The sequence below is a fragment of the Oncorhynchus gorbuscha genome, linkage group LG06 (assembly GCF_021184085.1).
Source record: "Oncorhynchus gorbuscha isolate QuinsamMale2020 ecotype Even-year linkage group LG06, OgorEven_v1.0, whole genome shotgun sequence".
Classification (NCBI taxonomy): Eukaryota; Metazoa; Chordata; class Actinopteri; order Salmoniformes; family Salmonidae; genus Oncorhynchus; species Oncorhynchus gorbuscha.
In genome coordinates, this window is record NC_060178.1 from 59,046,204 (window position 1) to 59,118,292 (window position 72,089).

The 72,089-nt window shown below is 43.1% G+C and overlaps 2 protein-coding genes across 8 annotated transcripts; one reads left to right on the top strand and one right to left on the bottom strand.

The window, feature by feature from the left end:
• Positions 1–4,876: 4,876 nt before the first annotated feature.
• LOC124038161 (multiple coagulation factor deficiency protein 2 homolog) lies at positions 4,877–9,217 on the bottom strand. Of its 4 annotated transcripts, none has more exons than XM_046353677.1 (4): positions 9,068–9,217; positions 8,502–8,714; positions 5,614–5,773; positions 4,877–5,500 (listed from the first exon to the last, which is right to left on the bottom strand). In XM_046353677.1, exons 2-4 carry the CDS (start codon positions 8,666–8,668, stop codon positions 5,369–5,371), a joined length of 459 nt encoding a protein of 152 aa, XP_046209633.1. In that variant the 5' UTR covers positions 8,669–8,714; positions 9,068–9,217; the 3' UTR covers positions 4,877–5,368. The 4 variants fall into 4 exon arrangements, with proteins under 4 accessions (XP_046209633.1, XP_046209635.1, XP_046209634.1 ...); XM_046353679.1 differs by having other exon boundaries at positions 8,502–8,710; positions 9,068–9,160; XM_046353678.1 differs by having other exon boundaries at positions 8,502–8,737; positions 9,068–9,134.
• Positions 9,218–9,242: 25 nt separating this feature from the next.
• On the top strand, positions 9,243–56,973 carry LOC124038160 (tetratricopeptide repeat protein 7A-like). Of its 4 annotated transcripts, none has more exons than XM_046353672.1 (21): positions 9,243–9,382; positions 11,023–11,221; positions 12,572–12,735; positions 12,978–13,146; positions 26,178–26,308; positions 26,437–26,564; positions 26,831–26,909; positions 27,033–27,202; positions 28,185–28,248; positions 28,796–28,933; positions 29,474–29,557; positions 30,286–30,390; positions 32,910–33,027; positions 33,387–33,444; positions 33,873–33,945; positions 34,090–34,250; positions 40,593–40,709; positions 40,964–41,070; positions 44,747–44,881; positions 46,755–46,957; positions 55,497–56,973. In XM_046353672.1, the coding sequence occupies exons 1-21, from the start codon at positions 9,326–9,328 to the stop codon at positions 55,713–55,715; spliced, it is 2,679 nt and encodes an 892-aa protein (XP_046209628.1). In that variant the 5' UTR covers positions 9,243–9,325; the 3' UTR covers positions 55,716–56,973. The 4 variants fall into 4 exon arrangements, with proteins under 4 accessions (XP_046209628.1, XP_046209629.1, XP_046209630.1 ...); XM_046353673.1 differs by having other exon boundaries at positions 26,440–26,564; XM_046353674.1 differs by having other exon boundaries at positions 9,255–9,575.
• The last annotated feature ends 15,116 nt before the right edge of the window (positions 56,974–72,089 follow it).

The following is a 72,089-nucleotide window of genomic DNA, read 5'->3' on the forward strand; positions in this document are numbered from 1 at the left end:
TCAAAAGAAAATTGCGGTCAAAATTGTATTGTATCAGTCAAAGTTGTATGCTGATATTATAATATTAATAACAAACTATAAATTGTCGTAGTCCTTTCATTAATAACTGCCTGAATTACATTTCATTTTAATAGTATGAATTGATGCTGTAGTATTAGTTAATAAACAATGTAGGTACTTTATATTAAATTCCATTATATTTCTGGACTTTCATGAAAAAGACTGAGAAAGAATACCAACAAAAATGTTACGAATAAAATACTATAAAATACTATTTTGGCCAGTTCCCTGTTAATTCTGTCTGTTCACCATCCAGTGTAACGTGAACAGCCAGTCAACTATGTCAACCAATTTGACAACCAAATTAGTCTCTTGTTATCTTTTGTAAACTTAATCTTGGTCAAATCCCCACATCTCTGGTATCTCTTTCTCACGAGATTGGATTTGGTCAGCAAAGCCTTGTGGCTATTAGGTTGCCCGAGGTTGATGGGAAAGATAAGGTCATGTAATCCCTTTTTTTTGAAGCACAGTCCTCTGTGAAATGTGTCCTTACAAATGTTGCCGACTTCCTATATGGTGAACGTGAAACACAAGTAGGCCTATAGGCCTGGCCAGCCTACGTCATGAAACCTGAACTAGAGAGTATAATAAAGAAGCTCAGCCAGAACTTACAGTTTAATTCAAGTCAGACGGATTGCCTTTGCAGCATCCATTCAAAGTCCTCACGCATTCAACCTATCCTCATCCCGACTACAGCTGTGGCCCTAGGCCTCAGCAGGCGTGGGAGAGCCTTCCCATCCCCAGCGCGCAGGCGCTATTGCACCACCTTCAGTCACAAGCAGCTGGACCAGCTGGATGGTGTCTGGACAGAACCACTACCCCGACATCTACTGCCGTGAGGAACTAGCACGGCTCACCAAACTCAGTGAAGCACTCATACAGGTCATTGGGCCTAAGCCTATTTATCAGTCCACACGGATTGTATTAAATCAAATCAAAGTTTATTTGTCACGTGAGCCGAATACAACAGGTTTACTGTAAAATGCTTACTTACAGGCTCTAACCAATGGTGTGAAAAATAGGTTTGTGTGTGTGTGGGTAAGTAAAGAAATAAAACATCAGTAAAAAGACATTTGAAAGCAATATTTATCCTATTTAACAGTTTTCATTTACAAAAGGTTTTAATTTACAAAAGACTGTGACATAATTAACTTATTATAAATTATCCTATAACATTGTCAAATCTTGAATTCAACCTACATAAAGTCGTATTGTATCTGACAGGCATGGTTCCAAAATCGGCGTGTCAAATACAGGAGTGTGGGTCTCAAAAGGTCTTGCCAATGGGCGTGATGCCAGGGCACGGTGCACTGTTGGGCTGCATGTGTGTTCAGTCCACAGGGATAAACCTGCCAGTACTACCCTCACTCCCTGGCTCACCATATCTCCCAGTCCCTGTCTATGCTGCCCCCAGGTGGTTACTCCCACTGCCAACCCCACCACACATGCTCAACCAGCCAGTGTCACTGTTCTACAGACTCACTACAGACAACCCCCCCCGCCAGCTTGAGGAGTGGTACAGCCCTGTACTGAACATTGGAGCCCCACCCAGCAACCTGGCCACACCTGTGTTCTCCCTGACCTCCATGACTGCTCTAGATCCTGCCTCTCACTGGAACTAACAAAAGGGCAACTTCTACATAAAGAATAATTATCAGTTATTCATTGCACAATACATATTTGTTGTATCTGTGCAGTGATAGGAACTAAGGAACATGAAGAATGTAGAGAATAGTGAGAATGACTTCACTCTTTCACCCCTTGAATACCTTGCATTGCACGTCACATGTTCTGTAACTAGCAGGTTGAAAGTTCAAGGTTGCCTAACAGAGACATTTGTAGGTCATCTAAATAGCAGCATAGATTGCCTGAAATATATGCTCTTTCTCCTAACACTCTATTTTGTATTCTCACAGTAAATAAAGTGTGTATTGGGAGTGATTTGTTTGTTTATGTTAAAAGTGATGCTAGAAAAGTTTTTGTATAATTTCAGCCAGTGGTTTTGAAAGTAGCGCTCATGATTCAAAACTGGTCCCCGGAAATTGTGCACAATGTCATCCATTTCGTATGATGTTAAATTATTTGTTTTTCTGCAATTAGTTTGATATGTTGTCAAATTCAAATTAGTACAATATGTTACAAATTTACAAGTGCTTAAGATCCCATTCAAACATAACCTTTACCTCAGAGTGAACTGCACTAACATGCTCCAAAAGGCCAGTGTGAATGCCACTGAAACATACTCAACATAACTACATCAGAGAATACTTCCATATTTGTTTATTAAAAGTATATTACACAGACAACACCGTTGCATCTGTCTAACCTTAACATTTTATAGCGTTCAATTACACATTTCTATTCAAATAAAACTGAGTTCACTGAACAACCAACACCGAGAAAATATAACTCTTTTGTAACAAATACTTTTTCAGTATTAGAAATGTTATACATGGGTTCAATATAGATCTGGGCCTTATAACAAAAGACCTGGTAACCTTCTCATGATCTGTAGCAGTTTGAAAGCAATGTATCTCATGAGGGGAAAAAAAAAATCAAGTAAAGTGTACCTACGCATAACATTGTCACTTCAATAGGCAGCTAACATTTATAGCAACACAACCATGCATTCTACTTATAGCACATCTGTCAAATTAAGTTGTCCCTTGAGTAACGGCATCACCCAGATATCTCACAGTGCTGCAAGTCAACTGAATCCAGTGACAAAGTAATCACAATGCGCAGCACAACACAGCGCCGGTATTACATTCAGATTCTGCTAATCTCGAGTATCAGCCCTGCTGTAAACTGGAAGTGGAGTTGAGCATTAGCTGGGTAACAGACCACGTTCGGGATGCAGGTAGTGATCAGCAGAAAAAGTACTCATTTGTTATTGCCTGTGTTTGACCAGAACCAGGCCTGTGACGTGGCAGAAAGTGTTTTGAAAACAAGAATGAGCATACTTATAGGACTAGCCGAGGTATTACTTCCTCTGTTTCAAAACACTGTCTTCCGTTTTGTTCCAACTGTACGCAACTCTGTTCATAGCACGTTTCTGTGATCAGACAAATCCTCCAAACCTGCTTTGCCATTCCCACACTCTCATATTTATTCTGTGGTACATTACGCTGCTTCTGAGCCATATAATTCCCACTATGAGTAATAGTAAAGGCCACACTTAAAGTTAAGGACCACAGGCAGTTGTCGTTAATGGCCTAACTTAAATATATTGGTCCATAATCTTACAGCAAGGCATCACTTAGGTAAATATTCAATTCCAACATGACCGAACTCATTTAGTGGTGAGTGCATACAGCAGACAAACTTGGCAGTTTCTGTAATATATACACACACAGTTGAAGTTGGAAGTTTACATACACTTAGGTTGGAGTCAATTAACCTTGTTTTTTGACAACTCTGCAAATTTCTTGTTAACAAACTATAGTTTGTGCATGACACAAGTAATTTTTCCAATATTTGTTTACAGACAGATTATTTCACTGTATCACAATTCCAGTGGGCCAGAAGTTTACATACACTAAGTTGACTGTGCCTTTAAACAGCTTGGAAAATTCCAGAAAATTATGTCATGGCTTTAGAAGCTTCTGATAAATGATGTCAATTAGCCTGAGTCAATTGGAGGTGTACCTGTGGATACATTTCGAGGCCTACCGTCAAACTCAGTGCCTCTTTGCTTGACATCATGGGAAAATCAAAAGAAATCAGCCAAGACCTCAAAAACAAAATTGTAGACCTCCACAAGTCTGGTTCATCCTTGAGAGTAATTTCCAAATGTCTGAAGGTACCACGTTCATCTGTACAAACAATAGTACGCAAGTATAAACACCATGGGACCACGCAGCCACCATACATCTCAGGAAGGAGAAGCGTTCTGTCTCATAGAGATTAAAGTACTTTGGTGCGAAAAGTGCAAATCAATCCCAGAACAGCAGCAAAGGACCTTGTGAAGATGCTGGAGGAAACAAGTACAAAGGTATTTATATCCACAGTAAAACGAGTCCTATATCGACAAAACCTGACAGGCCGCTCAGCAAGAAAGAACCTACTGCTCTAAAACTGCCATAGAAAAGCCAGACTACAGTTTGCAACTGCACATGGAAACAAAGATTGTACTTTTTGGAGAAATGTCTTCTGGTCTGATGAAACAAAAATAGAACTGTTTGACCATAATGACCATCCTTATGTTTGGAGGAAAATGGGGGAGGCTTGCAAGCCGAAGAACACCATCCCAACCGTGAAGCACGGGGGTGGCAGCATCATGTTGTGGGGGTGCTTTGCTGCAGGAAGGACTGGTGCTCTTCACAAAATAGATGGCATCATGAGGACGGAATATAATGTTGATATATTGAAGCAACATCTCAAGACATCAGTCGGGAAGTTAAAGCTTGGTTGCAAATAGGTCTTTCAAATAAACAATGACCCAAAGCATACTTCCAAAGTTGTGGCAAAATGGCTTAAGGACAACAAAGTCAAGGTATTGGAGTGGCCATCACAAAGCCCCGACCTCAATCCAATACAAAACTTGTGGGCAGAACTGAAAAAGCATGTGTGAGCAAGGAGGCCTACAAACCTGACTCAGTTACACCAGCTCTGTCAGGAGGAATGGGCCAAAATTCACCCAACTTATTGTGAGAAGCTTGTGGAAGGCTACCTGACACGTTTGACTCAAGTTAAACAATTAAAAGGCAATGCTACCAAATACTAATTGAGTGTATGTAAACTTCTGACCCACTGGGTATGTGATGAAAGAAATAAAAGCTGAAATAAATCACTCTACTATTATTCTGACATTTCATATTCTTAAAATAAAGTGGTGATCATAACTGACCAAAAACAGATAATTTCTATTAGGATTAAATGTCAGGAATTGTGAAAAACTGAGTTTAAATGTATTTGGCTAAGGTGTATGTAAACTTCCGAGTTCAGATGTATCTATCTCAGGGGTCATTTCAAGGGGGTATTTTGGGTTAAAATTAGATGAAAATATATAGGGCCATTATAATTTCTAAATTACTGCCCTTTTGCTAGCCCGAAAATCAGTCCCCCAAAAAATCTGTGCAGCCCTCCATTGAATTTCAAACTCCCGATCTGGACCTCGAGTCAAAAAGTTTGTCCACCCCTGGTATGCTGTCTGGATGGATAAAGGATAGTGATAGCACCAAAGAGAGCGTGAGACATGTACACTGGCTCAGGTAAATAAACAAGAGATTTTGCTTTGAGATGGAAAGTGGCGTGGTTATGTGCAGTGCACTGAGAAAGGTCTCAGCAGTTAGGCAGCGTCTCTCCTCTACTCCAGGGACTTGGCAAACTCGGCGTAGTCTATGTACCCATCGTTGTTTTTGTCATCGTCCCTTAGAACGTCATCTATAAGGCTTATGAGGTCTTCCTCTTTCATAGGCTGGCTTTCCTCTCCTCGTTCCTGCAGAAAGGTGGAAAACACATACTGTACATGAGTGTGTGTACATAGGTGAATAAAACGCATTACAGTATGTGGCATCATTGGCTGTTGATATCATTTGCAATTACACATACCTCTTTGTGTACATGAGTGATGGCTGTGGCCAACTCCAGCCCATCCAGTAAGTTGTTGCCATCATAGTCATGCATCTTAAAGTAGTGCAACTGCAGCTCCTGTGGCAACATATCAGACTCAGGCTTGTCAATCACACCTTCCAGATGCTCCATGATGTGTCTATACACCGACAGGGCATAGAAGAGACACTGGTCAGTGCATTAACCAAGCATATACTGTCAGCCAAGGTAAAGCTTTAATTCAAGCGTCTGGGAGACTTAGGCTGAGAGACTGTTTGAGCTCAGGGTTTTGGTGCCGTAGTGAGATGTTTGGACAATATACACCAAGTATGTGGACACCTGCTCGTCAAACATCGCATTCCAAAATCATGGGCATTAATATGAAGTTGGTCCACCGTTTGCTGCGATAACAGCCTCCACTTTTCTAGAAAGGCTTTCCACTAGATGTTGGAACCTTGCTGTGGGGATTTGCTTCCATTCAGCCACAAGAGCATTAGTGAAGTCGGGCACTGGATGTTGGGCGATTAGGCCTGGCTTGCAGTCGGCGTTCCACTTCATCACAAAAGTGTTCGATGAGGTTGAGGTCAGGGCTCTGTGGGGGCCAGTCAAGTTCTTCCACACAGAGCTCGACAAACCGTTTCTGTATGGACCTCGCTTTGTGCACAGGGACATTGTCATGCTGAAACAGGAAACACCAAACTGTTGCCACAAAGTTGGAAGCACAGAATCGTCTAGAATGTCATTGTATGCTTGGCATTGTGATCTAAAGCTTGTGTGCAGCTGCTCGGCCATGGAAACCCATTTCATGAAGCTTCCAATGAACAGTTATTGTGCGGACGTTGCTTCCAGAGGCAGTTTGGAACTTGGTCGAGTTTTGCAACAGAGGACAGATGAATTTTACGTGCTACGCGCTTCAGCACTCGGTGATCCCATTCTGTGAGCTTGTGTGGCCTACCACTTCGCCGCTGTTGCTCCTAGACGTTTTTACTTCAGAATAACAGCACTTACAGTTGACGGGGGCAGCTCTAGCAGGGCAGAAATTTGACAAACTTGTTGGAAAGGTGGCATCCTATGAAGGTGTCACTTTGAAAGTCACTGAGCTCTTCAGTACAGGCCATTCTACTGCCAATGTTTGTCAACTGAGATTTCATGGCTGTGTGCTCGATTTTATACGCCTGTCAGGAACGTGTGTGTGTGTGTGTGTGTGTGTGTGTGTGTGTGTGTGTGTGTGTGTGTGTGTGTGTGTGTGTGTGTGTGTGTGTGTGTGTCTGTCTGTCTGTCTGTCTGTCTGTCTGTCTGTCTGTCTGTCTGTCTGTCTGTCTGTCTGTCTGTCTGTCTGTATGTATGTATGTATACACACACACACACACACACACACACGTTCCTGACAGGCATATAAAATAAATATAACATATATATACATATATAATAAACGCAACTTGTAAAGTGTTGGTCCCATGTTTCATGAGCTGAAATAAAAGATCCCAGAAATGTTCCATACGCACACAAAAAACATATTTCTCAAAAATGTTGTGCACAAATTTGTTTACATCCCTGTTAGTGAGTATTTCTCCTTTGCCAAGATAATCCATCCACCTGACCTGTGGAAGCTGATTAAACGGCATGATCATTACACAGATGCAACTTGTGCTGGGGACAATAAAAAGCCACTCTAAAAATGTGCAGTTTTGTCACACAACAGAATGCACAGATGTCTCATGTTTTGAGGGGGCATGTAATTGGCTTCGTGACTGCAGGAATGTCCACTAGAGCTTTTGCCAGATAATTGAATGTTAATTTCTCTAGCATAAGCCACCTCCAAAGTTGTTTTAGAGATTTTGGCAGTAATTCCAACCGGCCTCACAACCGCAGACCACGTGTAATGGCATTGTGTGGGCGAACGGTTTGATGATGTCAACATTGTGAATAGAGTGCGCCATTGTGGCGGTGGGGTTATATTTTTGTTCAGTGTAATATGTGTGTGTGTGTGTGTGTGTGTGTGTGTGTGTGTGTGTGTGTGTGTGTGTGTGTGTGTGTGTGTGTGTGTGTGTGTGTGTGTGTGTGTGTGTGTGTGTGTGTGTGTGTGTGTGTGTGTGTGTGTGTGTGTGTGTGTGTCTGTCTGTATATATACACACACATACACACAGAGTGAACAAAACATTAGGAACACCTTCCTAATATAGAGTTGCACACCCTTTTGCTCTCAGAATAGCCTCAATTGGTCAGGGCATGGAGTATAAAGTGTCAAAAGTGTTCCACAGGGACACTGGATGCTTAGTTGTGTCAAGTTGGGAAAGGGTTGTACAACTGAATGCATCTTCCACACTTAACCCAACCCCTCTGAGTCAAAGAGGTGCAGGGGGCTGCCTTATTCGACATTGTTTGTGCCCAGTTAACTGCCTTGCTTAAGGGCAGAATGACAGTTTTTTACCTCGTCAGCTCGGGGATTCGATCCAGCAACCTTTCGGTTACTGGCCCAACGCTCCTACCCACCAGGCTTCTTGCCGCTGGATGTCCTTTGGGTGGTGGACCATTCTTGACACACAATATAAACTGTTTAGTGTTAACCGGTCTTCTCCCCTTCGTCTACACTGATTGAAGTGGATTTAACAAGTGACATTGATACGTGAGCAATCATAGAATGGAAAGAGCAGGTGTTCCTACTGTTTTGTAAACAGAATTTTGTTCTTTTGGCAGGCAATAGTATTGCACATTTTTCTACCCATTCACAATTGTGTGGCCTGTTCTTTAGACACAGAATGGAAGAAAATGCTCCGAAACAGAGAGAAAAAGGAAGGTACTATCTGTCCAATAAGAAATGTTTGCTTTTGTTCTGTTGCAAAGCATTTTGGATCAGTGTACCCTAATGAACACGATCCAGTACTCACTCTCTGTCATGGACCATGTTCTTGTCCAGGTGCATGTTTGGATGGTGAATCTCCGGTGGGTGTTCTTGGGCTGCCTGCTCATGTGAACAGACAGACAGCAGAAAGCAGGAGACCAAGAGTAGCCAGCCCCACACAACGCTCCTCCTGCCACTTACTCTTAACACCATTCTGGGCTGTACAGTAACTACACAGACAGCCAGAAAGAGCAGCTAGCTGAGAGAGAAAGAGAGCTCCATCTATGAACCCATATGAACATTTTTGGAAACACATAGATAGCAGAAGAATGAGAAGATTAATAAAATGGAATTGCATTATTTGCAGGCAATAGGCCTAATTGTTTTCAGTGATATGTTATTATATGTACAGTTCGGGATGCAAACTAACTAGTGATGTTGTAGACACATTGCTGGCTACCGTTAATTATACTAGCAGAGTGCACCTTTAGACAAATCTATTAGGTTTTCAAGACCTTCCGTTAGTTTAGCAAGATAATCAATACGGTGATAACAAGTCCTCCATCATGAACTGGATCTTCAGCGATATTTATTATCAAAATGCATACTCACCAGCTAAAAACAGACGTGAAACCGTTCACTTTAGCTATTTGTATTTTAACTATCTTCACCCTTTTTGGGCATTGCTGTGAGCCGTAGTCACCTTTCAACTCATGGACACGACAGCTAAATTCTGATTGGATATCGGCATTTTGCGTCAGAGATTTGAAGGCGTGCAATGGTCCAACCAGACACCTGTCAGTGTCCAAAACACGAACATGAATGTGGTTGTTTCGTTGAATTTGAGAAGTAAACACATCTGACAAGCAAATGTCAACCTTTCATAGGGAAAATGAAGCCGCCAAATTTATTTTCCGAAGATTTGAGGTTGGATTAGATATAGAAAACTGTCCTGTGATAGCTTGTATTCGTAGGTAATGCACTTGACCTAAGCACTAGTTTGCTGTGTTAGCTAGTCAAGTGCCTCGAACTGTCGTTTTGTAATGCTGTTGTGAAAGACGATTTAGCAGCCGTCCTGTGAAACTATGGTTGCTAAAATGTGTTCTGCCACCAGGTCAAGGTATATGAAATAACGTATTCTATTCTTGACAAATGGTCGATAAAATTATAATTCCCATATAGTGTATACATATATTTTTTAGTAATATTTTTTAAAAATGCACAAATATTGTATGTTGTAACATTCAATTAACTTTACTGTACGACCACCATTGGACTGCTGAATGTGTTCGTCCCGCCCCTTACTCACAAATAAGGCATGCGCCAATTAAATGTATTCATTTTTGTAATCAGTTTGTATAACATGTAAAGTGTTACATTCTTGCCAATGGATTTGCGACAGGTGTACGCCTCGATCACACCTACAGTGTGTTTGGGCAAAAATGTCACGCAGCATCATCTGGATATGTGTGCAACAAAAATTCACCTTCTGCTATAATTTCTGTCAAGCCGTCTACGGATACAATTTGATGCATATATTCGATAAATCCAATGTATGTACCACTCAGAACGCACTGCAACTGGCTCTGCAACGCAATGCTTCAAAGCAAACGTAGCGTTCCATTGGAAATGAATGTACTTCTGGTACCAAAACGCAAATAAAATAGTCGGTGTGATCGAGGCGTATTCCGTCAGTCACGCGTTACCGTGCAGTGCTGAATTGTCTGAGCAGACCATATGGCCGATGTAAATTTAGCTACCTATAGTCCCAAATCCTGAAGTCGGTCAATTAAAATAGTTGATAACTGACATTTTAAATACAGTAGCCTACTTGGGATTTATTGAGGGATTTGACATATACTGCGGTAAAATCATGAATAATAATGTGCCACCAGTGTGTCTCAGATCCACAGTTTGAATGTTACTGTTTTATCTAAACACTCTGAACTCTGGTAGGCTATTAGCGTTAATCCCAGTAGGCTAATTGATCTAGTTAGGGAAAGCTTTTGAAGGAAAATCTAGGACGGGTTATCAAGGACAAAATGCACTTCAATACAAACACTTTACAGTGGCATATGTGGTAGCAAATGGTTTGTAGCGTAAATAGGCTAAAGAAAATAAGAAGAAAAAAAATACTTCGACAAGCATTATTGTTTCCTAAAATCTTTGTGCTGTGTTGGCCTATTGTATGCAAAATAAACACAAGCATATGAGGGTAGAGTCGACTCCAATTATTTATATATATCGACTGGCTATGTAATAAGCTAATTCATTGAATAGATAGTTATTATGAAATATAAACAAATCTGAGTCTACGAAAGTAAAAATGTTTAAAAAATCACACAATGGGTATACACACATCTTCCTATCTCATCATCAAACTGAATCACCTGTACAATAGTATCTTGAGTTGGTTTAAAACTCATTTTGTGTGTGTGTGCTATTTAAGAATACATTGTGGTCAAATATGATTTTGACATGTCCACCAATAATGTGTATAAGGGAAGGTAGGGCAGCAGCACATGCTCATCGATTACATGACACTTTTTTCGTGTTCTGTTTATCAGTCCGCAGTTACTCCCCGGGTATCAGGGGAGTACGGTCACCGAGACAGATCGGGATCTAGAGCGGGCATGGCAACCAGCAGGGTCTCCTTCTCGCAATACCGTCTGGAAGCAGAGATCGACCGCTACAGAGCAGAGTGCCAGTGGGACAAGATACCCCCTATCGTAGAGCAACTAGTGGCCGCACGATTTCACGAAGACGGTGAGTGCTGGTGACTGACGGATTTTTGTCTAGTTTTTTTCTCAGCAAGTTTTTGTCACATGTCCGGGCAGGGATGGCAATAGTTCCGCATGTGTTGGACTTGGTACTCTGCAAGTAAGCTCAATGTCATTCCTCTACTCTGCAAACCACGAACAACTTTACTGCAGTTTATGCGTATCTGAAGCTGTTAGTTGTCTACATCAATACCATACACTTCTCAATGGACAATGTTCAAAACACAGAACATGTTGTAATGAACATGTATTAACTGGTTGTCACTATCACTGTAATTCTTTGACCTTTTTATTATTTTCAATGTATGTGAGCCTATATATTCAAACACACCACTCAAACACTCAGTAGGTAGGCTAATGTAGCTAATTACCTCACCTGGCTAAAATAAACATGGGGTAAGGTGACATGGCTCATGACCTCGCTGCTTGCCACTGTTATTGTGTCAATAACCAAATATATTATTGGCTGAATGGAGTGCCCACTGCCCACCTGAAACTGTTTTCAACATGCTTGCAAGTGTACAGAACTCTTAATGTGTTATTCTCGACTAAAGTGTGTAGAATTCAAGTCATACCTAGCTGGCCTGCTGTCTGCCTTGACAGTGACAGTTTTCCCCTCTGTCTTGAAACTGTCCCTAGTTGTTGCAATTCAAGACAATGGTGACATCATAATCAGTCTCTGACCAGGAAGTTTGGAGATTACAACAGTGTGTTGAAAATAATGTCACTTCATCCAGATGCTATGTAGAGGATTTGTTCCTCTCCTGAATAATTCATAGAAGTTATGCACCACATTAACGCTCCCAGTGAAACTGATTTGTAACACATTGCTGTTATTCTGTCGTTAATGTTTTATAGAGCCGAATGATTTGTTTTATGTGTTTAGACACCATACTGCATGTCACATTATACATTTCTGCAGCCCCGATCCTCCCTTTCAGTGATTAACCTGGACTGGGACAGTCTCATAAACACGACTGGCTACAGTATGTCAGAGATGCCAGAACATAAACACCAGTCACAGACTTGGCGTCAGAACACACCACCAGAGACGGGAGAGGAGTGAGAGAAGTGAGACCTGGACCAAACAGGAAGCCTTAATCCAGAATGTGTTTACAAGTGACTTTTATTGCCATCCAGTGAATATAGTTTTAGATACCACTGGTGTTTTTTCTCGCTTCTCTCTGGGGCTTTTGGGAAATGATGCTATGATGTACCTGGTTTATTTTTGCTTCCAAAGTTGCTCACCCCTGACCTTGAACTTCCACTCTGCACTCAGTCCACTTAACCTTCCACTACTCTGAATACTGTCCCAATTCCCTCTGCCCTTCTCCAGATGACTACGGGACGCTGTTATTGGCTGAGGCCCTTCTGGAGGAGTGTCTACAGGACAACCTGAGTCTTTTACGCAACGCCACTCCTTTGACGGACATCAACCAGCCCAAACTGTCCCGGTCCAAGGGCTACCTCAACTCCATCCTGAGCAGGGGACAGCTGGTGGTCAGTCTGAGCATCTCCCCTTTGTGTCACCTCCTTCTACACCTCACTTCCTCCGATTGTACTCAGCTTTCTATCTCGTTAACTTTTCTCTATCGCTCTTCACTTAGTCTCTAGTAACAGTCTTAACAATAAAATGATGATTCAGGCTGCCTTCCCTTGGTTTACTTGACCTGCTTGTCATTGTTGTGTCAAAAACTCACAGCCCTTGTGTCGTGTCTCTCTGTCTGTCTGTCCCCACACAGCCCAGGCACCTGAACGAGGCTCTTCTTCTGATGGCCAAAATACACTATGTCCAGGGCTGTTACCATGACGCACAGGGCATGTGTGCAAGGGTGGGTATAGACGAGCTGACGGGGGATGAGCAGCCCCTCTACCACCTGCGTCTGCTCGCAGAGGCCTTTGTCATCAAAGGTACCAATCCTTTCATAGGCAGATACTGGGTGATATGGAATATGGAAAACACATGATGTTTGATCTGTCTGGTATTTGTTTAGTAGACAGACTAAACATTCTGAGACCTGAGAATTTTACTTGATTATGACCTATGCTAAATGGACATTCAATGCACAAAGTAAACAAATGACCAGGGCCCGTTTTCATCAAGCATCTATTCATTATAATCCAAACATCGAAACTGATCCTAGATCAACATTCGAACTCTGAGACGCTATTTGAATACGAGCCCAGAGCTACAAATGATGATTTCTATCAGGTATGCTCTGGTTTTAGTCTCCATCTGTACAGTGTTATGATTACATGGAACTAAGATATGATTTGCATACTGGCATTACTTCCTCTCTGATGAACTACACAAAGAGAAAACCAAAGCCTGTAGACTGGCACGTTTCCATGAAAAACACTCAAGTTGAACAGCACTGTGCATAAATGTACCTAATGATCTAGTTCCTAATCTCCCATGGCAGGAGTTATTATAGGCCTGTGATGACTATAACCTTGTATGGGTTTAGAAGTGGCCCGTTCTAGGCTGTATGAATACAATCATTAGAATGAAATGGGACTGGGAAACGTCTGCTTGGTTGGAGAGATCAGTATCTCCATTCACCCCAGGTATGTTTATATGAATATAGATCAGTATCTCCATACACTCCAGGTATGTTTATATGAATGTAGATCAGTGTCTCCATACATCCCAGGTATGTTTATATGAATGTAGATCAGTGTCTCCATACCCCAGATATGTTTATATGAATATCGATCAGTATCTCCATACATCCCAGGTATGTTTATATGAATGTAGATCAGTGTCTCCATACCCCAGATATGTTTATATGAATGTAGATCAGTGTCTCCATACCCCAGATATGTTTATATGAATATCGATCAGTATCTCCATACATCCCAGGTATGTTTATATGAATGTAGATCAGTGTCTCCATACCCCAGATATGTTTATATGAATATCGATCAGTATCTCCATACCCCAGGTATGTTTATATGAATATCGATCAGTATCTCCATACACCCCAGGTATGTTTATATGAATATTGATGAGTATCTCCATACCCCAGGTATGTTTATATGAATATAGATCACTATCTCCATACCCCAGTTATGTTTATATGAATATTGATCAGTATCTCCACACCCCAGGTATGTTCATATGCATATTGATCAGTGTCTCCATACCCCAGGTATGTTTATATGAATTTAGATCAGTGTTTCCATACCCCAGGTATGTTTATATGAATGTAGATCAGTATCTCCATACCGCAGGTATATATTTATGTGAGTAAAGATCAGTATCTCCATACCCCAGGTATGTTTATATGAATATAGATCAGTCTCTCCATACACCCCAGGTATGTTTATATGAATGTAGATCAGTATCTCCATACCCCAGTTATGTTTATATGAATATTGATCAGTATTTCCATACCCCAGGTATGGAACAGGTATGTTTCATATAAACAGGTATGTTTATATGAATATCGATCAGTATCTCCATATCCCAAGTATGTTCATATGAATATAGATCAGTGTCTCCATACCCCAGGTATATTTATATGAATATTGATCAGTATCTCTATACCCCAGGTATGTTTATATGAATATCGACCAGTATCTCCATACACCCCAGGTATGTTTATATGAATATAGATCAGTATCTCCATACCCCAGTTATGTTTATGTGAATATTGATCAGTATCTCCACACCCCAGGTATGTTCATATGAATTTAGATCAATGTCTCCATACCTCAGGTATGTTTATATGGATGTAGATCAGTATCTCCATACCGTAGGTATATATTTATGTGAGTAAAGATCAGTCTCTCCATACACCCCATGTATGTTTATATGAATTTAGATCAGTGTTTCCATACCCCAGGTTTGTTTATATGAATATAGATCAGTATCTCCATACCCCAGGTATGTTTATGTGAGTAAAGATGAGTCTCCATACCCCAGGTATGTCTATGTGAGTGAAGATCAGTTCCTCCATACACCCCAGGTATGTTTATATGAATATTGATTAGTCTCTCCATACACCCCATGTATGTTTATATGAATTTAGATCAATGTCTCCATACCTCAGGTATGTTTATATGAATATAAATCAGTGTCTCCATACCCCAGGTATATTTATATGAATATAGATCAGTGTCTCCATACACCCCAGGTATGTTTATATGAATATTGATCAGTATCTCTATACCCCAGGTATGTTTATATGAATATCGACCAGTATCTCCATACACCCCAGGTATGTTTATATGAATATAGATCAGTATCTCCATACCCCAGTTATGTTTATGTGAATATTGATCAGTATCTCCACACCCCAGGTATGTTCATATGCATATTGATCAGTGTCTCCATACCCCAGGTATGTTTATAAGAATATAGATCAGTTTCTCCATACCCCAGGTTTGTTTATATGAATATAGATCAGTATCTCCATACCCCAGGTATGTTTATGTGAGTAAAGATGAGTCTCCATACCCCAGGTATGTCTATGTGAGTGAAGATCAGTTCCTCCATACACCCCAGGTATGTTTATATGAATATTGATTAGTCTCTCCATACACCCCATGTATGTTTATATGAATTTAGATCAATGTCTCCATACCTCAGGTATGTTTATATGAATATAAATCAGTGTCTCCATACCCCAGGTATATTTATATGAATATAGATCAGTGTCTCCATACACCCCAGGTATGTTTATATGAATATTGATCAGTATCTCTATACCCCAGGTATGTTTATATGAATATAGATCATTATCTCCATACCCCAGGTATGTTTATATGAATATAGATCATTATCTCCATACCCCAGGTATGTTTATATGAATATAGATCAGTGTCTCCATACCCCAGATATGTTTATATGAATATCGATCAGTATCTCCATACCCCAGGTATGTTTATATGAATATCGATCAGTATCTCCATACACCCCAGGTATGTTTATATGAATATTGATGAGTATCTCCATACCCCAGGTATGTTTATATGAATATTGATCAGTATCTCCACACCCCAGGTATGTTCATATGCATATTGATCAGTGTCTCCATACCCCAGGTATGTTTATATGAATTTAGATCAGTGATTCCATACCCCAGGTATGTTTATATGAATGTAGATCAGTATCTCCATACCACAGGTATATATTTATGTGAGTAAAGATCAGTGTCTCCATACCCCAGGTATGTTTATATGAATATTGATCAGTATCTCCATACCCCAGGTATGTTTATATGAATATAGATCAGTCTCTCCATACACCCCAGGTATGTTTATATGAATGTAGATCAGTATCTCCATACCCCAGTTATGTTTATATGAATATTGATCAGTATTTCCATACCCCAGGTATGGAACAGGTATGTTTCATATAAACAGGTATGTTTATATGAATATCGATCAGTATCTCCATACCCCAATTATGTTCATATGAATATAGATCAGTGTCTCCATACCCCAGGTATTTTTATATGAATATAGATCAGTATCTCCATACACCCCAGGTATGTTTATATGAATATCGATCAGTATCTCTATACACCCCAGGTATGTTTATATGAATATTGATGAGTATCTCCATACCCCAGGTATGTTTATATGAATATAGATCAGTTTCTCCATACCCCAGGTATGTTTATATGAATATCGATCAGTATCTCCATACACCCCAGGTATGTTTATATGAATATAGATCAGTATCTCCATACCCCAGTTATGTTTATATGAATATCGACCAGTATCTCCATACACCCCAGGTATGTTTATATGAATATACATCAGTATCTCCATACCCCAGTTATGTTTATGTGAATATTGATCAGTATCTCCACACCCCAGGTATGTTCATATGCATATTGATCAGTGTCTCCATACCCCAGGTATGTTTATAAGAATATAGATCAGTTTCTCCATACCCCAGGTTTGTTTATATGAATATAGATCAGTATCTCCATACCCCAGGTATGTTTATATGAGTAAAGATGAGTCTCCATACCCCAGGTATGTCTATGTGAGTGAAGATCAGTTCCTCCATACACCCCAGGTATGTTTATATGAATATTGATTAGTCTCTCCATACACCCCATGTATGTTTATATGAATTTAGATCAATGTCTCCATACCTCAGGTATGTTTATATGGATGTAGATCAGTATCTCCATACCGTAGGTATATATTTATGTGAGTAAAGATCAGTCTCTCCATACACCCCATGTATGTTTATATGAATTTAGATCAGTGTTTCCATACCTCAAATATGTTCATATGAATATTGATCAGTATCTCCATACCCCAGGTATGTTCATATGAATATTGATCAGTATCTCCATACCCAAGGTATGTTTATATGAATGTAGATCAGTGTCTCATACCACAGGTATATATTTATGTGAGTAAAGATCAGTGTCTCCGTACCCCAGGTATGTTTATGTGAGTAAAGATCAGTATCTCCATACACCCCAGGTATGTTCATATGAATATTGATCAGTATCTCCATACCCCAGTTATGTTCATACGAATATTTGTCAGTGTCTCCATAGTATACCCCAGGTATGTTTATATGAATTTAGATCAGTGTCTCCATACCCCAGGTATGTTTATATGAATGTAGATCAGTGTCTCCATACCCCAGGTATGTTTATATGAATGTAGATCAGTATCTCATACCACAGGTATATATTTATGTGAGTAAAGATCAGTGTCTCCGTACCCCAGGTATGTTTATGTGAGTAAAGATCAGTATCTCCATACACCCCAGGTATGTTTATATGAATATTGATAAGTATCTCCATACCCCAGGTATGTTTATATGAATATCGACCAGTATCTCCATACACCCCAGGTATGTTTATATGAATATTGATCAGTATCTCCATACACCCCAGGTATGTTTATATGAATGTAGATCAGTATCTCCATACCCCAGGTATGTTTATATGAATGTAGATCAGTATCTCCATACCACAGGTATATATTTATGTGAGTAAAGATGAGTGTCTCCGTACCCCAGGTATGTTTATGTGAGTAAAGATCAGTATCTCCATACACCCCAGTTATGTTTATATGAATGTAGATCAGTTTCTCCATACCCCAGGTATGTTTATATGAATATAGATCAGTATCTCCATACCCCAGGTATGTTTATATGAATGTAGATCAGTATCTCCATACCACAGGTATATATTTATGTGAGTAAAGATGAGTGTCTCCGTACCCCAGGTATGTTTATGTGAGTAAAGATCAGTATCTCCATACACCCCAGTTATGTTTATATGAATGTAGATCAGTTTCTCCATACCCCAGGTATGTTTATATGAATATAGATCAGTTTCTCCATACCCCAGCTATGTTTATATGAATATAGATCAGTATCTCCATACACCCCAGGTATGTTTATATGAATATAGATTAGTATCTCCATACCCCGGTTATGTTTATATGAATATCGACCAGTATCTCCATACACCCCAGGTATGTTTATATGAATATAGATCAGTATCTCCATACCCCAGTTATGTTTATATGAATATTGATCAGTATCTCCACACCCCAGGTATGTTCATATGCATATTGATCAGTGTCCCCATACCCCAGGTATGTTTATAAGAATATAGATCAGTTTCTCCATACCCCAGGTTTGTTTATATGAATATAGATCAGTATCTCCATACCCCAGGTATGTTTATGTGAGTAAAGATGAGTCTCCATACCCCAGGTATGTTTATGTGAGTAAAGATCAGTGCCTCCATACCCCAGGTATGTTTATGTGAGTAAAGATGAGTCTCCATACCCCAGGTATGTTTATGTGAGTAAAGATGAGTCTCCATACCCCAGGTATGTTTATATGAACATAGATCAGTATCTCCATACCCCAGGTATGTTTATATGAATGTAGATCAGTATCTCCATACCCCAGGTATGTTTATATGGATGTAGATCAGTATCTCCATACTGTAGGTATATATTTATGTGAGTAAAGATCAGTCTCTCCATACACCCCATGTATGTTCATATGAATATTGATTAGTCTCTCCATACACCCCATGTATGTTCATATGAATATTGATTAGTCTCTCCATACACCCCATGTATGTTCATATGAATATTGATCAGTCTCTCCATACACCCCATGTATGTTCATATGAATATTGATTAGTCTCTCCATACACCCCAGGTATGTTTATATGAATTTGGATCAATGTCTCCATACCTCAGGTATGTTTATATGGATGTAGATCAGTATCTCCATACCGTAGGTATATATTTATGTGAGTAAAGATCAGTCTCTCCATACACCCCATGTATGTTCATATGAATATTGATCAGTATCTCCATACACCCCAGTTATGTTTATATGAATATATATCAGTCTCCCCATAGACCCCAGGTATGTTTATATGAATGTAGATCAGTCTCTCCATACACCCCAGGTATGTTTATTTGAATGTAGATCAGTCTCTCCATACCCAAGGTATGTTTATATGAATATAAATTAGTGTCTCCATACCCCAGGTATATTTATATGAATATAGATCAGTGTCTCCATACACCCCAGGTATGTTTATATGAATATTGATCAGTATCTCTATACCCCAGGTATGTTTATATGAATATAGATCATTATCTCCATACCCCAGGTATGTTTATATGAATATAGATCATTATCTCCATACCCCAGGTATGTTTATATGAATATAGATCAGTCTCTCCATATACCCCAGGTATGTTTATATGAATATAGATCATTATCTCCATACCCCAGGTATGTTTATATGAATATAGATCAGTCTCTCCATACACCCCAGGTATGTTTATTTGAATGTAGATCAGTCTCTCCATACCCAAGGTATGTTTATATGAATATAGATCAGTGTCTCCATACACCCCAGGTATGTTTATATGAATATTGATCAGTATCTCTATACCCCAGTTATGTTTATATGAATATAGATCATTATCTCCATACCCCAGGTATGTTTATATGAATATAGATCATTATCTCCATACCCCAGGTATGTTTATATGAATATAGATCATTATCTCCATACCCCAGGTATGTTTATATGAATATAGATCAGTCTCTCCATATACCCCAGGTATGTTTATATGAATATATATCATTATCTCCATACTCTAGGTATGTTTATATGAATGTTGTTCAGTGTCTCCATACCCCAGGTATGTTTATATGAATATAGATCATTCTCTCCATACCCCAGGTATGTTTATAAGAATATATGTCAGTCTCTCCATACACCCCAGGGATGTTTATAAGAATATATATCAGTTTCTCCATACCCCAGGTACGTTCATATAAATATAGATCAGTGTCTCCATACTCCAGGTATGTTCATATGAATATAGATCAGTTTCTCCATACCCCAGGTATGTTCATATAAATATAGATCAGTGTCTCCATACCCCTGGTATGTTTATGTGAATATAGATCAGTATCTCCATACACCCCAGGTATGTTTATAGTAATATAGATCAATGTCTCCATACCCCAGGTTTGTTGATATGAATATGGGTCAGTATCTCCATACCCCAGGTATGTTTATGTGATTAAAGATCAGTCTTCATACCCCAGGTATGTTTATGTGAGTAAATTTCAGTCTCTCCATACACCCCATGTATGTTTATATGAATTTAGATCAATGTCTCCATACCCCAGGTATGTTTATATGGATATATATCCGTCTCTCCATACCCCAGGTATGTTTATATGAATTTAGATCAATGTCTCCATACCCCAGGTATGTTTATATGAATATATATCTGTCTCTCCATACCCCAGGTATGTTTATATGAATTTAGATCAATGTCTCCATACCCCAGGTATGTTCATATGAATATAGATCAGTGTCTCCATACACCAGGTATGTTTATATGAATATTGATCAGTGTCTCCATACCCCAGGTATGTTCATAGGAATATAGATCAGTGTTTCCATATACCACAGGTATGTTTATATGAATATAGATCAGTCTCTCCATACACCCCAGGTATGTTTATATGAATATATATCATTCTCTCCATACACTCCCGGTATGTTTATATGAATATATATCATTCTCTCCATACACTCCAGGTATCTTTATATGAATATAAATCAGTATGTCCATACCCCAGGTATGTTTATATGAATGTTGTTCAGTGTCTCCATACCCCTGGTATGTTTATATGAACATCGATCAGTATCTCCATACCCCAGATATGTTTATATGAACATCGATCAGTATCTCCATACCCCAGATATGTTTATATGAATGTTGTTCAGTGTCTCCATACCCCTGGTATGTTTATATGAACATCGATCAGTATCTCCATACCCCAGATATGTTTATATGAATGTCGATCAGTGTCTCCATACCCCAGGTATGTTTATTTGAATGTAGATCAGTTCAGTCTTTACTCTAAAGGCACGACCAGACCGGTAGGATTGTCGAGTTTCTGCCTGCCAAGAGAAACTTAGCACTCCTGAGCAGAGTGCCGGCTGTAATTTGCAAACCAATTCTACATGTTGAAATGGATAAAAATGATGGCCATCAGTCGCCCAGCAGTGGTGTTCCCTATTACAGACTGCACCGTCGGCAAACGAACAGCCTCCTACTGTACAGCCCGACAAACCGTCTGGTGAGTTTTCTCGTTTAGGCTGTAAAAGAAAGGAAAGGGAAAGAGGAACACCTCGTCAGTTGTACAACTGAATGCATTCAACTGAAATGTGTCTTCCCCATTTAACCCATCCCCTCTGAATCAGAGCGGTGCGGGGGGCTGCCGTAATCGACATCCACGTTTTCGGCGCCCGGGGAACAGTGGGTTAACTGTCTTGGAATAAATACATAATGAGTAACAATAACTTTATATACAGTGGGGCAAAAAAGTATTTAGTCAGCCACCAATTGTGCAAGTTCTCCCACTTAAAAGGATGAGAGAGGCCTGTAATTTTCATCATAGGTACACTTCAACTATGACAGACAAAATGAGAAAAAAAATCCGGAAAATCACATTGTAGGATGTTTTATGAATTTATTTGCAAATTATGGTGGAAAATAAGCATTTGGTCACCTACAAACAAGCAAGATTTCTGGCTCTCACAGACCTGTAACTTCTTCTTTAAGAGGCTCCTCTGTCCTCCACTCGTTACCTGTATGAATGGCACCTGTTTGAACTTGTTATCAGTATCAAAGACACCTGTCCACAACCTCAAACAGTCACACTCCAAACTCCACTATGGCCAAGACCAAAGAGCTGTCAAAGGACACCAGAAACCAAATTGTAGACCTGCACCAGGCTGGGAAGACTGAATCTGCAATAGATAAGCAGCTTGGTTTGAAGAAATCAACTGTGGGAGCAATTATTAGGAAATGGAAGACATACAAGACCACTGATAATCTCCCTCGATCTGGGGCTCCACGCAAGATCTCACCCCGTGGGGTCAAAATGATAACAAGAACGGTGAGCAAAAATCCCAGAACCACACAGGGGGACCTAGTGAATGACCTGCAGAGAGCTGGGACCAAAGTAACAAAGCCTACCATCAGTCACACACTACGCCGCAAGGGACTCAAATCCTGCAGTGCCAGACGTGTCCCCCTGCTTAAGCCAGTACATGTCCAGGCCCGTCTGAAGTTTGCTAGAGAGCATTTGGATGATCCAGAAGAAGATTGGGAGAATGTCATATGGTCAGATGAAACCAAAATATAACCTTTTGGTAAAAACTCAACTCGTCGTGTTAGGAGGACAAAGAATGCTGAGTTGTATCCAAAGAACACCATACCTACTGTGAAGCATGAGGGTGGAAACATCATGCTTTGGGGCTGTTCTTCTGCAAAGGGACCAGGACGACTGATCCGTGTAAAGGAAAGAATGAATGGAGCCATGTATCGTGAGATTTTGAGTGAAAACCCCCTTCCATCAGCAAGGGCATTGAAGATGAAACGTGGCTGGGTCTTTCAGCATGACAATGATCCCAAACACACCGCCCGGGCAATGAAGGAGTGGCTTCGTAAGAAGCATTTCAAGGTCCTAAAGTGGCCTAGCCAGTCTCCAGATTTCAACCCCATAGAAAATCTTTGGAGGGAGTTGAAAGTCCGTGTTGCCCAGAAACAGCCCCAAAACATCACTGCTCTAGAGGAGATCTGCATGGAGGAATGGGCCAAAATACCTGAAACAGTGTGTGAAAACCTTGTGAAGACTTACACAAAACGTTTGACCTCTGTCATTGCCAACAGAGGGTATATAACTAAGTATTGAGATAAACATTTGTTATTGACCAAATACTTATTTTCCACCAAAATTTGCAAATAAATTAATTAGAAATCCTACAATTTTTTTTCATTTTGTCTGTCATAGTTGAGGTGTACCTATGATGAAAATTACAAGCCTCTCTCATCTTTTTAAGTGGGAGAACTTTCACAATTGGTGGCTGACTAAATACTTTTTTGCCCCACTGTACATGGGGTACCAGTACTGAGTCAATGTGGAGGTATACGAGGAAATTTAGATAAATATTTACAACACATATAGTTAGGGGTAAAGTGACTAGGCAACAGGATAGTTCATGTTATTTGTGTGTTTTTGTGTCTGTTTGCTCCACAAACCAAATCAGTTCCTGGTTTCAGCAGTGGTTACAAATATAATGGGAGCCTATTCAGAATTTAGTCTAAGTAATTAAATAAAGCTGTCTCTAGAGCAGTGTTTACCATCTCCAGTCCTCGGGTACCCCCAACAGTATACACATGTTTTTTTGTAGCCCCAGACAAGCACACCGGATTCAACTTGTCAACTAATCATCAAGCCCTTGGCAGTGTTTCCGCAACTCAGTCTTCGCGACTCCAAGGGGTGAACTGTTAGTTTTTCCCCTAGCACTACACAGCTGATTCAAATAATCAAGTAATCGTTCATCTTTAATTATTAGAATCAGCTGTACAGTGTTAGGTCAAAATCCAGAACTTGCACCCCTTGGGGTCCTGAGGACCGAATTTGCGAAATACTGTAAGATGAGTTGAATGAGGTGTTTGTACGGGTATACAACAACAATGTGTATGGTTGTGGGTACTTGAGGACCGGAGTTGGGAAACACTGCTCTAGGGAACCCTTTATATATAGTTGGACTGGAACTAATCAGATTTTGTTCCTAGGGTAGTGAGTATCTGTCATCAGAATTTGTGGTGAGGATGGTTTCCACTTGCACACGCAACACGCACGCACACAGTTAAACAGAGGGCATTGTCCATTGTCACAGCACACTGCTGGTCCATGTCTGGGTAATTGTGTTTGATAAGCATCACTCATCATCATGAGATTCATTACATTCAAAGAGTTATTGCTTCCTGGCCATTGACACATTGACGTCATCACAGTGTCTGCTGCTTAAATTGAAGGGAAGAATTCATGAAATAGCCTTGTTGAGGTCTACCATTTAATAAACCATCATGGACTATAAGTAATGTTAGATCAATACTAGAGTCAAGCCAATATGTTCAAAATAAAGAATGCTTAAGAGAGAGAAGACCTGATGGGAATCACTCAACTATGTAACTATGTCCTCGGATGGGGCCACAGTGTCTCCTGACCCCTCCTGTCTCAGCCTCCAGTATTTATGCTGCAGTAGTTTATGTGTCGGGGGCTAGGGTCAGTTTGTTTATCTGGAGTACTTCTCCTGTCCTATTCGGTGTCCTGTGTAAATCTAAGTGTGCGTTCTCTAATTCTCTCCTTCTCTCTTTCTTTCTCTCTCTCGGAGGACCTGAGCCCTAGAACCATGCCCCAGGACTACCTGACATGATGACTCCTTGCTGTCCCCAGTCCACCTGGCCATGCTGCTGCTCCAGTTTCAACTGGCCTGGGCCCTAGGACCATGTCCCAGGACTACCTGACATGAGGACTCCTTGCTGTCCCCAGTCCACCTGGCCATGCTCCTGCTCCAGTTTCAACTGTTCTGCCTTACTATTATTCAACCATGCTGGTCATTTATGAACATTTGAACATCTTGGCCACGTTCTGTTATAATCTCCACCCGGCACAGCCAGAAGAGGACTGGCCACCCCACATATGCTCTCTCTAATTCTCTCTTTCTTTCTCTCTCTCGGAGGACCTGAGCCCTAGGACCGTGCCCCAGGACTACCTGACATGATGGCTCCTTGCTGTCCCCAGTCCACCTGACTGTGCTGCTGCTCCAGTTTCAACTGTTCTGCCTTATTATTATTTGACCATGCTGGTCATTTATGAACATTTGAACATCTTGGTCATGTTCTGTTATAATCTCTACCCGGCACAGCCAGAAGAGGACTGGCCACCCCACATAGCCCGGTTCCTCTCTAGGTTTCTTCCTAGGTTTTGGCCTTTCTAGGGAGTTTTTCCTAGCCACCGTGCTTTTACACCTGCATTGTTTGCTGTTTGGGGTTTTAGGCTGGGTTTCTGTACAGCACTTTGAGATATCAGCTGATGTACGAAGGGCTATATAAATAAATTTGATTTGATTTGATTTGAACTATGTAAAGGGTTTGACATTGCATAGTTTCTCAGCATCTTTACAAAGTTTCCATGATATTGTTTAGGGAATGTTATGCGATAGGAATATTTGTTAGATGAGATATTGTCTATTGGCAGCTGCTCCTTATTTGATTAAGGCTGGCGTCTGGTCTTGTCGTCCCTACCGCCCTGCAGTCCTGGAGGTCTCCTCTCACTCTATTTATTTATGCCAATAACCACATTCCCCCTCCAGCCATCTACTGACTGTCTCGAAATGTCACATTATCCATACTAAACAAACTGGCGTCTTCCTACCAGCAACAGTATTATTTGTTTTCAGTGTCAAATGCATCACCTAACTAAAAAACTTTATTTATTTCTCTCTCTCTCTCTGTCTCTCTCTGTCTCTCTCTCTCACTGTCTCTCTCTTTCTGTCTGACTATCTTTCGCTCTCTCTCTATCTCTCCACATCTCTCAGGTCTGTCCCTGGACCACCAGGCAGTGTCAGCTGCCTCCCGTGTCCGTCTGTCTGAGAGAGAGGAGGAATGTCTTTCCTGCTACCTGAGGGCCTGTGACACCTCTCTCGTTTACCTGCAAGAACTCGACAAGGTGTGTGTGTGTTTGTCTTGGGTGTTTCTACCCCCATTGCAGATAATACATGTTATTTCCTGATGAAAAGCAGCACAAAACTACTTGGTGTATGTGTTTACTAACGGAAGTTTTTACTGTTGTGTTAGCAGATGGTGGTCAACCCTAGTTCTAAAGCAGCTAAGACCGGTTTGGTCCCTCTACCACTGGACATTGACCTGGGCTTCTTCCAGCAGGCGGCTCTACAGAGTGCATACCTGTGCCTGCTGCATAGGGGGTGAGTCAATGGCCCAGTAGAGCAGTCAAAGATGGTGGAGGCTTCCCCTCTTCCGCTCTGGAACAGTGCATTGTGATTTCAGCAACAGCGAGTGGCACTTTTGTTTTTGACCAGTAGGTGTCAGTATTGCACCTCAGATAGGACAGAGTTATTGCTTGTAGTGGCACGATTGAGCTCCACTCATTTATACTTAGGTGGAACTGCTCTGAATACCCCTCCGCTCAGCTGTTTGATTTGTTTCATTGTTGCGTCTGTCTGTCTGTCAGGCACCTGGCCCAGGGAGCCCACCAGCTGCGCAGGGTCCTCAGGGTGGTGGAGTCTCGAGGCTCCCAGAGCTTCAGGAAGGTGAGAATAATTTCTTTTATGTTTACGACAACGCGACTTGACTAAGTCAGGGAAACGGTCCTGGCTCTAGTTAAATCCTAGTCGTGTTCTGTGGCGTTACGGTACGTTAAACGTGTCTCATAGGCTGCAGCGCGGAAGCTGGCTGAGGTGTTGCTGAGCTCGGTGAGTGAGGACAGCTACTGGGCGCCCATGTCTCTCCCACCCTCCGCCTGGCTGCAGAGAGAAGGGAACGCCGGCCCAAAGGATGCCATGTACCCCTCTCCCAAACCACCCCAACGCTACAGTACTGACAGGTCGATACCTCCTACTTATTTCCTTCCTTCTACTCTCTCTCTCTCTCCCCTCTCTTTTCTTTTCTATACATGTTTAGTCCCATTAATCCACTGGTATTACTCAATCCCCATTCAACATTAGTACTGGCTTGAGAGATTAGCTCACATTCCCCTACAGTGGGGTTGTGTGTACTCCAACTGAACCGTTGAGCTTAAATAGCCCCAGAGCATCAATAAGGTCAAAGACAGGCCTCCCTAGAGGCCGAGGCATCCACTGTTCCATTCATACAAAACCCACACATGGAACATAACTTGTTCTCGCAACTTTCTGACCTCGTATTAGCTAGAAGCTCTGCGGCTAAGGCGTTTATCCATGCTACTATAGTGCTCGGCGATCAACGGTATACTTCAGCCACCTCTCCTATAGAAGCACACGTACTGTACATTGCGTTCACACTTCCATTGCCTTTTTTCCCCACCAAGGCTCCAAGATGTCGCACAGACCATTGCTATTCGGTTACGTCTCCCATGCAAATTGTCGAACTTCAAAGGCTTTGTCGGGGACCTACCTTTGGCCATTCCGCCATCTCTACGATAGGATCTTATGGGTCTGCGCTATCCTCAAGACGATATCAAACCCTACACCCCAGACAACATGCACGAGTGAGAATGCACTCGGGGAAATCAATTGCAGATTTGTTGTCGTGGGTTACTTGTGCCCTGACAGTATCTCGCAATTGTATCTCTAGTTGGTACATCCGGGGCTCAGCCAGAGGGCAGTTAAGATGAGCACATGCACAAACGTGTACGAGTGTACTATACGCGTGCACGTGCGCGTGAGAGACACCTGAGAGAGTGGCGTACTGTCGGGTTGGTCGGTGGGTTGTGTTATATCACCAGAGCAGGTGAAGTAGAAACAGGACGCTCCCTGCGATCGAGCCACGGCGCGGGGCAGTTGCGTGACGTGTCACTTCCTGCTCCCGTTTCCTGTGTTTCCCTGCAGCGTCTTCTGTCCCCAGGACGTGGTTGAGGAGGCCGTGCTCCTGCTGCTCATCACAGAGTCTACGGTGAGACAGCCCTATCTCTCGCTGTGTCTGTCTGTCTGTCTGTCTCTCTCTCTCTCACAAATGTGTGCGTGCACGTACGTACGTGTGTACACGTTTGGTACATGTGTATGTGCCTGCACGTGAGAGATACCTGAGAGAGCCAACTTCCTTGGTCCCTCTCCTTTTTCTCTGGCACTTTTCCCATTCCTCCCACCAATCACTTTGAAGTACAGTATCTCTCTCTCTCTCCCTCCCTCTCTCTTTCCCCCCTGAGTCTATATGTATTGCTGAAATTGCTGTTTACCTTGACATGTGTTGATTGGACATTGATTGGACATTCCTGTGGATATTCTTGTGCCCTCCCCTGCATCTACAATGTGCAGTACGTAGATTCTACGTTGATCTCAAAATGTATTGACAGGAGTTAGGCTGGCTTTCGCTAGTCCTGTCTATACAGGTGAAGGAAAGGACACCAGCAGATTAAGCCACTTCATAGGCCTTCTGCCGCAACAGCCTTGGTATGAATCGGATCCTAGACAGCTATGTGATTCCCCCCCGCCCCCTATAGGCCAGCGGAGACGCAGTCATCAGCCGAGCCCCCGACCATAGGGAGGAGCGGGAGACCAGTCTGCAGGACGCCACCTCTGTCTACGACCTGCTGAGCATCGGCATGGCCAGGAGGGGGCAGTATGCCATGCTGTCTGAGGTAAGCCTGCCATGAAAAAACACTGGAGGCCAAAGTACTGAAACCTAACTAGCTACACAGTGTGAAGGGAAAGCTTTGCCTCTGACAACTGTTTCATGTCCTTGTTGTGTCGTACACTTTTGAGCAGGTTTAGGGACTCTCTCGCTCTTTCTCTAAGAGAATCTCTGTCTCTCTCACCCTCTTTCTCTATTCCTCTCCTTATTATCTCTCTCTCTCTCTCTTTCTCTCTAGCTTACCCAGACTTCTCTCTCTTTACGTTTAGGTTGGCAGTGTTTTTTTCTCTCCAGGCGAATGAGTGAGCACTGCCTCACTAGGCCAGACAGGTGAACCCTCTCACGTGTTGGGGCCCATGCAGGGTATCACTAGTCTTGCTAACAACACGTCGCTGGTTATGTCTGTCTGCCTGACTGACGTCGTTCCTCTCATAGGTGTCATGGCGTGGGCCACTAGTCAAATTAACATCTAACCCTCAACCTTCAACCCCACTCTCCTTCAACAATGTGGGTTAATATCTCATGTGTGTGTGTGTGTGTCCTCCAGTGTCTGGAGCGGGCCATGAAGTTCTCATTTAATGAGTTCCACCTCTGGCACCAGTTGGGCTTGTCACTCATGGCGTGTGGGAAGGTGAGCTCATCGCACACACACACACACACACACACACACACACACACACACACACACACACACACACACACACACACACACACACACACACACACACACACACACACACACACACACACACACACACACACACACACACACACACACTATCCTACTCTAATCTGGCATACTACCTGCTCGCAAGCATATATAATCACTCATCCTCTAAATGTTGCTGTGAGGTTGTGTGTGCGTTAGTCAGTAGAATGTGTGAACCAGAAGGACTGAGTGATAACGAGAGATGAGGAGTGTGACAGATCGAAAGATCTGGAACCGTCCCGAGTGAAACAGGAAAATTGATCTCCTCCCCGGCCTGGCTGCCTGCAGGATGAGGTGACACTGCAGATCAATGCAGAACTCTGGAAATAGGCTGCTCCCTATAAGGATGGGGGAGGGGGAGGGGGGGCTCAGTGTCGTCGGATCTGCTTCTATTTAGGGCCAGCTGTGTGTGTTAGGGAGTGAGAGAGTGTGTGTGTGTGGTGCATTGATGAATGACCTATATGACTCCCTTTCTGTGTTATTCTATACGGAAAGTAAATATGCGTGTGATCTATGCTCCTGTTATATCAGTAGACTAGATTGTCTCTGTCTACACTGTAGGAGAGTGTGCGTAAGCATGAGTGTGTGTGTGTGTGAGAGACGACTTCTCGACGTGTCAGTGACCATGCGTGTGTGCCTGTGTTTTACAGGGTGTGGGCGCCGTGTCTGTGTTCAAGGAGTGTGCCAGGATGAGACCCGAGGACCCCTCACTGCCCATGTTGGCCGCCAAAGTCTGCATCGGCCAACTGCACTGGGTGAATGACACACACAGTCTCTCTCTATTTCACGATACCTTTACACGACAAGCTATGCATGCCATCCATACGGGCCGTCGGTCACCATTCAGATTTGCCGCAACCATTATTACATAACCGCGCTCCACACGAACGCCCACCTCCGCCCCAACCACTGTGATAACCAGCCTGGCCTGTTGTTTATCCAGGAGGGGGGTAGTGTAGGATTAGGAGACGCATGGTGGCATGGCAACAGAGGGGCTAGAGATCAGATGTGGCTAGGGAGACTAAGGAGCTTACAGCCTTACAATCACAATAGGATACTATGGGACCAAAGAGCAACAAATTACACACATCTTGACCCTTGGAACTACACATTTGCACTGTATTATCTGGAAGTCTGGGACTTTGGGACTAGAGTCATTCGAGGGTCTTTGACCCCTAGTTGGTAGGAGTGGAGTGACCAATAGGGATTTGTGTCCGACTGTGGAATGTTATTTTTATTGTTGACAGAAATATATATGATTTTTGTTGCATTATTTGATTGTAAAAATTACATTTAGGGAGTTTAATAAGGGAAAAAAAAATTTTTTCAGAATTTTCCAAATGTTTTCAATATTATTACGCTGAACAAAAATATAAACGCAACATGCAACAATTTCTAAGATTTTACTGAGTTACAGTTCATATAAGGAAATCAATCAATTGAAATAAATCAATAAGGCCCTAATTAGGCCCTATTACATGACTGGGAATAGTGGCTGTGCAAAGTTGCTGGATATTGGCGGGAACTGAAACAAGCTGTCTTACACGTCGATCCAGAGCATCCCAAACATGCTCAATGGGTGACAAGTCTGGCACATTTTCAGCTTCCAGTAATAATGTACAGATCCTTGCAACTTGGGGCTGGGCATAACCCCACTGCCACCATGGGGTACTCCGTTCACAACATTGACATCAGAAAACCACTCGCCCACACAACGCCATACACGCTGTCTGCCCAGTACAGTTGAAACTGAGATGTATCCATGAAGCACAAGCATTTCGCTACACTCGCATTAACATCTGCTAACCAGGTGTATGTGACCAATATGATTTGATTTGATTTGATTTGATTTGAAGAGCACACTTCTCCAGTGTGCCAGTGGCCATCGAAGGTGAGCATTTTGTCCACTGAAGTCGGTTACGATGCCAAACTGCAGTCAGGTCAAGACCCTGGTGAGGATGACGAGCACGCAGATGAGCTTCCTGAGACGGTTTCTGACCGTTTGTGCAGAAATTCCTCGGTTGTGCAAACCCACATTTTCATCAGCTGTGCAGGTGGCTGGTCTCAGATGATCCCGCAGGTGAAGAAGCCAGATGTGGAGGTCCTGTGCTGCCGTGGTTACACATGGTCTGCTGTTGTGAGGCCAGTTGGATGTACTACCAAATTCTATGAAACAATGTTTTTTTTTAACACTGTTTTACAACAGTATGCTTAAACCTTTGAAGTATTTGCTTTGCCAGACCTAAAGCATAATGTTTGTTTTTTAAATGTTGTTTTATGTTCTAAATCTAGAAAAACATGCTAACGGAATTACCCCTGGAGAATTTAATAATGCATATTTGAATAATCTTATGTTAGTATTAAACAATAAAATTTTAAAAAGGAATTACTGGAAAATATAAACAAACTGTTGAGATTAACATTATTTAAAAGCTTACAAACAGGGTTGTCAAACTATTTTAAATGTCTTGGGGAAAAAATAGCATTTTTGGGTGACATTTATGTCATTAAACGTTATCTAAAAACGTGTCACCTCCGTTTTGTTTCATATTTGCATATGTTGTAGCTTAGATCCTAATTTGACATCATCTGAGTTGGGTCATTTGTGTTGTGCCCGCCATCGGTAGAGACACAACATGCTCTTGAATAAAGGAGCACCTTTATCTCCTAAATGTTTAGCCATTTCCATGGGCAAATATCTTTTGTTTAAATCAAAATGGACACTGTCAAAAAGGAACTCAATTCAAATGGATATATCCCATAATAACATAATGGCTCTCTTTCTTTCTATTGTATGGAACTTTGTTGATAGTGTCCGTATTCTGAGGAAGAGAGGGATAGAGAATGAGGAGGAGGAGGATGATGAGGGAGGGGAGAGATGGAAAGAGAGAGTAAAGGGGAGGGGGACAGTCAGGGAGAGTCTAAGCAGCTGTCCTGCTGTTCTGCTGGCACCGTGTCAAAGGCAATTCACCGACCCCTCCCCATACCTCACACTGAGTGACACGGTTTTATCTCGTCCCAGCTCAGCCACACGGGGGACTCTAGTGCTCTGTTCTTCACCTGAATCTACAGTGTCCTTAAACTAACCACACACTGCCCACGATACAGCCCTTCAGACTATACAAGCTCACTAAACAAGACAATCCGAAACCAACTGAACATGCCTTTTAAACCCTTGATCTCATAGTTGAGCTCACAAGGTTAGTAAGTACTTCAGCAGACTAGACCCATACCACATCGGACCGTTATCTTTGCGTGTATCTGTGTGTGATAGCTGGAGGAGGCTGAGGCCCTGTCTCAGAGTGTGGTGTCCATGGGAGAGGAGGCTGCAGAGTTCCTGTCCCGTGCGTACCTGACTGTGGGGCTGTGCTGCAGTCTGCAGGCCTCTGACGGTAAGAGACACCACTATGAGCTGCTCTACGAGGCAGGATTGGTTTCCTCTAACAAACGGTGGCCCTTGTCCCGATTCACCGGGAATCCGCCATTGAGAGAACCCACTGAACTCACTCGTCCTGATAATCCACACTTTCATTAATTCGCCTTCCCCGTCGCCTGTGCAGTATTTCATTCCGAGGTGAATTGTGTAGGAATGAATATGATTTGGTACTCACAAAGGGCGACTAATATTTTCAGGATTTAGAACTGTGCGAGAAATACCGTAAACCTCATTATAATCCACCATGAAAATGTCGCCCAAAATGCCTTGTTTTCCACTGATGGATTTGTCCATCTGTACCTAATCTCTCTCCAGCCACTCTGAAAGCTGATCGGGATGGGTTCAACAGACGAGCACTGCAAAATCTGCATAAGTACGTACCAACCTCTCTCTGTCAGTCTAAGTAAGTATCCTTTGCCACGAGGCTTGGCTTGTGCAATTCAGAACGGCTCATAGGAGCAGGAGCCCGTCTCCTGTTTCTGTAGATCGAGGCAGCTTGATGTACAAGTACACCCCCTGGACAGCACGCTAGTCTATCACAGGGCCTTATCCCAAATCTATCTCCTTAATGTGCTGAATGCCAAGCAGAGACACATCGGGTCCCATTTTTACAGTCTTTTGTGTGACTCAGCCGGGGATCAAACTCCCAACCTTCCAATCTCTGGGTGGACAATCTAACCACAAGGCCACTCTGTCAATCTAGGTTGGTTTTAACCTGTGTGTTTGTTTTTATAGTCAGCGTACACTACAGTTTGTGTGTTATTCTGCATTGTCATTGAGTGTGATCTCTCTCCTCTGAAGAGCCCATGCACTGGATCCCCATGATGCTAAGATTGCTCTCTACCTGTCTCTCCAGCTGGCTCTTGTACGCCAGGTCAGTCAGCACTGCCACACACACATATACTGTAGTACACACACCATTACGGCTCCTCATAGTGGTTCTCCATCTTTGATCTTCTGCGTCTCTTGTCCTTCGGTTTCTCCTCTCCCCATTCACTGTGGGTATGTGTGTGAACAGGTGGCAGCTGCCATGGATCCCCTGCAGGTGGCTCTGTCTCTGCGTGGGGACGACCTGCACTCGCTCCACCTACTGACCCTTCTGCTTAGTGCCCAGAAACACCACCAACATGCCCTCGAAACCCTCACACTAGCGCTCAGCCAACACCCTGAGAACTTCAAGTAGGTCGCCACTCTCCTGTATTATGGAACTGTGTGTGTGTGTGTGTGTGTGTGTGTGTGTGTGTGTGTGTGTGTGTGTGTGTGTGTGTGTGTGTGTGTGTGTGTGTGTGTGTGTGTGTGTGTGTGTGTGTGTGTGTGTGTGTGTGTGTGTGTGTGTGTGTGTGTGTGTGTGGGGTGAGAGAGCCTAACTCTGGTGTGTGTCACCCAGCCGGGTGCTCTGGAGGCCCAGGCCCAGACCTTTGTGTGGGGATAGGGTGTCTGAGCTCCTCATCAGAGCCACACACACTCGCTGAAGGCCTTATTTAGATGTGCCAGACCGGGCATCCGCACTGCGCTGAGGAGTCTACCCTCACACACCCTTACCCTTTTCACACTGCCGCACTGACCCCAACTCTTCCATGTAGGTTGGAGTTGCAGTACTCCCTCTCTCTGAGAAGCAGACAACATTATGCAGTAATGAAAAACCACAGACACACATTATTAGTCGATCATGCAATTGGCCCATGCCACAGTGTTGCCTTGCTATAAGAAGAATATGCATATTTGAAAGCCACGTGCTATTTTGAGTATTTCGCAGTGCCACCTCACCCTAGAGTCTGCAATAATGATCTAAGACACATGTTCTTCACAGCACGACCATTTGGGGTCAGTGTTGGTCTCTATGGTGTCAAGAAGAGAGGGGTACAGTGAAAATAGATAGCGGTAAATTAATATGATATAGAGACAGATAAATAAGGAGATATGGAGTCAGAGAAGGACAGAGCGAATCAAACATTGTTGCATTTATATCGTATTTGTAGCTATATATATATATATATATATATATATATATATATATATATATATATATATATATATATATATATATATATATATATATATATTTGGGCACACCTACTCATTCCAGGGTTAAAAAATAATAATAATAATTCTACATTGTAGAATAATAGTGAAGACATCAAAACTATGAAATAAAACCTATGAAATCATGTAGTAACCAGAAAAGTGTTAAACAAATCAAAATATGTTTTATATTTGAGATTCTTCAAAGTAGACACCCTTTGCCTTGATAACAGTTTTACACACTCTTGGCATTCTCTCAACCAGATTCATGAGGTAGTCACCTGGAATGCATTTCAATTAACAGGTGTGCCTTGTTAAAAGTTAATTTGTGGAATTTTGAGCCATTCAGTTGTAGTTGTGATAAGGTAGGGGTGGTATACAGAAGAATGCTCTATTTGGTAAATGTCCAAGTCCATATTATGGCAAGAACAACTGAAATAAGCAAAGATAAACAACAGTACATCATTACTTTAAGACATGAAGGTCAGTTAATCCGGAAAATGTCAAGAACTTTGAAGTTTCTTCAAGTGCAGTCGCAAAAACCATCAAGCACTATGATGAAACTGGCTCTCATGAGGACCGCCACAGAAAAGGAAGACCCCGAGTTACCTTTGCTGCAGAGGATAATTTCATTAGTTACCAGCCTCAGAAATTGCAGCCGAAATAAATGCTTCACAGAGTTCAAGTATCAGACACATCTCAAAATCAACTGTTCAGAGGAGACTGCGTGAATCAGGCCTTCATGGTCGAATTGCTGCAAAGAAATCTCAACTATTTCTTTTTAATTTTTTTATTTAACCTTTATTTAACTAGGCAGTTAAAGTCAGTTAAGTCAGTTAAGAACAAATTCTTATTTACAATGACGGCCTACCAGAAGACAAAATGCCTACTAAAGGACACCAATAATAAGAAGAGACTTGCTTGGGCTAAGAAACACGAGCAATGTACATTAGGCCAGTGGATATCTGTCCTCTGGTCTGATGAGTTCAAATTTGTGATTTTTGGTTCCAACCGCCTTGTCTTTGTGAGATGCAGAGTAGGTGAACGGATGATCTCCGCACGTGTGGTTCCCACCATGAAACATGGAGGAGGAGGTGTGATGGTGTCGGGGTGCTTTGCTGGTGACACTAGCGATACGCCATCCGATCTGGTTTGCGCTTAGTGGGAGTATCATTTGTTTTTCAGCAGGACAATTACGCAAAACACAACTCCAGGCTGTGTAAGGGCTATTTGACCAAGAAGGAGAGTGATGGGGTGCTGCATCAGATGACCTGGCCTCCACAATCACACGAACCTCAACCCAATTGAGATGTTTTGGTATGAGTTGGACCGCAGATTGAAGGAAAATCAGCCAACAAGTGCTCAGCATATGTGGGAACTCCTTCAAGACTGTTGGAAAAGCAGTCCTCATGAAGCTGGTTCAGAGAATACCAAGAGTGTGCAAATCTATCATCAAGGCACAGGGTGGCTACTTTGAAGAATCTAAAATATAAATATATTTTGATTTGTTTGACACTTTTTTGGTTACAACATAATTCCTTATGCGTCATTTCATAGTTTAGATGTCTTCACAATTATTCTACAATGTAGAAAATAGTAAAAATAAAGAAAAATCCTTGAATGAGTAGGTGTGTTCAAACTTTTGACTGGTATTGCATATGTATATATATGTATAATTTAAAGCTTATATTTAGTCATTTCTCTCCCTCATATGCATATGCAGACACGTTCCTTCTCCATAGAGACATTTGACTGACCCATTTAAGAGCTTTTTGTCAGGCTCAGCCCGTCACAGCCCTCCCTGCGCCAGGAATGCCCATCGCCCCGGTCACCATGAGGTCATATCGGCGGAGGGAGCAGTCAACATCTGTTGTTAAATAGAAGAATGTGTGAAGAATTTGTGCTGAAGAGGATTTAGTTTGAATAGCATACGTACACAATGACATGCATGTACAGTATGTGCACGCATGTGCATGTGACGCTAGTCATCGGATTTCTGCAGCACAGACTGTCAATTTGTTGTAGCACACACTGAATCATTGTGCTTTCTCTCTCACTTTCTGTCTTTCTTGGTCCCCAAATAGAAGGCATTTACTCTACGATAAAAATACCCGTGTACACACACGTTCCTGTAGTGTACAGACGCAAATCTCGATTCATTTCTCACGTCTCGTACGCCACATTTACATACATCATTTACATTTAAGTCATTTAGCAGACGCTCTTATCCAGAGCGACTTACAAATTGGTGCATTCACCTTATGACATCCAGTGGAACAGTCACTTTACAATAGTGCATCTAAATCTTAAAGGGGGGGGGTGAGAGGGAATACTTATCCTATCCTAGGTATTCCTTAAAGAGGTGGGGTTTCAGGTGTCTCCGGAAGGTGGTGATTGACTCCGCTGTCCTGGCGTCGTGAGGGAGTTTGTTCCACCATTGGGGGGCCAGAGCAGCGAACAGTTTTGACTGGGCTGAGCGGGAGCTGTACTTCCTCAGTGGTAGGGAGGCGAGCAGGCCAGAGGTGGATGAACGCAGTGCCCTTGTTTGGGTGTAGGGCCTGATCAGAGCCTGGAGGTACTGAGGTGCCGTTCCCCTCACAGCTCCGTAGGCAAGCACCATGGTCTTGTAGCGGATGCGAGCTTCAACTGGAAGCCAGTGGAGAGAACGGAGGAGCGGGGTGACGTGAGAGAACTTGGGAAGGTTGAACACCAGACGGGCTGCGGCGTTCTGGATGAGTTGAAGGGGTTTAATGGCACAGGCAGGGAGCCCAGCCAACAGCGAGTTGCAGTAATCCAGACGGGAGATGACAAGTGCCTGGATTAGGACCTGCGCCGCTTCCTGTGTGAGGCAGGGTCGTACTCTGCGGATGTTGTAGAGCATGAACCTACAGGAACGGGCCACCGCCTTGATGTTGGTTGAGAACGACAGGGTGTTGTCCAGGATCACGCCAAGGTTCTTAGCGCTCTGGGAGGAGGACACAATGGAGTTGTCAACCGTGATGGCGAGATCATGGAACGGGCAGTCCTTCCCGGGAGGAAGAGCAGCTCCGTCTTGCCGAGGTTCAGCTTGAGGTGGTGATCCATCATCCACACTGATATGTCTGCCAGACATGCAGAGATGCGATTCGCCACCTGGTCATCAGAAGGGGAAAGGAGAAGATTAGTTGTGTGTCGTCTGCATAGCAATGATAGGAGAGACCATGTGAGGTTATGACAGAGCCAAGTGACTTGGTGTATAGTGAGAATAGGAGAGGGCCTAGAACAGAGCCCTGGGGGACACCAGTGGTGAGAGCGCGTGGTGAGGAGACAGATTCTCGCCACGCCACCTGGTAGGAGCGACCTGTCAGGTAGGACGCAATCCAAGCGTGGGCCGCGCCGGAGATGCCCAACTCGGAGAGGGTGGAGAGGAGGATCTGATGGTTCACAGTATCGAAGGCAGCCGATAGATCTAGAAGGATGAGAGCAGAGGAGAGAGAGTTAGCTTTAGCAGTGCGGAGCGCCTCCGTGATACAGAGGAGAGCAGTCTCAGTTGAATGACTAGTCTTGAAACCTGACTGATTTGGATCAAGAAGGTCATTCAGAGAGAGATAGCGGGAGAGCTGGCCAAGGACGGCGCGTTCAAGAGTTTTGGAGAGAAAAGAAAGAAGGTAGCACCTCCATAGGTAGCACAGGAGACCCCCTTGACATGTTTTTATTGAGATTTTACCTGAAAATGCAGTACTAGCCGGTTGCATTCTTAAATGGCCGGCGTGGCTTTATAAGTAAACAGCTGGGAAACGCTACTGTGTTTTTATCTCTCTTTTTCCCGTCTTTTTTTTTTTATCTCTGTCTTTGTTTGAAATTGTTATCAGCTAGTAAACAGGCATTTTTAGCACAAAGCCAAAGAGCTGAGGAAGCTGTGGAAAGGGAGGGGGGAAGGGAGGCGAGAGAGACAGAGAGAGAGAGAGAGTGTAGTCTCGCAGTTTGTTCTAAAGAAAATGATTAATCCCAGGCTTTGATTCTGCATTCATCTTGCGGCATGTCACAAGATGAGTGTGCTTGCACACACACACACACACACACACACACACACACACACACACACACACACACACACACACACACACACACACACACACACACACACACACACACACACACACACACACACACACACACACACACACACACACACACACACACACACACACACACACACACACACAGTAGGAAGCCCACTAACACACGGCACACCACTCCTCTACTAAACGCTGCTCTGGCCGGTAGCTAATAGGAAACCCACTGGCCCCGCTGACAGGTGTATCCGTAACACCACGTCTATCAGCAACAGTTTTCATCCTCATGTCAGATGACACTTCGTGCATATCTCTCGCCCCTCCATCCCTCCCTCCATCACCCCAGCCCTTCCACCCACCCGTTAACCGGTAACGAGCCACATTTCACCGGGTGTTTTTCCCCTGCTGCGGGGCCGTCTGGCTGTGCTATTGATCACCAGTGCTATCTTTAGGCTTGGACGATATATACCGTATACCGGGGTATTTTCAATTACTGACGGTATAATTTTGGGTTGGGGGCATCCCCGCCTTGCGGGTGCTGCGGGGGTGCGTGCTACGCCATTGCCTAAAACTAACTGAGTTAAGTATAACTATAAGAAATCTTAGCTGTGTCAAATCAATTATGTCCAGCTCAGGGCTCCAGCTATGCATTTGGTTTGCTAACTTGCTAGCTAAGTGGCTAGATGTCAAGATCAAGCTTCTTGGTTACAGCAGAGACATTCAAACCCTTCCTGAATCAAGACCCCTGTTGCCTAACTTGTTTTGCGAGTCAAACTATAGCGCCCACTGTGTGCACTTCCGGTAATACCGTATACCCTGGTATGGTGCAGAAATGGTATGACTGTAAGAAAATCTGGATAGTTCCCAACCCAAGCTCTCTGTCAGTAAAAGGTGAGCAGAGAGAGGAATAATTTGAAGAGACTCCAGTTGGGGGAGCAGGGAGACAGGAAGAGACAGACAAACTGCAGGCAGACAGACAGGCATCCGCTTTGGGGCTTCTTTCTCTCTCACGGATGAGTAAGGGCCCTGACTCTTTCTCTCTCCCTCTTTTTGTCTTTTCCCTTCACATACTTGTACCTCTCTCTTCCCTTCCCAGCTCAGCCTCCCACTGTAGCATATTGTAACCCTCCAGACTCACACAGTTCCTATCTGTTTAAAAACAGAGGACCAAAGCTCTATGAACAAACAGTGATAAACATGCTTATCCTATATGATGGTAGCATCAGGTCCTGGTTGACGTGCCAACGGTATGTGCTGACCTAGCAAACACATATTGTGTCAACATTGAGCCAATGTCGTGTGTGTGTGTAGGGGGGGGGGTTCCTGATGTGTCGAGTATATGGTACAGCACACCAATGTGTGTATCGATGTGTAAAGTGCTAATGGTGTACTAATTGATGCATGCTGTGTTGATGTGTTGCTGTCTGTGCTCCTTGTCACTCAGTCTGCTGTTCACTAAGGTGAAGCTGGAGGAGGCTCTGTATGGGCCGGGCGTAGCACTCCAGACCTGCCAAGACATGCTGCAGCTATGGCAGAGCCGCTATGACTTCACACGTACCAGGTGTGTGTCTGTGTCTATATGTCTGCCTGCCTGCCTGCCTCTCTGTTTATGTGGTTAATGAGTGTGTTACATGTCGGTGTCTGTCTCTTGTGTCTATAATGTGTTTGTGTTTCATGTGTGGGTGTGTGCATGCACGTGTGTGCTCGTGAGTGTGTTTGTCTACTGCACTGGGTGCGTGGCTATAATGGCTGCTGCTGAGTGGGAGCTGGGAAGGATTCTGCTGTGTATTGATTAGCTGCCATGTGGTGTTGCAGTGAGGGGGATGACAGCAGCAGTATCCACCCACCAGAGCCACTTGCACTCAACCGCAAACCCAGTGGCCTCCACCTCACCCTGCCAGACTTCCAGGACAGTGAGACTGGTTTGTACTGTCCACAGCCTCTTGGGTGTATTGACGTCCATGTAACCTTTGTTTAGACAGGTTTGTCTCATTGAGATAATACACAAATCTATTTTAGCAAGAGCGACCAGCATTTGGATAGTGTATCTTTACAAAATATGATCTGCTGTTTGTAAAAGAGGGGTTTTCGTGTATGTGTATTGATTCAGAATGAACTGTTCAAGGACCAGAGTCCGTATCCACAAAGCATCTCAGAAAAAGAACCTAAGAATGTTGTTAAAACCTGGGGCCATATCCACAAAGCCCTTTGAGTAGAAAAGTGTAAGTGCTGAGAATAGAGACATTTTACTCCTACTCTTATGGGTAAAAATAAAAGCTACGCATGAAGCCTCTTTAGTCATAAGAGTCCACTATAGTTGACAGGATTTCTGGACACCACATGCAATGTCCTAACCAGTTAAGAGTTACCAGCAGGTATTTATTGATAATAGAGTCAGTGGTTCCTGTGTGTTTTGATTCAACCATAAATAATCTACACCCATATTCAACCATAGGCCTTATATCTTGCACAATTGACAGTTATTTCATGAGGGCTATTTCACATGACATGCCTAAATACTTCTAACCACTAGGATAATAAATAAACTATCGATTATGCAATTATCAAACGTGATTTCAATGTATCCCTCTGGAGCCCAAAATCACGTTGTTTAAAAAAAAGATGCCTGCATTGGGCATGACAATAAATTGGGCAATTGAAAGCATCTTGGGTTTATGTTAACTTTGATTGTGTTTGATGAAAATTATAGGCCTTTCAAACATTGTATACAACTTTGTATGCAACATCATTGTCAAGTGACTTGATTGATGACTACTGTGCCAATGCGATTTCGATATGTTGAACGGGGGTGTGACGAGTGTTTTGATATAACGGCAATGTTGTCAAAATTCTGCTTTCAACGACTTTCAGAATCGGTTAAAAAAAAAAAAAACGTTATGCATACCAACATATTAGCACAGAGTTTTGTACTGTCTTTGATATTGGGCAATAATTAAGGGTAGGCAAAGTGACTGCGTCACGCGAAAATGATATCAAAACGTTTTATAATTGAAGGACAACAAGGACAACAAAGGCAATGAATGAACAAGGACAACAAAGGCAATGAACGTAATCGCCATCTTTCCTTTGCGGTACCTCAGACTGTCGTGGTTTTAAGGAAAGATAGCGATGACACACATTAACGTTGACATTGTTGCAAATTATGGGGAATAACCAATCGCGACGAGGCATCTCCAACTGTGAACTAACTCTGTCACGCTTCAGACAACCACCGTGACTGTACATAAAATGTTGCAGTGGTAAAATATTTTATATAATTTTCGCCTGACACGATCACTTTACCTACTCTTAATTATTGCCTAATATGTTGGCATGAATAATTGTTTGTATTTGTTTAAAAACCAATTCTGATGGTTGTTTAAAAGCGTAATTTGTACAATATTACCGTTATATCAACACTCTCGTTAAAAATTCTAAATCGCTTTAGCGCAAAAGACAAGCGCCAATAATACGATAAAAATAAGTGACTTGCCGATAATGTTGACAACGTTGCATACAACGTTAGATCTTTCAATCATTTTCATCGAACACAGTCAAAGTTAACATAAGCCCTAGATGCCTGCAATTGCCCAGCGTATAGGTATTGACGCCTACTGTGCCAAAGATAGAGCATTTTTAAACGGGAGTGACGAGTGTGTTGAAATAACAGTAATATCGTCAAAATTACGCATTTAACAGCCATCAGATTTAGTCAAATCCATCCATCCAGACGCCCAACATATTATTTATGAGTGTCAAAGTAATAGTTTCAGGCAAAAATTATATCAAACATTTTACCATTGAAATATGTGATGTACAGTCACATTCACGGTTGTTTTTTGAAACATGCAATTGAGTTCACAGCTGGCGATGTCTCATTGGATTGGTTATTCCCCATCATTTGCAACAAAGTTAATGATGGTAATTACTATGTTTCCTTTGCAGTACCTCAAACAGTCATGATAGCCAGCTGAGATACAGTTTTATGAGTTGATTTTACTCCTGGCTCAGAGATTGTGTAGGCAGTGTCTTTAACATCATCCTCAAATCTACTCTGAGCAGGGAGTCGTTTTTGCCTTAAAACAGGTTTTAACAGGTTCCCTAAGATCTTTTTTTGAGGTCGTGTCTAGACTTGACAGTTCATGCAGCTTTAGATTTCTGATCATTAGAGTTCTGTTGATGGATTTCCGTCCTACATTTAAATGTGTCTACCATGTCCACAGTGTTCCCGGATTTCCTTTTCCCGCAATATATTCAAATGCCGGTATGCATTCTACAAATGGTGGAATAGGCTGAAAATATTCTGATAATCCTCAACAACAACCTTAATCGTCTCCGTATAGGAGATTCGATTGACCGCTCTAACTTTTGCCCTTCGCCCTTAAAAGGCACTCCAGGAAGTTGGGATCATGATCCCAGCACAATTGCAACACCGTTGTCTGTCTCCACACTGTTCTTCAATATACTCTGTCTGTCTACACACATTTGAAACATAGCCAGATCCTTTACAATTGTTACACTGCAACGGCTTGCGGACGAAAGCTCTTACAGCGTATCTTACGTAACAAAGCTTCACATGCGTAGGTATTTGCTCTTTATATGAAAACAACAGGACCGACAGACTTTCTTATTTTTCTCCATTCACCCAGCGGGTCAGACACCAGGCCCCATCCACACCAGGAATTATCTTTAGGTATTCAACCTGAACGTGTGCCGTCACCCCTGAGATGACTCCTTTGACGGGTGCTCTACTCGGGAGTTCAAAACACAAAACTTCTGTTGTTCGGATTCTTTTGAGGCTCCTGGTCACTCTGACAGACTCCACTTTTCCCAGCGCATACTTCACCATTTTCGACACCTCAAACGGGTTTCCCATTTTTGCATCCTTACTAAAAAACAAACACATCCCAACTACAAGCGATTCATTATCGTTCATACACGTGTCCTCCACTCCAATTTTAGACAATTTCCTTTTTGTTCCAGTTTTCATTTGTTTTCACCAACTTTGCTAGATGCGCTGCTTGATTCAAACTCAGCATCCACTTCAGCCATCTTTCCTTTGTCCTCACTCTTCAGACTCTAACTCAACTTTTTATTTTGTGTCTTCCTCTGCTTTTTTTCTTCTTTTGTAAGTATCAGCTAGCTAGCGTTTATGAGGCCGGCAAACACGCTAGGAACATAGTTCTTCCAACGTATATTATATTCCAACGTATAATGAAACGGTTCCTCGGTCCCAAGACACGCGTTTTCTGGAGACTTGTGGGAGGCGTGCTGATGACGTTGACCACTGTATGCACTCACCTGATTGAGTCCAGACTGAGGAGAAATCCGCACACAATGCATCCCCGACCACCTCCTGAAGTTGTCAGACAGATCTGAACACAATCAGAACACAAAGTACCTTTTCAAATGTGATCTTCATATTCTGACAGCAGAAGTCGCATGTAAGTGTCAAGTGTAGACTGAGATGCTTTGTGGATAGGGGCCTAGGCTCTGTGTGTATGTGTACTGACTAAGTATCAACTGTTCCTAGATCAAGCTCTGTGTGTGTGATAGTGTATAGTGCTGTATGTGTGCTATGAACTGTCCCTGGGTCAGGTTCTCAGAGCGGTCCGTCCATTGCTCTATCCCGCCTGGAGCATGCCATGTCAGAGGTGTCAGCGATCAGCTCAGCCCACAAACAGGGCCCCACCTACATCTGGACCACCCTGGAGCGCATCTGGCTGCAAGCAGGTACAGGAGGGAGGGAGTGTACATAACTATCTAGTGTACACTGGAGTCAGCTAGGACAAGCTTCTTATCCACTGAAATTAGCTACAGGAGGGAGTGTAGACTCTACCACCAGAGTGTACACTACTGCTGCCAGCTATAGGAAGCGAGAGAGAGTGCACTCCAATGGAGATAGAGGGCAAGGGTGTGCATCCTACCCTATAATTGTGAACTGAGCAGAGAGAAAGGCCATCACTGTACCGATGGATGAGTTAGGGTCAAGTTCCCTGTGTTGGATTTTAAGCAAAGGTAGTTTTCGTCATCTGGCATTTGTCCCTTCTATTTGACCCTTGAGAGTAATTTCACTGAAAAACCCACTGAACTTTACATCACATGTACAGTAGATACACATATACTGTACCTCAGTCAGTCGTTAGAGGCATCTGTTATATCTCCCTCCCAGCACAGACTGAGCCAGTGTAATGAATGTACCTGTGTGTGACCCAGGGTGTGGTCCCCTCTCCCAGACAGGCAGGCCCAGGCAGGGATGTGTGGCTGGGCAGTCATGCCCATGTCTCTCCCCTCCCTCTCCAGTCACATTCCTCTGTCATGTGGATCATCAATTCCTGCCTCAAATCTCACATCTTGATCGGCCCAACAGGCAGGCAGCACGAACACACACAGCACTTCTCCTCAGGGCAGGACACAACCACCCAGCATGACTTGGCTCCACACACACACGCACGCACGCACGCACACACACACACACACACACACACACACACACACACACACACACACACACGCATAGGCACCGAAACACACAGCCACTATGCATAATCTCACACACACTCACATGTAGGCACAGAGGAGGGACTATTGTAGGTGGATTTGTTAATATTATTCATGTTCTTCATTATGGTGTCAAGCCCAGGTGAGGAATATGAACAATTGTTTATAGAAAATGGGATCCGGAATAGTGATTTTATATTTTCTGAGTAGCGTTATTTGAGGGCATAATAGCGTACGCAAATAGCTCCCATCTGTGTCCACTTTGAAAAACAGATAAACAAACATTCACACACTTTACTTGACTACCGCATAAAGGCATATACGGTGTTGGCGCACACACGCACGCACGTACCACGCGCACACACACAGGCTAAGTGAATGTGTTTTAGGCAAGCCTCCCCTCAAGAGTTTCTAATGGTTAAGCTGTCACCACTCTGTTGTCCACTCTCCCCCAGAGACAGCTCTATCCCAATGTCCTGCCCTCCATTGGTCAGTGGTGGCCTGAGGGAGGGGCCTGTTAATGGCCCACTATCCAGCCTGTAATTGGCCAGCGTTGTGCTTGCGGGAGTGTCTGTGCTGAGGGCAGCCTGGGGTTTGTCTTGAGCCACAGCAGCAGCATGCAATGCCCTTATTTAGGCATGAGCCTCATTACTTCCCAGGCACTGCATTCTGGTCATGTTTCTGTGTCTGTCAGGGTAAATATGCGTCTGTATCTCTGTGCCTATGACAGAATCTTCTTTCAGTCCATTATGTGGGTATGTGTCCAATGTCATGTTGGTACAGTATGTGTCCTATGTCATGTTGGTACAGTATGTGTCCTTTCCTCTGTTGCGACATATTCCCCAAGTCAACCTTGTGAATGAGAATGAGTCCTGAAACAACATACCTGGTAAAACAAAGAGAAATGAAACAAGAATTATTCATGTCGAACGACGGTGGCCGTGCAGTTGGTGATGTGACGTGTTAGCCTGGCTTTATCAGCACATACTGTTGTCAGCTGTCTCAACCGATGATCGAGCCCTCTCCCCCCTCTCTCTCTCTCTCTCTCTCTCTCTCTCTCTTTCTCTCTGTCTCTCTCTCGCCTCCCGCCATCTCTCTCCCATAGGAGAGTTGTTCATGGCAGAGGGGCGTGTGAAGGAGGCCCAGTTCTGTGTGCAGGAGGCAGCTGTGCTCTTCCCCAACTCCCACTCCGTGCTGCTGCTAAGGGGCCGGCTGGCCGAGCTCAAAGGGAACCAGGACGAGGCCAAGGGTTTGTACGATGAAGCCCTGGCCATCCACCCCAACGGACACCGCATACTGCTGCACCTGGTGAGAGAGAGATAGACACACACATACGTGTAACACAGTTTTGGTGAGACGCACACATGCACACTCACAGTCCTGGTAAGAGTCACCACACACAAAGACCTGGGGCACATCAACAGGCCTATTATCCTCAGTAATAACAGATAACCATCTTGAAAATATTTCCTGTGAGCCACAGCACTCTGTAAGAAATGGTCCAATCATAAAGAGTCCCAGATCTACCTCTCCCCCCAGATCTCCCTCTCCCCCCTCATCTCCTGGATCCAACTCTCCCATTACCCTACATGCTGTCTCCATAGTGACCATACATTGGTTGTGTAGCCGTAAATGCTTCTCTGGCTTAAACAGTGGCCGCAGTGTGACCACATAAGGCCAGTACCTTTCTCTCGCTCGTGTGCGTGTGTTTGTGTGTGTGTGTGTGTGTGTGTGTGTGTGTGTGTGTGTGTGTGTGTGGGGGGGGGTGAGAGAGGGTGAGAGAGGGTGTATTATGTGTGGGGTGAGAGAGTGTGCTCTTGGCTTCCATATTTGGCCAGTGGGAGTACCAATCCCTGGGGTGAGGAGCTGAAACACAGCCAGCTGGCACTGGCCCACTGTCTCCTATGACAGATCTATATCACTGTGAGTGCGTGTCACTGTGTGTGTGTCCGAGTATGCGCCTGCATGTGTTTTTCTGTGCGTATGTGTAAGCAGAACAGCATGTTATGTGGAGTATAGCCAATCCTGCTTGCTCCAATCCAAGTATTACAATTCAGAACCAATACTGCAGTTTCTCCTCTGAGAGACAGTATCTCCAGTTAGGATGGGACCTTTTTAAATGTGTGTGGGTGCGGTAGGTTCCCCACAATACCCATTCAATTCAACTCTCTGCCTGTACTAGTTTGCTGTTAAAAGGGTTTTGGTGTTCATCCTAACCTCCTATCCCTTAACCGTGGTGGCCATTTTGACATGGTCCTGTTCTCGTTTTATGAGCTTTGTTTACAAGCAAGCTAATAATAACTTGGTTTAACGAGCTACGGTAATTAGAAATGCAGCTAGCTCAACACCGTTAGCGGATGTTCTCCAGACTTGCTCGCCGTTCCGCTCGCTGCCTAGCAACAGCTCATTCTCTCCATCTTTCTGGGCGTTACCCCAAAATATCCTCCCCCAACTCCCCAATAAAACAGTGTTATACCGTGATGATGTTGTCTATATTCAACATAACCAGCGGTTACACCAAGGGAGAGGCTTATCCAGACAATGCTATTATTAGATTCACTCGGCCTATACAGTAGTATTAGATTCACTCGGCCTATACAGTATTATTAGATTCACTAGGCCTATACAGTATTATTAGATTCACTCGGCCTAGACAGTATTATTAGATTCACTAGGTCTTTATACTGTTTGTCAGTCCTATACTCTGTTCTCACACCACCAGCCACAGGAACATGAGGTGTGTGTGTTGGTGTGGGTGTGTGACTGATGTGTAAAGTATGTATCTGTGTCTGTGGGTGTGACTGACGTGTAAAGTGTATGTGACTGACTGATGTGTAAAGTATGTACAGTTGAACTCGGAAGTTTACATGCACCTTAGCCAAATACATTTAAACACAGTTTTTTTTAGAATTCCAGACATTTAATCCAAGTAAAAATGTTTTAGGTCAGTTAGGATCCCCACATTATTTTAAGACTATGAAATGTCAGAATAATTTAAGAGAATGATTTATTTCAGCTTTTATTTCTTTCATCACATTCCCAGTGGGTCAGAAGTTTACATACACTCAATTAGTATTTGGTAGCATTGCCTTTAAATTGTTTCATTTGGGTCAAATGTTTCGGGTAGCCTTCCACAAGCTTCCCACAATAAGTTCCTCCTGACAGAGCTGGTCTAACTGAGTCAGGTTTGTAGGCCTCCTTGCTCGCATATACTTTTTCAGTTCAGCCCACAAGTTTTTATAGGATTGAGGTCAGGGCCTTGTGATGGCCACTCCAATACCTTGACTTTGTTCTCCTTAAGCCATTTTGCCACAACTTCGGAAGTATGCTTGGGGTCATTGTCCATTTGGAAGACCCGTTTGCGACTAAGCTTTAACTTCCTGACTGATGTCATGAGATGTTACTTCAATACATCCACATAATTTTCCTTCCTCATCAAGCCATCTATTTTGTGAAGTGCACCAGTCCCTCCTGCAGCAAAGCACCCCCACAACATGATGCTTCCACCCCCGTGCTTCATGGTTGGGATGGTGTTCTTCGACTTGCAAGCCTATAGATACGTTTGTACCGGTTTCCTCTAGCATCTTCACAAGGTCCTTTGCTGTTGTTTTGGGATTGATTTGCACTTTTCACACCAAAGTACGTTCATCTCTACGAGACGCGTCTCCTTCCTGAGCGGTATGACGGCTGCGTGGTCCCATGGTGTTTATACTTGCGTACTATTGTTTGTACAGATAAACGTGGTACCTTCAGGCATTTGGAAATTGCTCCCAATCATGAACCAGACTTGTGGCGGTCTACAATTTTTTTGCTGAGGTCTTGGCTGATTTCTTTTGATTGTCCCATGATGTCAAGCAAAGAGGCACCGAGTTTGAAGGTAGGCCTTTTAATACATCCACAGGTACACCTCCAATTGAGTCAAATTATGTCAATTAGCCTATCAGAAGCTTCTAAAGCCAAGACATAATTTTCTGGAATTTTCCAATCTGTTTAAAGGCACAGTCAACTTAGTGTGAATTGTGATACAGTGAAATAATCTGTCTGTAAACAAAAATCACTTGTGTCATGCACAAAGTAGATGTCCTAACCGACAAGCCAAAACTATAACAAGAAATTTGTGGAGTGATTGAAAAACTAGTTTTAATGACTCCAAGGTAAGTGTATGTAAACTTACGACTTCAACTGTGTGATACTTTATGAAAGCCAATGTAGGTAGTGTGACTCATCCCCAGGGCCAGTTGGTTGGGTGTATTTTAGAATGGATAGTGATGCTTGGGTTGGGAAGCCAGTGGAGCTGATCTTCCCTGCCCTGCCTTCTTCCTGACTCTGCTGTTTAAATGATTCTCACCACAGCTCTCAATGTCCTCCACATCCCAGCACCACTGCATCCTCTCTCCTCTGTTTTGCTTGCTGCTTCGCTCTGTGTCAGTTAGCTACACATAGGCCTCTTCTCACTGAACCAGCTCTCTTCCTCTCTGTCTCTTTCTCCTTTCTTCTACTCACACAGACACACATATATATTCACAGACGGATGCAGACACACACACACAGACGCATACAGATGTACGGTCAAGGGCAATCACTTCATCTCATAGAATGAATTGTGTTTCAGTGATCCAATGCCCCCCCCCCCACCCCACCCACTCTCTCTTTCTCTCGGTCTCTCTTCTCTCTGGATGGGGGTGGCTGGCAGCTCAGTTGATAATGCAAATACATTATTTATAACACTTCGCTCCTTCTCGGCGCTTTATGGGATTGCCTAGCAACCAGGGAAATATATTCTATTGAGCAATACCTCTGATAACCAGCTAGAGAAAGATAGGAGGAGGGGAGCTGGCTTGTGCCTGGTCGCCATTGTGCATGTGTTCACCTCTTTTCCCCTCTCTCTCTGCATTCTCCCTCCCTCTCGTTCTCTTTCTTTGTTTTGTTTTTCTCTTTCATTCTTTCGCTTTCTCCCACCCCTCCCCCATCTTTCTCTCGTTAGCTGAATGGGCGTGTACTTTAGTGATTGGATTAGCTGGTTCAGCTTGTGTAGTGTTGACATAAGGTGTCTCATATCGGTTGGCTCCCCTGGGTGTATGAGTCAGGTCAGGTCATGAGCAGGTTAGTCCTTTTCCGGAGCGCCCTGAATCTGGCAAGACTAGGGTCAAGCGGGCAAGCGGAGAGACAGGGAGGGGAGATAAAGAGCGGTGATAGAGACAGGGCTACCAGAGAGCTTCGAGGGATAACTAAGGCTCCCAGCAATAGGGCTTTTGGGAATAGGACATTGCAAGGCCAGGGCCCAAGTAATCGTAGCTCACTCTCAGCCCAGCTCCGCCAGCTCAACCAGGCAGGCAGGGATTACATCACCACCACATCTCTGATAGGATTAGTGGGTTCAGGTGTGGGGCGCCACGCTGGGTCACGGCCCGGGCCACCAGGGCATCAAAGGGATGAGCCTCAGATACATACTACTGGCACAGGGCCCTCTCTGCCTGTCTTTTACTCTCTCGCTCTGTCTTGTTGTCCTTCAATCTCTCTACTGCTGTCTCTCGCTCTCTTCCTCTCTCCTCTTTCTCGATCTTTCTCTGTTTCGCTCTCTCTCTACTGCTCTCTCCCCTCCTCTCTCTAAACCCAGGGTTTGTTTTCCTCTGCCTTGTTTACGGCGCAGTATAGGGTGTTTATTTCCTTGAACCATTGACCTAAGAGGATTAGACTTGGCATCATCATGTAAACCCCCGAGGAGCGGAAATACAGTGGTGAAGCCTCACTGTGTGTGCGTGCGTGCGCCAGAAACTTCAAATAATGGAAGAATTGAAACTTCAGAACCGACTCATGGGTGGTTATTTCCCATAAGTCCCCGTGTGTAAATCCTGGTGACAGTAGGGCAGTGGAATGGCAACGAATAGATCAAAGACCCGCTGGCAGTGTGAGATGATGAGGACACCAGTGCCTTAACAATGGCAACACACCCACCGTGTGATACTGTATCTTCCACTTTGTCTCTGCACCCCACCTAAGATCTCCTTCTGTCTTTTCTTCAGTTCTGGTCAGTAGCATAGAAAGCATACAGTAACAACTGTAGGAAAAGGAGTGAGAGAGTCTGGAGTTGCAGCAGAGAGGAACTCGGAGACTGAGAGACAGAGGGAGCAGAGCATCCGCATTGGAGGTTGCGTCAGAGCCCCTAGACAGCTCTCTGAGTTTCAGCCCAATTAATCTGGGGCTTGTGAGCAGAGCCTGCATAACAAGACTCGCCTGTTTGACCTCAGGCAAGCCCTGCACTGGAGGCTGTGTGTGTGTGTTCATGCCTTTGGTCGGTTGCGTGATACCCTGTTATGCTGCTGGACTCTGGAGACACACAGAGAGAAGTTTTAAAGAGACATGTCACGCTGGGCTGACCACTACTGCCCTCTCACACAGCCACACACACCGACACAAAGTAACACATAGGGTGCAGTCATCCTCATCACACAAACATCCCATCCTTTCTGGAAATGCCTCTGGCTGCAATCACCTGACACGCCTGTGCAAAGGAAGAGTTGGGACAAACAGGAGCTTTAACTAGCAACATCTCATCCTCTTAGGCAGCTGGACATGGCTTCCCCTCCCCTGTTTTTCTGTGTCCCATTAAGACCCAAATGTGCACTTTAGTGCCCCTCTGACACGCTATGTCTAGTGTCAGAGGGTTCTCATGAGCTGTGTTCAAATACTCATACTACCCACACTAACCATACTATTTGTGACGTGAATTGAGTATATAGTATGCTTATTGGTCATAGTATGGATATAGTTAGTATGCCAAATGTTCCCGGAAGTCGTATTAAATTTGCCAAAATATGAAGTATACAAGCAGAGGACACTATTTCCGTATTTTAGGGCCCATAATGCAATTCTTCGGGAAATGGGCGTGGCTTCACCTCGTTTTCAAATTTGATTAATTGCTTTAACTAATTATGACAAATGTTTTTTTTTTAATTGAGCAATGTAATAAAGTAATTACTTTTCAATTAAGGTACCTTACACGTTATGTTGGCTGACAATTTGTTAGCTACGATGTTCTTACGAACCACATAGCATATCATTACAGCAGTATGTACCGGTATGTTAGCTAGCTACCTAACGTTAGTTGGCTACTTATACAGCAAACGTGCCAATCACCACCTTCCGGAGACACCTGAAACCCCACCTCTTTAAGGAATACCTAGGATAGGATAAGTAATCCCTCTCACCCCCCCCTTAAGATTTAGATGCACTATTGTAAAGTGACTGTTCCACTGGATGTCATAAGGTGAATGCACCAATTTGTAAGTCGCTCTGGATAAGAGCGTCTGCTAAATGACTTAAATGTAATGTAAATGTGCCAGAATATTAACTATAGGCTAGCTAACTAACTACCCAATGTTTATTGACTTGGTTATTCCCGTCATTCTTAGCTAAATGGTATAGTCATGTGCATTCTCCATGACATTCGGGTGCTTTCGTAAATTCGCTCTGGCTATCTACTCCGATTTCAGTGCACTCTCATCTGAGTGTACCAGAGCGCAGAATAATTAATTTACGAGCGCTCAACATAGGTTGAATGGCCGGTGTCAGTTAACGCCGGCAAAAAAGCGTAATTAAAACAGTTTGTGTGGATAAAATGAAAACTGCCTAACCAGCTCTGCTTGGGCGAGTAAAAGGGTCAGTGGTCACTCTCTTTTGTGTCCGGAAGAAGCTAGCAAGCTAGCCGACGTTAGCTTAAGTGCTTGACTGCCGTTTGTAAAGTCAGAACGCTTAACCTCTTGCTCCTACCTGGCACGCAGGCGTCCCATCTAGAGCTCTGGAAATGCAAATGCACTACACTAAATGCTAATACTATTAGTTAAAACTCAAACGTTCATTAAAATACACATGCATGGTATTGAATTAAAGCTACACTTGTTGTGAATCCAGGCAACAAGTCAGATTTTTAAAATGCTTTTCGGCGAAAGCATGAGAAGCTATTATCTGATAGCATGTAACACCCCAAAAGACCTGCAGGGGACGTAAACAAAATAATTAGCATAGTCGGCGCTACACAAACCGCACAAATAAAATATAAAACATTCATTACCTTTGACCATCTTCTTTGTTGGCACTCCTAGATGTCCCATAATCACTATTGGGTCTTTTTTTCAATTAAATCGGTCCATATATAGCCTAGATATCGATCTATGAAGACTAGCGTTTCATAACGGAACGTCATTTTTTTAAATTCAAAAAGTCGACGATAAACTTTCACAAAACACTTCGAAACACTTTTGTAATGCAACTTTAGGTATTAGTAAACGTTAATAATCGATCAAATTAATCACGAGACGAAGTGTTTTCTATAGGGGTCCGTCTTGAAATACTGTCCGTGTATTTTTCAACCAAAATATCCGGTCGGAGACCTGAAGAAAAAGCCTGTCTCTTGTTCGTTTGACCAAGAAACAAAGAATTGGCAAATGACAAGACTGTTGACATTGTGTGGAAGCTGTAGGTACTGCAACCTCAGCCCTATTTAATGTCTTTCGCCCATAACAATGGGTTGAAGCGGCGGATGGATATATTTTTCCACTTTCAGTGATCAGATTTTCCTGCACTTATCAATGAAACGCACGTTCTGTTAAAGTTACAGCCGTGATTTAACCAGTTTTATAAACGTCTGAGTGTTTTCTATCCACACATACTAATCATATGCATATACTATATTCCTGGCATGAGTAGCAGGGCGCTGAAATGTTGCGCGATTTTTAACAGAATGTTTGAAAAAGTAGAAGGTCGACTGAAGAGGTTAAATCAACCCTACTCCTCGGCCAGAGCGCTCTGAGAGCGAAACGCTCTGAATTTACAAACTGAAAATCTGACAACACTCTGAATTTACCAGCGCACTCTGGCACTCCAGGTTGAATTTAAGAACACACCCGAAGTCCTGAAATGTCTAACTAGTAATTTGTTACGCTAACTAGCTAGCAAGAGTTTGCATAGCAACAGCATCAACTTCCGGTTGACCGGCGAAGTGCTAGTACGCTCAACTGAAAGGATACTGTTCCATTTACAGTACTAAAATGACCTAGTAGTATTGTAATGGAGCAGGTCTCGAACCCTCGACCCTCTAGCCCGAAGTCCGGCGCGCTATCGACTGTGCCGCAAAAGCATGCTCATCCGGGAAGGTCGATTTCCAGCTTATATACTCATTAAGTATGTCGTATGGTATTCAAACACATCTATGGTTTAGATATAGCCAAAGCTATATCCAAAGTTACAGATGTAGGATCTTAATTTAAACCAGTTTGCTACAGCAGGAAAATAATCCTGCAGCAACAGGAAATGTGAATTATTATTATTATGTGGATTATAATTAATGGACATTTTTAGTAGGGGTTGATACATGTTTCATAAGATCAAATCAAGTCTGACATTTTTAAAGTGGAAATTACACATTTTAGAAACTTTTTTAAATCTTGACTACACCACAAGTTTGCATTTACTGCAACAAAAGAGTGATCAAAATAAGATTTTACACCTGTAAATCTCTGTCTCTCTGTAATCTCTCAATTACTTATGTAACAGTTTAACTTTAGACCGTCCCCTCGCCCATACCCGGGCGCGAACAAGGGACCCTCTGCACACATCAACAACAGTCACCCACGAAGCATCATTACCCATCGCTCCACAAAAGCCATGGCCCTTGCAGAGCAAGGGGAACCACTACTTCAAGGTCTCAGAGCAAGTGACGTCACCGATTGAAACGCTATTTAGCGCGCACCACCGCTAACTAGCTAGCCGTTTCACATCCGTTACACTTATCCCCCATTCAAACTCACCTTTCATCACTTCACCTCCTCCTGTTTCCTGCCTTCCTCAGGGCCAGTTGTTGGTGCGGTGTGGGCGTGTGGGTCTGGGGGAGAAGGTGCTGCGGGATGCTGTGCAGGCCCAGAGCACGTCCCATGAGGCGTGGAGCGGCCTGGGGGAGGCCCTGCAGTCACAGGGCAGCAGCCAGGCTCCAGACTGCTTCCTCACAGCCCTGGAGCTGGAGTCCTCCTGTCCCATCAGGCCCTTCACCATCATACCCCGCGAGCTGTGAGGAGCAGACAGAGGGTACTACTGTATTACATACTCACATACATATATATACACACACACACACACACACACACACACACACACACACACACACACACACACACACACACACACACACACACACACACACACACACACACACACACACACACACACACACACACACACGCACGCGCGCATGATCATTTACACATGCAAATTGGTGCAATATATCTTCTCTTGCCCTATTTCACTCTTTTTGCTCTCTATCTCTCCTCCCTTCCCCCTCTCCCTTTTATCTACTCTCTTCATCTTTATCTATGTCTATGCACTCATAATAATCGCTCACATGCACTCATGGACAAGTCAAGTGTATGGTGACACTGTTATACAGACCGTATACACCCACTACACTGTTATACAGACCGTACTCATCCACTACACTGTTATACAGACCGTACATATCCACTACACTGTTATACAGACCGTAATCATCCACTACACTGTTATACAGACCGTAATCATCCACTACACTGTTATACAGACCGTAATCATCCACTACACTGTTATACAGACCGTAATCATCCACTATACTGTTATACAGACCATATACACCCACAACACTGTTATACAGACCGTAATCATCCACAATACTGTTATACAGACCGTATACATTCACTACACTGTTATACAGACCGTATACACCCACTACACTGTTAAACAGACCGTAATCATCCACTACACTTTTATACAGACCGTAATCATCCACTACACTCTTATACAGACCGTAATCATCCACTACACTGTTATACAGACCGTAATCATCCACTATACTGTTATACAGACCATATACACCCACAACACTGTTATACAGACCGTAATCATCCACAACACTGTTATACAGACCATATACACCCACAACACTGTTATACAGACCGTATACACCCACAACACTGTTATATAGACCATATACACCCACAACACTGTTAAACAGACTGTATACACCCACTACACTGTTAAACAGACCGTATACACCACTACACTGTTAAACAGACCGTATACATCCACTCTCAGGGATCATTCCTATAGTATCATTCCATTTTATTCTCATTTACTGAGAGCCTTCAGCCTTTGTATGTAACTGACATAATCCATTATGTTCAAATCACTGGTTGTTTGTATTGTATATTTCTGTATTATTAATATTATGATTCATTGTGTGTGTGTTGTTTTAAATGCATTTGTCCATCTTTGTCCTCATAAACAATGACTTAAATCACTGTGGGATTGTGCATCTTCATCTGTCTTGTCACTTGTGACTAATCTTCATCACTTCCCAGTGCCTAACCACATTAATATGGGCAGTGGGACTCGAGCTGCTATCTTATGTAATACTGCCAGCGCAGTTACTGCCATGAAACTCACAACCCCCTCTCTTTCTCCTCTCTCTCACTACCTCCTCTCTCCTCTATCCTCTTTCTCTCTCTGTATCCTCTCTCTCCTTTCTCTCTGCTCTCCCTCGCCATTGCTGTGTCTCTCTCTATCTCTCACTCCCTATCCCTCCCTCTCTCTCCTCTTTCTCCACCTTATGTGATGTGGCCTGGTTGCCTAGCAGCCATCCCGTGTTTGAGTAACGGGGGAAGCGGAGAGATATCTAGTCTGTTTGGCAACATAGGCTGCTGTAATCAATGGCTCTGTGTTCTACATTGATTTCTGTTTCAAGAAGAAGCATCCCAGTCCCCTCTCTGCATGCACAATTTATTAACCCTTTCACACCCCACGATAGAGTTATGACTAAAGCGTATCAAAGTCTTTCTGTTTCACACAGGCCTACTACACATGATCAAAAGCCACATGCATGTCTGTATTTTATGTTGATGATAGATCACCCACTGTCACTATTGTCTTCCAATCCCTGTCTCTACTACTTCCATTACCCTCCACCACTCACTCCCCCTGTCCATCCCCTCATTAGCCCGTGTGTGACACCTGCGCCGGGCTGGTGTATGGAAGATGAATGGCCTAATCCAGGGGTTTTCGAATCTCTCCTCGGGGACCAGCAGACATCTCACTATGTTGTTGTAGCCTTGAACTAGTTCACCTGATTCACCAGTCAAGGGCTTGATAATTAGTTGACAAGTTGAGTCATGTGTCAGCTTGAATAGATCAAATAGATGGAATGGCTGGTGGACCCCAAGGAGAAGTATAAAAAGCCCTGGCCTAATCCGTGCGGATGTGAAGTGATCTATAATGTAGCTCAGTCAGGACAAGGCTGGTAAAAGAAGACAGATTAATGAATTGGCCAGCCTGCTGCAAAGCCTCTCAGGATGACATCAGCTGATGAAGGGCTCAGGGCAGTTCTGCTCATCACCCAGCCAGTCCAGACTGAATAATTAGCCTACGTGACATCTAAAACATTTTACAGTGCCTTCAGAAAGTATTCACTTTTTCCACATGTTGTTGTGTTACAGCCTGGATGGATTAAATGGTCACTGACCTAGACACAATAGCCCATAATGTGAAAGTGTAATTGTTTTTCAAAATTTTACAAATTAATTTAAAAAATGAAAAGCTGAAATGACTAGAGTCAATAAGTATTCAAGCCCTTTGTTATGGCAAGCCTAAATACAGTGCCTTCAGAAGGTATTCAGACCCCTTTACTTTTCCACATTTTGTTAGGTTACAGCCTTATTCTAAAATTGATTAAAAAAATTTAAATCCCCTAACAAATCTACACACAATACCCCATAATGACAAAGAAAAACAGGTTTTTAGACATTTTTGCAAATGTATAAAAACAGATATCACATTTACTTAGGTATTCAGAACCTTGAATCAGCACTTTGTTGAAGCACCTTTGGCAGCGATTACAGCCTTGAGTCTTCTTGGGTATGACGCTACAAGCTTGGCACACCTGTATTTGGGGAGTTTTGTCCATTCTTCTCTGCAGGTCCTCTCAAGCGCTGTCAGGTTGGATGGGGAGCGTTGCTGCACAACTATTTTCAGATCTCTCCAGGGACGTTCGATCAGGTTCAAGTCCGGGCTATTCAGGGACTCCTGCCTTGTCTTGGCTGTGTGCTTAAGGTCTTTGTCCTGTTGGAAGGTGAACATTCGCCCCTGTCTGAGGCTGGTACCAGGTTTGTGGTATCAGGTTTCCTCCAAACGTGACGCTTGGCATTCAGGCCAAAGAGTTTGATCTTGGTTTCATCAGACCAGAGAATCTTGTTTGTCATGGTCTGAGATTCTTTAGGTGCCTTTTGGCAAACTCCAAGTGTGCTGTCATGCGCCTTTTACTGAGGAGTGGTTTCCGTCTAGCCACTCTACCATAAAGGCCAGATTGGTGGAGTGCTGCAGAGACGGTTGTCCTGGAAGATTTTCCCATCTTCACAGAGGAACTCTCTAGAGCTCTGTCAGAGTAGCCATTGTGTTCTTAGTCACTTCCCTGACCAAAGCCCTTCTCCCCTGATTGCTCAGTTTGGCCGGGCGGCCAGTTCTAGGAGTCTTGGTGTGGTTCCAAACATCTTCCATTTAAGAATTATGGAGGCCACTGTGTTCTTGGGGACCTTCAATGCTGCAGAAATGTTTTGGTAAACTTCCCCAGATCTGTTCCTCGTCACAATCCTGTCTCGGAGCTCTACGGACAATTTCTTCCACCTCATGGCTTGGTTTTTGCTCTGACATGCACTGTCAACTGTGGGACCTTTATATAGACAGGTGTGTGCATTTCCAAATAATTTCCAATCAATTTAATTTACCACAGTTGGACTCCAATCAAGCTGTAGAAACATCTCAAGGATGCCCAATGGAAGCAGGATGCACCTGAGCTCAATTTAGAGTCTCATAGCAAAGGGTCTGAATACTTATGTAAATGAGGTATTTCTGTTTCATAATTTGAATATATTTTTTTTAATTCTAAAAATCTGTTTTCGCTTTGTCGTTACAGGGCATTGTGTGTAGATTGCTGAGGATTTGTATTTATTTATTCGATTTTAGGTTAGGGCTGTGACATATCAACATGTGGAAAAAGTCAAAAGATCTGAATACTTTCCGAAGGCACTATGTTCAGGAGTAAAAATGTGCATAACAAATCACATAATAAGTTGCATGGACTCATCACTCTGTGTGCAATAATAGTGTTTAACGTGATTTTTGAATGAATACTGCATCTCTGAACGCCACACATACAATTATTTGTAAGGTCCCTCAGTCGAGCATCACATTTCATAGACAGACTCAACCACAAAAAGGTTTTCAAAAGACTTTCAAAGAAGGGCACCTATTGGTAGATGGGTAATAATTAAAAAGTAGACATTGAATGTCCCTTTGAGCATGGTGAAGTTATTAATTACACTTTGGATGGTGTATAAATACACCCAGTCACTACAAAGATACAGGCGACCTTCCTAACTCAGTTGCCGGGGAGGGAGGAAACCGCTCAGGGATTTCACCATGAGGCCAATGGTGACTTTAAAACAATTACAGTTAAATGGCTGTGATAGGAGAAAACTGAGGATGGATCAACAACATTATAGTTACTCCACAATAGAGCAACAAGGCACTAAAGTAATACAAATCAATTAACGTTTTGTCTTGAATACAAAGTGTTATGTTTGGGACAAATCTAATACAACACATTACTGAGTACCACTCTCCATTATTTTCAAGCATAGTGGTGGCTGCATCATGTTATGGGTATGCTTGTAATCTTTAAGGACTGGTGAGTTTTTCAGGGTAAAAAATAAACGAAATGGAGCTAAGCCCAGTCAAAATCCTAGAGTCTCTGCTTTCCACCAGGTGCTTCTACAAACTATTAATATATAATAATATATGCCATTTAGCAGACGCTTTTATCCAAAGCGACTTACAGTCATGTGTGCATACATTCTACGTATGGGTGGTCCCGGGGATCGAACCCACTACCCTGGCGTTACAAGCGCCATGCTCTACCAACTGAGCTACAGAAGGACCACATTGACTCAGGAGTGTGAATCACTTTGTAAATCATATATGTCTGTATTTAATTTTCAATACATTTGCTAACATTTCAAAAAATATGTTTTCACATTGTCATTATGGGGTATTGTGTGTAGATAGGGTGAGAAAAACATATATATTTAATCAGTTTTGAATTCAGGCTGGAACACAACAAAATGTGGAATAAGTCAAGGTGTATGAATACTTTCTTAAGGCACTGTACACACGGCCAGTATATCCCTGTATAGTAAGCTATTCTGCGTTCTCAAGTCCAATATGATCAGGCATATGCATTGGTGCTTCAGAGGTGGCTAAGCCTCAATTTATACTCAACTAGAAGTACTCCGTAACTGCTTTGTGATTTCACCACACAGAGGGCTCTGTTCAGAGATCTTGTGTATGCTGTAGGTTGTAACTTAATGCACGCTCCAGTAACGTTTTGCTATGTATAATACCAGCCTTAGATCTGATTCCACATACACACAGTGTGATGGATCTTGTTGTTGTCGCTGAGTGGGAAACAACTGGACTGACTGCAGGGGAAAACATAATAGTGCCCAAAGTACTGTTGCACGGTATAGCGCTACCACGGTAACACCAAGGTAAGAAAACGTTATAACGCTTGTGATACCAACATTTGAGAAAACTGTACAATCGTTTCATATAAAGCTTGCCAAGAGTTTTGGCCCCATTGAAATGGAATTACTAGAACAAGTAAAGAACCCCTGAACTGCAATTTGACTGTACCCCCAAGGGCACACTCAATGTGGCTGCGGGTCCACCGTTCATGGAACAAAATGCCAGTTCTAGTCATTTTATTTCTATGATTAGCACTGTACAGTGCTGTATGTGAGGTGGTGTTCCGGACAAAAAGGGAGCAACCCTATGAGACTGCCAAACTCCAGGGGGTTATTGTAGGGCAGAGGGAAGTTAATAGAGTGGACGCTAACAATAGGTTCTGTGTGGCAACCTGCAGTTCAGTACACGGGGATAACTTTAGGCCAGGAGGGCAATTATGACAGGTCATTGGTGTGGTTTTTCATATAAACCTACATAGTTATATCCCTTTAATGATCAGCAAAGGAACCGGCGACCTAACAATGCATTCTATAACGATGTTGACACATTAAAGGCGGCAGCCATTGAAGAGGCAGATTTCCAATTGTAACTAATTCTTCTTGATAATGTTTGAGGTTAGCCAGTTCGCATAAATGAGTTACAGCAGCAGAGCTATCACCAACCTTGCCCCCAGTTTGTATTTCACCAGTCCGACTCACCTGATCGCCCTTAAACAGCCACGGTCCTCGTCCATGTGCCAAACATCATGCCAGCCCCATTTCAGGATAAACAATGACCCATTGTTTCACTAAAAACAGCCTATTCAAGCGTATTAAACTTTTATAGGTCATTTAATAGAGCTGTAATGTCAGCCTATCACAGCTGTTAATGACATGGTAAAAAGATACCTGGTCGCCCGCCTTGGTGTCATGCTGCCTTCTGAATTGTTTAGCCAGCTGTCAACACAGTGGTGTCGGGTCGATGGGAGTGTATATGACCCTGCCGGAGAGGACATAAGTGAACAGCACTCCAAAGTTAAAGTAGAGTTAAACTAAGCAAAATCAACTTGCTTTTCTGTTAAAATCAAAAATTCTAATCAGGTCCCTACACAGGCTCAGAAGGATCTTATGATGAGGGCGGGACATTTTCTGGTGACAGTAGTCCTTGCAGTGCTTCTACCATCTTAGAGCCCCCAAAACGTTTTGTCTGCAGACACAGTGATGTCCAGCTTCTTGGACACTTGTGCAGCACAATTAATAACTGTGGCTATAAATGCTACAAAATCCACCTTCTTCACAATGAGTGTATCCAGATCACTTGATTTACGTAAAAACATTTGCAGCAACATTTACTCCACATAGGAGATCTGCTGTACAGCCCTGACCCTTGACTCCTCAACTTCTTTCACCCTAAAAAAGCAAGTTTAGGTCGGGCAACCATCTTGGTTCAATGCATTATCAATAAACAAAGTTTGTTGTTGCTCGTTTGGCGCTATGGGTTCATCAACCTTGAGAGTGAGGTGGATTGGAGTGATGAATGATACTTGTTGTTCTCTCCAGATCTGGTATAAGCCAATTCAGGACAAATATTGGAAAATACAAATAGTCAATAAAAATTGTCACTCGGTTTGATGCCGGACCACTTCCTGTTCAAAGCTGCCAATTATAAGGATAAGAGGGCTTTCAAAACATCCACTATCATGGCTTGGTCCCTCCCAATATTCTCCTGAATTATTTGAGCTATTCCGGAAATCACAAGGTCCCAGAAATGCAATAGGTAATGTTTGAGTTGCCTGTTCTGCCTAGATTGCCTTGTTGACACCAGATAATTTCTAATGAAAGTGAGTGATTTCATCCCACAATAAACCTGGGCTGCAGCTGACCCACCTGTCACCACCATGAAGAGGATATTACATGGAATGTGATCAATTTAACAAGCGTATCTCTTTCCCTTGGCTTTTCGAGATCACAAAATGTCAAGTAATTAGTAGACAATGGAACCACATTTTCTTGTAATAAAATGTACCTTTTCTAAGATTTAATTTATTTTGCTATTTTGGAGAGAAGGTATAACCTGGGTCAATCAGATGTTATCCTTTTCTCACTAGCCCCATTTATACCTGGTTCGAGGATACATCCTTTGTCCTGATCTTGTCCACATTCTGATTGTGCCCACATTTTTAGACAGGTGTAGACAATCAAAAGACACATTGTGATCTGACTGTGATCAGATCTTCCTGATCACTTCAAGAGGTGATCAGGAACCCATTGTGTCTGGATGTCTTACAGGTGTAGACATTTGTTTTGTGCACTGCTGCTACTGTTTATTATATAAGCATAGTCATTTCACCCCTACCTACATGTACAAATGACCTCAAACCTGTACCCCCGCACACTGACTCGGTACCGGTACCCGAAGTATATAGCCTCGTTATTGTGTTACTTTTTATATATTTTTTACTTTAGTTTATATGGTAAATATTTTTGAAACTCTTCTTGAACTGCACTGATGGTTACGGGCTCGTAAGTAAGTATTTCACGGTAAGGTCTACACTTGTTGTATTCAGTATTTCACGGTAAAGTCTACACTTGTTGTATTCAGTATTTCACGGTAAAGTCTACACTTGTTGTATTCAGTATTTCACGGTAAAGTCTACACTTGTTGTATTCAGCATTTCACGGTAAAGTCTACACTTGTTGTATTCAGTATTTCACGGTAAAGTCTACACTTGTTGTATTCAGTATTTCACGGTAAAGTCGACACTTGTTGTATTTGGCGCACGTGGCAAATAAAGTTTGATTTGATTTAGATTTTATCTGGACAGTGAAATCATTTAAATCATCGTAGCCTTCTAAAATCATTAACGTGTCAAACCATTGACATGTGGCATCAATGTTTAAAAAAATAAAATACTATTTTAAAGGAATATCTGTCCAATAATGTGCATACAGGGAGGGACTAGGAATTCTGGTGACAATGCAGACACAGTGGACAGATAGGAGACACATTTTAACGCCATTGTAGGGCAGCCCAGCCCCCAAACGGACTCTTCTTATCAACTGTATGCAAGAAGTTTCTCCGCGTTGTCTTAGGAAGTTGTTTCATTTCGTGATATTACGATCTTGTCTCTTCACTGCAACTCCCCGGCGGGTTTCGAAACATGACCCGCCAAACCGCGCTTCCTAACACCCGCACCAGTGTGTCAGAGGAACTCCGTTCAACTGATGACCGAAGTCAGCCTGCAGGCGCCCGGCCCGCCATAAGGAGTCGCTAGAACGTGATGAGCCAAGTAAAGCCCCCCGGCCAAACCCTCCCCCTAACCCAGACGACACTGGACCTATTGTGTGCTGCCCTATGGGACTCCCGGTCTCGGCAGGTTGAGGCACAGCCTGGGATCGAACCCTAGATCGCTGTGCCGCTCGGGAGGCCCTGGAAGTCAGCATTCTTATCTCTCCAACCCTCATTGTCTCACTTCTGAGAAGCAGAGGTTACATCATGTATGTCTGATATCTGATTGGAGGTTAACTTTACAAGAATACTGATGATCAACAACTCAGTTTTTGAATCCAGACAACTCAGATCCTTATAAGAGGGTCTTAGATTCATGGTTCTTTCTCTTATTTGTTTGTGACTTGCTGTGGTGAGATACCTACACTCTTTCTCTCCCTCTCCCAGGAGCTATGGTCCATGGCACAAGTCATGGTTTCTTTGTCGCTCTCTCAATAATACCTTGTAATGCTTCTTAATGCTTTGTAACTTAAGCTTATGCATTGTATAATGTTATCATTCAGTTTACAAAGTAATTAAATACACTTGTATTTAGAATTTGATTCTCAGACATTTCTTCATTGCCTGTTAATGTAACTCAACTATAGTCTCTTCCATATTGCTATTTATCTCACAGAGTCAGATAAACATTTTAATTTGCTAATTGCTTAGTCTTATTACGAGTATCGAATGTGAGGCATTTATAATATCATATATATTTTATATACACATGTTAAATATTACTGACAACTACACAATGTGTAGACGCATTTTTGAAAGTGCGGGCACAATCAGAATGTGGACAAGATCAGGGGCGCATGTTAGAACCAGGTGTAACTGGGGGCTAGATAGAAAGAGACAAGGAGCGAGAGAGAGAGGGTCAGCCTAGCCCACGTCTTTCATCGATGCAGGACGTGAGAGAAGGGCTGTGCTAAATTGTCACTATGGGGCCATATGTTACAGACCAGAGTGTTGTTATGCTGACCACTGACCATGAAGGATTATAAGATAAGACCGAGATGGGAATGTGTCTTTATGCTCACACCTCACACCCCACAACCCACAGCTCACACCCCACACCCCACTCTCACACCCCAATGAAAATGTGGTTTCAGCCAATCAGCGTCCAGGACCGAAAAACGATCTGTTGTATAAACCCCCACAACCACTTGGCCTACTCTCCACAAGTCTGATTCCTATCAAGGTCTATGCCAGTGTAACCTGTGTCCACATTATCTCGTGTGTTTGTTTTGCTCATAGACAGTAAGAATAGCCTTTTTAGTGTGTGACACTGGCTGCTCTTCTAATGTTGAATGTGCAGCAAGCCGCACTAAGCTACTGTATGTGCAGATGATGGATGACTGAACTGCGTTCCCCCCCTCACTCACGAGTGCATAGCAGAGCAGATACTGTGGAAGCAAAACAGCCTGCAGGACAGGCTGCCAGCAGAGAGAGAGAGTGAGAGAGCGAGTGGGGTATGCAGAAGGATTTTGGGCTGGATTCAATCCCTAGCGCTGAAGATCAGCGATGTAGCGCAGTTGAAATTTGAAGGTGATTTTCGATTGAGCTGACGTACTCAGCGTTTGCCGTGACTGCACAAATAAAATATTTAAATATTGATAATTTATTTGACCGAGACATGTACAGAAAGAAAGACACATAAATCTCAGATAAAGCATCTGAGCGAGCGAAACAGAGTCCCTCTGTCTCCGTATGTGTAGCTCAGGTATCTAATGCTGTCTGGCCAAAAAGCGTATGGCATATCATACTCTTTTTTTGTTTTTGGCAAGACAGCATCAGATAGATGGGCTACATATACTGTGACAGAGGGGCGCTGTTTCGCATGCTCAGAAGTTTTGTCGGGTGAGATCGTCTCGGCCAAAGGTGACCACATGCATAGGTTTGGTTTGCTCCTAGCAGAACTCGGCTAGGCAAAGCGAGCGTCTGTGCTTGCATACTCTCTAAAGACCTTTACTTGAAACATGTGAAAAAAAGTGGCAATACTACTGTTTTTTCCCTCTTGAGCCACCGTAGCAACATCAAAAGCTAGAAACACTTCCTCAAAATATGTCATTAATTTTCACGTTTTTGCCGAGGTCTTAGTTGTGCTGATCTAACTAACATCTTTGGTGCAGTAATTCTCAAGTGAAAAAAATGTGCATGAAACTAGTCGTCTCTCGTCGAATGACAAAAAACCCTTAATGTTCCCACTCCCCCTAAGAGTACTACTGTAGACCAATCACCAAAGAAGGGGTGTAGACATCGGCTTCCGAACTTCGCACACGTTAAGCTTTAGTGAATGAAAGTTGGTGGGTGGACAGTGCACTGTTCGGATGCTGGAATTATTTTGGACAAACGTATGAAGGTAGCCTACTTTTAAGTGATTTGTTTGACAGTCATGAAAACACCATGACTGGTTGTATTCATGTCACGTTAAAAGGTAATACATTTTACAATTACATTTTACAATTAAATGAATGTCTTTACTATAAAACCCATTTTTAAAATGTAGCAGGTCCCGTGAAAGAAATATGGAAATCAAACACCCATCCAGCTGATTCGTTCTTGGGTTGGCCGTGAATCCAGCCCTTAGTTAACCAGCATTGCAATGCAGATGAATATCCTTTGGTTTCCCTGGTTAGTATGTCTAAAATGTATTTAGGCAAAACAAAAGTATTTGATAATGGTATGTGGTGACCCATCTGCCAGGAAGGCTCATAGGTCCCTGTGTAATGCTCCGGGTGTCGTGGGTGTGGAGTCAAATGCAGGACACAGAGTACAATGCTGTGCGTCTTTTAATAGCACCAACGCACTACAGGGTGCTCACAAAAGTTACGTTCCCAAAACACAGGGAATCAAAAAATACAATGGAAAAATCACGACCAGGCACTAAACACGTACCGTTACAATGACATAATCCCGCACAACAACCAGGCGGGCCGGCTGTCTAATAAAGACAAACGAATTAACCTGAACAGGTGCTACCACTAAACATACAAGGAGGAAGAGAAAAACAATCAGTGGCAGCTAATAGGCCGGTGACGACGACCGCCGAGCTCCACCCGCCCGGGAAGGGGAAACACCCTCGGTCGGACTCGTGACACCCTGGTCCTGCGGTCCTCTGTCGAACAAGACACACACTCACTAGAACATAGCTAGCTAGATCTTCACTGATCATGACTGTGGGAGAGAATATATTTCACAACATACCAGCTGCAAAAATGACAGTTTCTGTTTAGATTTTTACAAGGGGCTCAATTAACCAATTGTGTGTGTGTGTGTGTGTGTGTGTGTGTGTGTGTGTGTGTGTGTGTGTGTGTGTGTGTGTGTGTGTGTGTGTGTGTGTGTGTGTGTGTGTGTGTGTGTGTGTGTGTGTGTGTGTGTGTGTGTGTGCAGGACCAAGGGCCCTCTCTCTGAACACAAACAGGAATCATTTGATTCATTACTTATAGTAGACTAACTCACACACAAAGGCAAATAAACCTGCTCAGAGGGACCAAAGTTGAATGGTTGTCTTGAAGATTATTTACTGGCACGAATCAGGTTTATATAAGCATTCAGTGCCAAAACACGGTGAAGTTGGATCATTGAGGCAGTTCCAAATGTATGAGTATTTATACTTGAACCACTGCATATACTGTATATTAATTACATGAGGTTCAAAACATTTATTTCAATGGCTTCCAGCTATCCTTTTCCCCCGCTGCCCACAGATACTGTTGACCATAAGCAGAAAATAGCACACAGCCTCTCCTACCCTTCCCGTTACTGGACATTTGTATGTCTCTGACCAAGCTGAGCCGGTAATCCATCCATCACTTGCCCTCCTGATAGGGGGATTCACAGCACAAGGAACGAGAGAAGAAAAGAAAAGGATCTTCTAGGAGGAGCCTTCCTCTGTCCCTGAGCTGGGAGGCTCAGACTAGCTAGCTATAGCTATCATTGCGTGCCATTTGATTCACGCTAGGCAAATTCACTTGATATCCACCACCTGCCCATCAGCTCGCAGGGGAGCTGATCCGCGGTGGTGGTGTTAATACAGGTGTATTTCACATGAGATTTTAGAAAGGACACGGGGGACCGAAGCACTCTCGCCTTCCCGTGACGAGCTGTCCTGATGATCTGCCTCTGTGTAAGGCGCCTGGCCTACTTTTCGCTGCTGCTTGAGTGAGTGCCACATTCTCCCGGCATTGGCACAGATAACTGGCCCATGCCGCAAATGTCTGCTGAACCTTTGACCTTTCGTTAATCACGGGTGTGCTGCAGCGAAGGACCTCGACCACCTCTATTTCCATGGATACACCACGTGTACATAGTGCAGATCCTCCAAGCTATTATCCTCAACCACAAAACTTCAGAGGCCATGACCAAACAATAATGATTTGGATAATCCCAGCTGGGCTATTTAAATTGCACCTTTATATACCTAGGCAAGTCAGTTAAGAACAAATTCTTATTTTCAATGACAGCATAGGAACAGTGGGTTAACTGCCTGTTCAGAATGACAGCACCTCGTCAGCTCGGGGATTTGAACTTGCAACCTTCCAATTACTAGTCCAACGCTCTAACCACTAGGCTACCCTGCCGCCTAACGTTGTGGAAATGTCATGGAAATAAAACCTCCAAAATGGTTTGTTCTGAAAATCTATTTCACATTCTTAGCCTGCAAAGAGGAATCCAAGAGAACTCCTCTGTTGCCTATTTGAAAGAGTTTGATAGGGACTCTCTGGCTGACTATTCTCAGTGTAAAACATTACTACTCTGTGACCCTTGACCCACTGATATATGGCGAACCTGCTTCAAGTCATCAACTATGCAGCTGTCTGAATGGCTGTGGCCACAAATACAATCGCCACGGGATTTGTTGAGCTCTTTAACCTTTGACAGTAAACTTGGACTAGTCCTGACACGTCACTAACAGTGCAAAAAAGCTCCCTACTACATAAGTCATGACACCCTTGAGATTTCTTTACACATTCCCTTCTCTGTCAACACGAGACAGCTGCCAACACTGCTCAAATATCTATCAAGTACGGATGCACTTGCTGCAGTACACACAGTGCAACCGAACTTGAATCATCAATCAACACAGTGCCGTAGTCTGAGAACAGACTCTGCGATGGGTGTCATAACCAAACCGTCTGAAACACGTGAGCCTGCAGTCTTTGTTGGAAATGTAAGGGCCTTAGTCATAGCCAGTGGAGACTAGATATTCACAGGAAGATCGTTGGCACTCTGCACTGCCGAATGAAACATCACGTGTCTGCAAGGAGAGGAGTGGTGAGAGAGGAGATGAGGTGCTGTAGAGAAGAGGGTATAGATCAGTGGAGGCTGGCGGGAGGAGCTATAGGAGGAAGGGTTCATTGTAATGGCTCGAATGGAATGAATGGAACGCTATCAAACACATCACACACGGAAACCACATGTTTGACTGTTCCTCGTATTCCATTCAAAGCATTACAATGAGCCCGTCCTCCTATAGCTCCTCCCACCAGCCTCCACTGGCATAGATAGAGACCAAGGGGCTAGGGTTACGGTCTGGAAGCACGATTTTGACTGCACATATAGTATTGCTTCGGTACTGCTGTTTAACCACACCCAGGTTGAGAAAGACAATTCACATTGATGGCCCCATAGATAACTCAAATTTGAACAATCCTAATAAAATACTTTATTCCATCACCTTTGTGCAAGATCACCCATTGAATTATTCAAATGAAAAAAGATCTTCCAATACTGACAGCCGAAGATATTAACATTTTATATTCATGCTCTGAGGTCATGACCCCAGCTAGCCAGGGGAAGTGATGGTTGGCTTGTTTAGCTGTCCAGGTGCTCTGCAGAGTTCCCGGGTCATGTTCACGCAATACTTTTGTCTGTCCAGGGCGCACTGAGCACTAGTGCACAGATGTAGTAATCCCAGTAAGAAAAACGGCAGCAACCACAAAATGGCGCATGCAAACGTGAGTAGATTATGTTGAAAATAAAGGTTGGCCATCTTGGAGGCCGTCTCTAGTTCTTATTATACCTCAGTGGGCCAGACCTGTTGTGTGGCACTGAAATGGAGAGGTCAGGTCGTTGTTTGTACATGTTTTGAAGAGATGAAAGATCACAGGAAAAAGATATCTGGGGATGATTCAAATATCAAGGAGATGAATCAGAGGCAGTCTGCTTGCAGTGACTCAGATTTGAGTGTCAACATTATGCAAGTGTTTACTTGCAGGGTATCTTGGGCACTGGTTTCTCGGTCACATTGCAGTGGCATGGTGAAAGGTAAATTTCCTGGACAAACTCTCAGGTTATAATTTCAAATAAAACAGTGTTATTAGAAGATAAATTACTGCTGATAACACCCCCTTCTCCTCACCTCCCTTTCTCCTCTGCCCCCACGCCCCTCCCTTTTTGTTTGGCCGGGGGCAGTTCTTAAAGGAGTAGGAGGCCTGACGTTGGAGGGCCTCCTGGGTGGATTCAGTGAAGCTTTAGGCTCCCAGTAGCAGCAGGTCCCCCTTATGCATCTACATCTGGGCGACTCGACCTAGTACCCTTAAAGCCATATGTCCTACGGACCGGGTTTATGCCAGCCTCCTCAATGAAGTCCCGGATGTGGTCACTCCCAGGGATGGGCGTTTCCTGGGGGAATGGTGATGAAAGGAAAAGGAGATATACAAATGTTATAAAATTGTAGAAAGAAATGTTATAACTCCCGCACACAATTTCCCGCATATACAGGAAACAGAGATTGAAAAGGCATTTTTGGACAGCATCACCTTTAACTGCACTGGATAGAGAGTTTTATGTCATATCTTAAAGGTACTACTTGTAACAATTCAACAACAAACCGTCTCTTGTTGTCAAATTGACTGGGGACAGCAAATATCTTGTTTTGCCCGTTGTTGAATTGACAACAAGAGATTTGCTGGCCCCAGTCAATTTGACAACAAGAGCTGGTCCGTCTTGTTGACCAGTTAGAAGGATGCACCATTAGAATGGAATTTTGTGTGGGCCCCAATAAGGTTTTGGGGGAAAAAAATATTATGAAACACTATCATTCCACTATTACTGTACATATACAGTATTAAGGACATTTTCTGACATGATGGTGTGAAGATGTGTTACTGAAACAAACTGCTAGTTGTTTTCCCCTCACTAAAAACACCTACTTTCAAGGTACCCATCCACCAGCCGCCTCTTTCACACCTCTCCTTTCTCATTGCCCTGTAGATGGAAGAAAGGCCAAACAGAAGAACGACTTGTTTGTGGACTGTATTTTGAAGTCTATGTGACTAAATAATACAGACTTTATTCATTTCTGCATTTTAATGACTGCATTTTAGCTCATGTATTTATTTGCCAAGAGACTGAATCTAACTTCAGTGTATCAACAGCCATAATATCATATGACTACCAACTCCTCCTGAGGGCAAAGATGATCTCACTTCACAGCATATTTCAGCTCTCAACAAACCATTTTTTTTATTACCCAATGTAGTATCTATACAAAGATGGAAATAACACTGAATAGTCTTAAGCTTACCCTCTCATCTGCCCTGCGTGATGCATCATTGCGGGATATGTCACCAACTTTGTGTTTTCCCCC

What these genes read in the sequence shown, in the direction of transcription:
- LOC124038160 (XM_046353672.1), top strand. Translation starts at nt 9,326, where the DNA reads ATGTCAACCTTTCATAGGGAAAATGAAGCCGCCAAATTTATTTTCCGA. An exon ending in CAGTCTGCAGGCCTCTGACG is followed by an intron (nt 33,028 to 33,386) that starts GTAAGAGACACC and finishes ATCTCTCTCCAG; the next exon opens with CCACTCTGAAAGCTGATCGG. An exon ending in GCACTGCAAAATCTGCATAA is followed by an intron (nt 33,445 to 33,872) that starts GTACGTACCAAC and finishes TCTCCTCTGAAG; the next exon opens with AGCCCATGCACTGGATCCCC.
- LOC124038161 (XM_046353677.1), bottom strand. Translation starts at nt 8,668, where the DNA reads ATGGTGTTAAGAGTAAGTGGCAGGAGGAGCGTTGTGTGGGGCTGGCTA. An exon ending in AACATGGTCCATGACAGAGA is followed by an intron (nt 5,774 to 8,501) that starts GTGAGTACTGGA and finishes GTCGGTGTATAG; the next exon opens with ACACATCATGGAGCATCTGG. An exon ending in TCACTCATGTACACAAAGAG is followed by an intron (nt 5,501 to 5,613) that starts GTATGTGTAATT and finishes ACCTTTCTGCAG; the next exon opens with GAACGAGGAGAGGAAAGCCA.